The 50,649-nt window shown below is 34.4% G+C and overlaps 1 protein-coding gene across 2 annotated transcripts; it reads right to left on the bottom strand.

Annotated features, from left to right (window-relative positions):
* Positions 1-9,387: 9,387 nt before the first annotated feature.
* Positions 9,388-40,962, bottom strand: LOC132546787 (uncharacterized). 2 transcript variants are annotated; one of them, XM_060210503.1, is made up of 5 exons: positions 40,950-40,962; positions 40,618-40,721; positions 19,938-20,138; positions 15,320-17,932; positions 9,388-9,908 (listed from the first exon to the last, which is right to left on the bottom strand). In XM_060210503.1, exons 4-5 carry the CDS (start codon positions 17,925-17,927, stop codon positions 9,847-9,849), a joined length of 2,670 nt encoding a protein of 889 aa, XP_060066486.1. In that variant the 5' UTR covers positions 17,928-17,932; positions 19,938-20,138; positions 40,618-40,721; positions 40,950-40,962; the 3' UTR covers positions 9,388-9,846. The 2 variants fall into 2 exon arrangements, with proteins under 2 accessions (XP_060066486.1, XP_060066487.1); XM_060210504.1 differs by lacking the exons at positions 40,618-40,721; positions 40,950-40,962 and adding an exon at positions 25,701-25,757.
* Positions 40,963-50,649: the final 9,687 nt, after the last annotated feature.

The raw sequence follows: 50,649 nt of genomic DNA, 5'->3' as shown, positions 1-50,649 counted from the left end.
TGGTTCTCTGTACACCGCTCGTACAAATAACTCACGGCCTCACATTGCTAAAATAACTCTTGATTTGAATACTAGGGCAAAGGGCAACAACTAGAACAAATATCTCTACCAAGTTACTTTGTAGACTAAAGAATTGCCAACAGGTTTTTAAACAGTAAGAGAAAACCCATGTTAACAACATCTTAACTGAAACTAAATATCGATGAAAATGAGCAAAACAGTAATAACAATGATAATAATAATCTTAGCCAAGTTATCATCAGTACTTCTATCAACGTTTTTAGCATTGTCCTAAGACAAGTTATCATCAGTACTTCTATCAACGTTTTTAGCATTGTCCTAAGACAAGTTATCATCAGTACTTCTATCAACGTTTTTAGCATTGTCCTAAGACAAGTTATCATCAGTACTTCTATCAACGTTTTTAGCATTGTCCTAAGACAAGTTATCATCAGTACTTCTATCAACTGTTTTAACATTGTCCTAAGACAAGTTATCATCAGTACTTCTATCAATTTTTTTAACATTGTCCTAAGACAAGTTATCATCAGTACTTCTATCAACGTTTTTAGCATTGTCCTAAGACAAGTTATCATCAGTACTTCTATCAACGTTTTTAGCATTGTCCTAGGACAAGTTATCATCAGTACTTCTATCAACTTTTTTAGCATTGCCCTAAGACAAGTCATCATCAGTACTTCTATCAACTTTTTTAGCATTGTCCTAAGACAAGTCATCATCAGTAATTCTATCAACCTTTTTAGCATTGTCCTAAGACAAGTCATCATCAGTACTTTTATCGATAAATTTCTTGAGCACTATCTCAATCCAAGGTATCGTCATTACCTGATTCAATAAATTGAAAGGTAATTGTCTTAAGCCAAGTTTTCATAAATATTTTTATATCAATAAATTTTCCGAACATTATCTAAAGACAAGTCATCATCAGTACTTGTATCAATGAATTTCTTGTGCATTATCTGAAGCCAAGTCATCACCAGTGCTTGTATCTGAAAAGAAAATAGGAGGAGTTAGGGAGGTGTTTGTAAGCACTATCGATAAGATCGTCCATATATTCAACCTCGTACCAAAGCAAAAACAAGTTGACAGAGGGAAAGACAAAGTTATATTGCTGGGTCCAATGGGTATGTCCATAGAAAGTTCAATATTTCTTTGCTCCAGACAAATATCCATAAAATACGCTTCACTGTAGTGTTCAACTATGCACTAAAGCAATCTCTCATAGAGTGAAGGCATAGTTGAGAATCAGGCACGATTCCAATCACAAACCATTGTTCCCAACATAGCCCGCTTCTTTCGGTCGCCGAGGAAGATGCATCGCGTTATCCCAAATGTCAGACGTGTGGAACTTTCGTTCAACAGATTGAAAGTCTTAGGTAAATACATTACAATGGTCCAAGACTTTATCCCACAGTCCTCCAGCAGCGAATGACTACTCAGGGACGTTAGCGTCTAGATGGACAGAGATTAAGAAGGCAAATAGGAACGATACAGATAGATACACAGAAAGAAAAAAACTGTCGATAGAAATTAATATTGTTAATTATTTTGATACATGTATGAGATCTTTCACAGATATTTTATCCCAAGTATATTTTCAATTATAACTGAAATTGAAACACTTACATAAATATATGTAGTCAGAGATAAGGAACATTAGGTCCAATTCCCCTAACAAAATTGTGTCTACATGGATTTGAGTTTCCAATCAGCGACACCAAGGTATGTATATATATAATTACATCTGTATATATTAATCATATACATCAAAATCAAGATCTGAACATTTTCATTTTTGAGTCAAAATAGATTTTTCACGCCTTCATTTTCAAAATACATTCAACAACGGATGCACGATAGGTTTCATTTCAACGGAAAAAACCTTGCTTGCGATTGTACACATGCTAAATTATCACAAGAATGTTTAAAATAAGACAGACATAAACATGAAATAAAAAAAAGTCCTTTTGAACTATTAGCTGTCCGAGCATTTAAACATGTTCTTAACAGTATGCTTAAATTGATGATTAGGCGTATGAGCTTGATGTCGCCGATATTAATATAATTAATAGCCTTTATAAGCATAAATTAAATGACTTTTACACAAGTGGACGAAATTTAATTGAATTTGACACTGAGCTAACCCTTGCACTGCGTCATTTAAAATTCAGGCGACCGTGACCGCGCTTAGAGCTGCATGATTTCATGTGCTGGAAAATCATAACAAATCGCACATTGGAACAGTACAGATCAGCTACACAACATTTCTTCTCGAAGCGATTGTAGAGCGAAATGCAGCGATGGTCGACAGGGCTAGGGTCATTGATCTGATAATGCAGGTATGAAGTCCAGCAATATGATGTACATAAGACAACAATATCCCGTTTATTGGGCGTTTTAGCGCCACAGGAAGATTGGGTGATCGTCCCAGGAGCGGACGCCCGCGCGTTACGTCGCGACGTCAAGATAGAGACATACATCCCTTGCACCTCCGTTACCAATTTCAGACGGAAACGGAGACGGCAAGCCTAGTTGTCGGCACTCATGGTCGGTATGTGTGTTCAAGAACAGTTAGGAATCGGTTTTGTTTGGGCCATTGGAGACGCTTGTGTTCACTGGCGAGTTTCGCTAAACGCTTTACAGGTCAGATTGACGACATTGTGTCTGTCGACGTCATGGTGAGCGGTATTCTGACGCTTGCGTAATGGAAAGCGATTGATGCGTGATAGGATCTGTTATGGTGTGGGCAGGAATATTTCAAGGCGTGAAAACAGCTCCCGTGGTTATCCATGGTTACAGCAGTAACCGCATATCCTCCCTTTTATCCAACAACGTAACCTTACGTAACCTTACGTTGTAGAGTTTGTCGTGACTTTCTGACTCAAAACAACGTCTCACTTCTTGATTGGTCACCATTCATTCCAGATTTGTCTTCAATCGAACATTTGTGGGACGAGTTGGACAGAAGGGTTAGAAAGCGCGTCAACGCCCCATATAACGTTGCTCAGCTCACGCAGACCCTAATTAAGGAGTGGAATAATATCCCTCGAAGGACAATAAACACCTTGATTGGGTCAATGTTAAGGAGAGAAAGAGCAGGGTGGGCACTCATGCTGCTTAGGTGGATTAGTAGGGTACCTGTGTTTTACCGCTATTCACTCAAACGCCTTCTGTAGTGGGACAACAAAAATCATCAAAAAAACTTTCAGTAATGATGGAATAATCAAGCAACCCAAACAAAAAACTAATCACCAATGAATCATGTAAATTAATTACTACCGAAAATAAACTTACGCTTCTTTTTCCGCTAGTATATCTTTCACACCTCGTGGATGCTTTTAGCTAACCATCAGATTTTTTCATAAAAATCTAGCGGCTTAGTTACGTATTAAAGTTTTCATTTTCAATTTACTGTTATGAAATAATATTCAAAAGTAAAAAGTATTTCACACAATTATATCGGAAATAAGTTAAGATATTATGATAATCTTATACAACATTGATATCGTCATTAGGATAAATGGTTTTTTTAAACACTCAAGATCTTATCGCAAATCTATGGACGAAGGGAGATAAATCGAACAGCGTCAACAACATCATTCTTCTTCCAAACAGATAAAAACACAGTTATATATTAATAAAAAAAACTTCTCATTTAAAACACATTTTATAACATTTTTTTTTTGTTTTCTTTTTTCTTATCTATTTATCCTATATATATGTGTGTGTATTTTTTAAAAAATAAGGACGACAACTACACCATGAACTAATACCGTTTGGTGGTGTAAAATTCGGTCTCGGGCTATAATCATCACAGGTGATCGACACATTGACATAGGTTTGTGAGAGATGAAGGAGATGTCATGGTCGTCATGATGTCATTGTGCGATGTGAATTAATGTGTTCTATATATGTTCATGAGAACGTCGAATACGCATAAGACGCTAATTATTCCCGAACACCTGGTTTTATTTCCCATAGCATTTTTCAGAGATCTGTGTGTAAGTTTTTCTTTTGTTCATATTTGACTATAGTTTCATTGATTTTGAATTGAGCCCCTGATAACATGTCTATATTGTTATTTTCAAACAGAGACCTGTCCTTCTTCGAAAGTAATATGACCTACATTGAAAGTAAATTCATTCAGTGTGCTTCCATTTTACCAATCGTTGGGTTAAGTATTCCAAATAAGGAATGTAAATCTGATGAATGAAGCACATTCGGTCGTTTCCAGATTTCATCATCCAGTGATATGATCTATTTTAATAGCACTGGATTGAAATAGGGAGGGGATAGGTTTGTTGTGAGGGCAGGGAGGGGATAGGTTAGGTGTGAGGGCATTATTTATCGTGGAGAGAGTATGTATATTCAGATACTGGGAGATTTCAGTGAAAGGAGCATATACGATGTTCATTTCGTTGGCTTTTTCCAATCGGGACACTCTCCAATACCTCCAAAGAGACGGAGAGTAAAGAATTGATTATATACCTAATTTTGAATACATTAGAGAAATCTAATACCACAATATCAGATGCTCGAATGCTGATAACCACACCCCTCCAAGATGTTTGGGTTTGGTTGATAATGTCCTACCAGGAACTAGCAGACTAGTGCAGCTAACGTCTGGATGCTTTCTCTCTACTCGCTAGCTGCCCTTGCCTGTTTCTGCCTGTCTGCTCCTGTATAGGAATATGACTTGTCGCAATGTTCGTAATAATGACCAATATGGAATGAATTCACTGATAGACACCACATCCTCCAACTCTACTATAGACGTTTTAAATTCTGTCCCCCCATACCGGATTGGAACCTTACTATAGGATACAGGATTGAAATCTTACCATAGGACACCAGATTGCAATTCACCGTAGGATACCCGATTTGGATCTCAGCATTGGAGCTTTCCATCAATAAAATAATCACCATTTAGTTGAGGTGCAATACTGTTTCCGGTCTCCTGCTTCCCCCTTGAAGTCTTAATCATTTACTTGTCTTAACTGGCAGTCAAGGCTTGCCATTACGCTTACAAAATCATTCCTTGTGTGTATATACATATAGTTATAAAAGGCGGCAAATTGACCCATTGTTCTCAATGAGTACAAGCAGTGTTGTCCTTATGACCAATGTAAAAGAATTAGATGGCACTGAAAGCGTATCTAATATTTATTTCAAGAAGAAGCTTGTTTCTTTAACTTCTAGCTGTTGTCGAGGACACTTTCGACAGTCCCATGAAGTCCCATTTTATGCCCTTCTGCCCCACCCTGACGTCTCACTTGCCAAGTATTCTCAATAAATTGATGCCACTCCTGGCTAAGTCAGGTACCTGTGTAACCTCTTGACACATTGGCGCCCGGTCTTTACAATATCCCCATACTTGCATCTAGCTGTACTGTCAATCAACAATTATTTGGCAACTCCTGTTTTGAATGTGTCTCGCCCACTGCTCTTGGCACCCTCAGCCAATCCATACGTATATATGCTAATCACCCTCTCCGTTATCAAGACAAATGGTACACGTACTTTACAAGCACGACAGATAACAAGATTAAGAAAAACACCATTGGGGTATATTCAAGCTAAGAAAGTCCAGAGTAGCTTACATTCAATAACTTTGGTGTACTTAACTATCAGTTTGCTCATCCATACGACTTTTCCTGTGGGCAAGAGACTCTATCGTGACTATTTTTTTTTTGTACCAGTATCGCTCATATTGCCAGCATTAATGCCTATGTTACCGTTTATATATTTTCTCCTGGGGTGCTTTGTCCTTTTGTAATGTAGTTAATGGACCCTCCTGTTGGTGATGCCAGCTGCCACGCAAGGCCCTCTGTTCATTCCAATGCATCGAATTGTGAAAGTACATCCGTATATACAGGCTGCATTGTTTCCTTTTGTCTTAATTATCAAATACAATGTAGATTCTAATTGGCTGAACAATATCTCGGGTTGTTGGTGATTCAAGGGCCAGTTCCTATTATCACAATTTTCGTACAAGAGGTCTTCAACTGACTGACAAACTCATAATGCATGGGTTCAAAAGATGCAGGTTGATGAAAATTATGGGGAAGTTTTATAGTGGCCACAGTGATCTCATTGAGGATTTCTTTGTGCGACATGATGCTGGACATATTTGATGTTCGTCAGTTTGCCTGTTGGTTCCATTGTTGTATATCTTATTTCTCATTTGAAAACTCGCATTGACCAAGGTCTGTCATCCATGAAAATGCTTACTCTTCTGGAACACCTGGTCTTGCTCTCCTTGTATTTTTTTCAGGAGTCTTTGTGTTAATCTTTCTTTTATTCATGTTTGCCCTATTGTTATGGATTTGAGTTTGAATTATGCTTATGTTGCCATGGTGATTCTATAGAGACAAACAAACAGTTGCCTCGATTACCGTTGAGAAACTATTGTATATATGAATTAGAACAAAAAGCTTTTGCGATTGTTTTATTTTCTATTTTCCCTTTTTTCAATTTTTGTACATATGAAATGCTGTCATACACATAATTTTGATATGTACATTTTTCATTCAATACCTCAACAACTGGCATACAAAAAATATATAAAACATACATGGCACATTCATCCTTTGTTTCTAACACTAGATTTCTAAAGAGTTTGGTCAAAGTTTTCACATCAGTATAATTAATATAACAAACTGAACTCTTCAATACAAAAAAGACTTGCAAAACAATATAAAAAATCTTTGGGAGCAGAACTACAGCAGAGGAGAGAGTGAGGGTATCCTGCCAAAAAAATAAAGACCATCAACCTGGCGACATGGCATTGCCAAAGTTTCTCTATTAATCATGTTCCTGTTTACCAGTTTGTATTACAAACTTGATACATGTTTAGTACCAGTCAAGAATAAGTTGAAAATCAAAAAGTCTTAACAGAGTGTATGTGAAAGGAAGGTAAACTTCTTCACATTTAAATATCAAAAAAACTATTACTGAAAGAATCTTATTTTTGCGTATAGTACTGTAGACTAGTTACTGAAGTTGTCCACTAGCACACAAGGTCACTATATCTAATCTAAAAGAAAGTTCTAATGAAACACAACAAAATTAAAAAAAACCAAAAAGTTGAATACTCGCTTTACAGTTATGATACTGATAGCTGTTTCCTTATCAAATTTCAAAGAAACGGACTTGTGACATCAGATTGCATGGGTAATATCAATAAAGGTATGTAATGCCCAGTTATAAACTAATGTATAGAAAAGTCAGATAAAATAACAAAGGAAATGAATGTCTGGACTAATGAGAGATAAGTCAACTATCAAAAATGATTTCAGCATGGATGATGTAGAGTGAAACAAGGGCAAAGTATCAAATACTGTGGAAAAATATATAAAGTATGTATCTATTACTCAAAACTGATTTTACAAACTGCCCTATGTATGTAAATTAGCACACAATATCACTCAAAATACAATTTCTGATGGAAGAATTCTCATGGATGGCATGTAAGGATGTTTCAATAATAATAATTAAAAAGAAATGGAAAAGATCAAAGTGAATATCTAATATACAAGGTTTATTTACATCTAGTTAAAAAGTTGCTTCTTTATAAAGTAGAAATTTGTATAAAAATATACATGTACAGCTATATTGAATTGAGAAATATGACAGAATGCAACTTAAACAATGTCACCTGTACAGTAAGCTATTTGTTTAAAGTGAAGATTATGTTCATTTTTTGTATAACACTCTGAAAATATTTTAATTGCATAAGTTATCTTGTAGATCTAGAATAAAATATGCCTTTTACTTTAGCATTATCTTACTGTAGGTTACTGACAATGGGAGTTTATGTAAACTGATTTATTACCCTACACTATAAACTGCAGAAGCTAGGAAACTATAAACACATTGAATTCAGCCTTAGTTTCCCACTTTCATAACCAGTATTGTTTGGTATCATAACATTTACATTAATTGTACCTAAAGAGCATTAGCAATGATTGCTAAAGTGTTTCACTTAAATGTGCAGACCGTGTATCATGTATGTCATTCAATTCAATTTTTGAACATGAGTGTGTTAAGTAGATAAGAATGCCCGACTGTAACAAAAAATCAGTAATGCCTAAAAATTAAGTTACCATTAAACAGATATGAATTTTTTCAGGAAAGTAGAAACAAAATGCATAAATCGAACACAACAAAATATAAAACCAACCATCCACAAGAACATTTGAATAATGAGAAACATTTTTTTTGTTACACATGTAAATTTTAAGGGAATATGCAGAATTATAATATTGCAGGAAATTTCTAAAATTGTATATTTCCTGTCACCAGAATATAAGTCACTTTATTGGCAGATGTCTTTAGTGAAATAATGTTAACCTTCTTTGTCTTAAACATTTTATAAAACACTACTCCATTCTATTTTTCAAGTTTGTCATCAATACAAACACTACAAGTTGTTTTGGAGTTGTCTCCCTTATTACAATTTATAACCTTGCTCAATTTGATCACTGTATTGAGTGCAGGTCACTAGTTTATCAGTTATGTTCATGTTTCAAATTATCTTTCATAAATTGTTCTACAGGTTGATGGAAGTGTAAAACTGCAGATGAATGGAGTGTTGATACATCAGTATAATAAAATCATCAATTTTAAGACCATAGAAAAACCGGAACACAATTGTCATAACAAAATCCTAACATAGCAGGCATAATACTGTAATGTATGTGTAAAATCTAGCTTGTATAAAACTCAACACTATCTGATATACAGAAATACACTTTTGAACAAGTGCTGTAGCAAATACTCAAATAATATACATTATATCAGTACAATATCTTAAGGTTAGCAGAAAAATAATACTAACTTTAGCATAATTTTCAAAATTATTACAGCTTGCTATATAAAGTATAAGTAACAAATAAAAACATAAAATAAAAAAATAGCAATATAATACAAAGCCAGTGCACTCTATTGTTTGTCAATCATGTATACACTGGCTGGGAAGCACTATAATATTTTGTCTTGGATGATTTTCAGCAATTGTTTACATGGGTATACAATAAGTACCAGGTAATTGTATTCAATGGTGGTCCAATGATGGACATTGCAAAATTGACTGAAATTCAAATGCATAATTAAATTTTGGCAATATGTTGCATCATAATAGTGTGAAATTTGTATCTGTTTCTCACTCCCTTTTGCTCAATATGTAAGTAAAATAGAATAGTATTTGTTGTTTTGGTGCTAATCATATAATTTTCTAAATATTGTACTAAACCTGTTCTGTATTGAGCCCACAAATCTATTTCAATTTTGCTTACATGAGCATAATACAAATGGATGAACATATATATATATAACAAGAATTCAAATTATGAATATAAAGTCCACCTGAACATTTAACTTTCAGGTATATCCTTATAAGGACAACCTGTTCATTCACTAGGGTTGTTCATATCAGTTGTAGAGGACAATAGTATTATTAATAGAACAAAATCAGGGTCAGTGAACCTTAAGGCTACAAAAGCTGATGTTGTCCAGAAAGATAACTTACATATAATGTCAGACATTGGTATTCAATATATATGACCTTATTAAGAAATTAGATTTTCCTGTTATCTAGTTTAACTCTAGCTTGTATAATTATAAAGAGTTATTGGTTATATTTTAAGAAAAAGCATTCAGCAGCTCAATTACTTACATAAGAAAATAAATAATCAATGGACAATGTAATTATGGCATCATGAGATGTTGAATTAAACGCTGTTCAAACTAAGTTGCAGCTCTTATCATTGATAACGAAAAGTCGCTGCTGACAGGTAGCTATAATGAGGCCTTGGACTTTAACACCTAGTCCAGTACAATGACTGCTCCTCCACTTGTCTCACGGTCACCAGCCTCGACTGCTTCACCTGAAACACAAGATTAACAATAGATATAATCAGTGTGGAACGTAACTTAATATTTATCTCAATGAGACTGGTTTAGGAGTTAACGTCTTCAGAAAGTCTGAATTATCTTTCCTTAAACTGAAGTAAACAGAATAGATGACCAGACAACATCTGTCAGAATATCTCAACTGGATTTATTGGCAGTTAACATGTTTCAATATAATTGGTGTATTGTCATCAAAACAATGAATCTATAATCTATCTAAATCTGCCAAATACCAGCTGTACAATATTTTCACTTGCTTCATTGCTTTCAGAATGAACAACTGACTTACCAGGGTATAACGTGTAACAATCATAGATTAAATAATACAACACAATATTCAATAAGTTAATTTAAGTTTCAAGTTGTGCCTTTTTTCCATGCAATCATATATCTTTATATCCTTTTGATAGGTGTATCAGATATCCATACTACCCAGCACTGGTATGTAATTCTTTACAAAATACAAGCATGACGGCAGAAGTATTATTGTAGATGGTGCGATAAAGAGTATGAGTTTCTGTTACTCCATACATGCACTTTCAAGTGTGACTTTACCTCATAATGATTCAGGGTTTAAGTAGTTTCATTTCAAAGTTATTATGTAAGCAGGTCTTCATGTACATTTGTATACCTAACATGTATACAGTATCATGTCCCTTAAATGACAGAAGTCCATTCAACCGGACAATCTATATATACATTGCAGGATGCAGAATTATTCACATATTTGTTTTCTTTTTTTGTGTGTAATACTGCATTGCTGACTTAAATACTGCTACAAACAGGGTATTATACTCTTTAAATAAGAAATAAAACATTTTTTTTTACAGAAAATTATTTATAACTTAAATGATATAAAAAAAAAATACAAGTACTCATCACACTACTTGAAATTTTCACATGTTTTAAGAAGAAAACAAAAACGATACCTTTTATAGGTAAAATATTTAAAACAAGCTGAACAATACTTTTCACAATTCTGGTTTTGTGACTACAATGATATATTAAATTGGTGTTACACATAAAATTATGTCTATTTGTTCTAAACTAAGGCTAGAAAACATTTCATAATAATTCAGAAAGCTATGGAATATGGAACCATTCTTTATTCCCTTCTTTGACAGTAAAATGTAAGGAAGGAAAAGGCCAAAAATAGTTCAAAACTACATCCTACCCATCTTTATACGTTAACACAAATATAGCTTTTATCTGACAGGAAATTATTAATATACTAAAGATTTTACTACTCTTGAAGGCATGTACTGAAATAAACTGCATCTTAGGCAAAACAAAACAAATATTCTGTTTACAATTTCAGTTCTCACAAATATTGGGAAAACTTTGGAAAATATCTGGGCAAGTTATACTGTATTACATTTATTTATAAGAGGCAACATGAGATATGAAAAAGACCAGCTACTGATGAAGTACATAAATACTGCATGTTATGATGGGGAAGGATAGTAAGAGCATTTTTTAAGTGTAATTTACCAGCCCCGAGTACATTTTAAGTTGTTTAAAGTGAACTTAGCACATGATGTGATCAAGGCAGACGATTTAAAACTTGTATTTTCAAGTTTCCTGTAATGTGAAAGTGTTTCTGCTAACCTGACTCTCCTATAAGTGCAATGTTTTTTTTCTATTTCCCTGTCTATTTTTCTTCTTCTGTTATTAGACAGTAAGCACAATGAATGTAAGAATTCTTTCCCTTGATATCAATACAAAGTATTGTTGATCTGTCTAAAGTTAACTGTTTTGGTCCTAGCATATAGAAAACAAATGCATTTCTATTTTTGCCTGCCTTATGAATATCACAGCACACAAAACGCCGTACAAGTATTAGAGCACTGAGTAATATTTTACACTTTAAGGAAGAGTGTGAGGTACAATTTCCATCCGGTTTTATGATAAAGTAAATTTTATTTAAATGACAATTTACATTGGAGCTAGGCAATGTTTTATAGTGCTATATTTAACACCAAACCCTTGTTTATAAAATACTTGAAAATTAATGTTTAAGTCATTAATCTCATTCTATACAATTCAACAGCGAGTATTTAACTAAAACAAACAATAAAAGTTGAATGACTTTAGGCTTTATGGTTTCAAAGAGAAGATTTAATATACTTGACACATTTTATACATTTTGACCAATATGCTTCACTAATGTACATTGTAACACTACATCATATCAAATCATCAATATTTTATATACAGGTAGTCATGTTTGCAGTGTGGAGGATATCATTTATATCAATATTCACTTCCAAATATCAATGAATGTTTGATACACAACTGAAATTTAAATTATACAACAAAATCACCGATACAAATCCTTCACAAAATTTAAAAAACAAGATTATCTTCAATAAATATAAATGAATCTGATGAAATATTATTAAGTTAAATGAGGCTTTTAGTCTGATAGACTGATTAGTTGAGAAAAGTGTCTGGATGTCTGCAGTGCTTTTAAGTATTCAATAATTGATAAATGTCAGTGGTTTTAGGTGTATGCAGTATCAATGCTATATTGGTTGCTTAACTCAGTCTATTATACATCTTCAGCTTAAACTAGCTGTGTTGTGTATACATATACACATGTAAAACACACAGGAACAAACCACTTAAATTTCCAGAAAAAAACATTTACCATATTCACTCTAATCAAAACCACTTGTGATCAATTTATTACTGCCTTTTTGCTGCCTATTACAAAAACATTCCCTGCAAAATCTTATGTTTACTGAAATGTGCCTTAACAGAAGTTTCTCAACATATATATATAATATGAATATATTTTTAAAAAGATAAATAGATAAACTAAACTAGAAAAGATTAAATCTTGAGGATGCTGAGTATACATTTCCCTGAAAGCTACTTAACATTATTATGAAATACCCCATTATATTTCAACAGCTTGTGCCTCTAATGCAGCATACATATAACAAGAGGCTAGAGATCCAGTTACAGGCATAACATTATATGAGTAAAAAAATTCAAAATTAAAATTCAATCTGTTTTAAAGTCAAATTGCAATAATTCCCATCAATTTAAATAAATGCTGTGGGACATAAACTAGTTTCCTGTTTTTTCAAACTTTTGTGTAGAATTACACATATTTGACTGCCATATTTACATAGGTAATATGCATAGGTAATATGCCCACAGCACATTTTCTTGGCTTAAGAGCAGACAAATATTGACCCTGCCAGTACACCACAAGACATATACCAACACATAGTCTAGGACATGTTTTATCACTTTTAACCTGACTCCCCCTCAATCTGTTTCACATCTCACCCATGACAATTTTGTATATGAATGAAGCCCTGCAGACAGAGACAGCATCTCCAAATGATAACATCTGTTTTAACACTATAACTTCTAACTGACATAAGTGTCAAATATATTTAATCTATCTTGAGCACAGCCTCCGGCTCCCATATTCACTACTTAGTTCAATTTACAACCAATATCTCTATCATGGATTGCTAAAGGAGGCAAGTAAACAATACTGTATAAGAAGACTATTATTCTGTTTGGAAATTAAATAAGTGGAATTCAAATGCTGATTAAAGTAAAGTGTGCCCCCCCCCCCCAAAATCAAAACAAAACAAAAATATACAGGCCAGAGAGCATATCATATTGATCCCTGTGATTTTTTCTGAATTTGTTTACGAGTGTGACATTTTGATCCATTAATTGTACAAATTCAATTCTATGCAGAACTTACACGCATTGATCGTTAACAGAAACTGTAAGCTTGCAGAAAAATATTTTTCTCACCTATGAATTCAAAAATCATATTTTAAATTACTTGATGTGTTCGATTGCTAAAAACTTTCAAACTTTGCTTTGTTAGCCTTCAGTGGTCATTTCATATTTTTTTTCAGTTTCAGATCTAGGCAATGCTACTAAGGGAACAGTCAAAAGTCATTTATGGTTAGTATTCTAGGCTCTCTTTCAGACAGTCTTTGTTCTTCCATGAATATGGTCATGTATGGATGAAACTGAATATTTTTGTACAATGCTACAGGCTAGAACATTTCAGAACATTTCAGAAACATGTAGCAGGACAAATTGGGGTGCATTTTAATATAAAAAACGCTTCATGGAGGTATTTTCAGCAGATGTACACAGTAGGGGATCACTCACAAACAAGATGATCATGTGTTATGCCATATTGGCAAGATATGTGTATCCAGTTGTCCTATTTGTGTAATTGCTTTTAGTCCTCTTAATTGCTAGAAGCATTTCAGAACTTAAAAGAATTAGTTCCAGAACCATACAAAACAGATTGCAAGAGGCAAATATCCATCCATGATGTCCTCTATCCATTCAGTTTTGCTTCACTGTCACTGAGTTGCCCATTTAGCTTGGTTAAGGAGATCTCTGCAATCCACTAACAGAGACTTGTCTGAAATACTACTTACAGTTGGGTCCAGATTTCATCCTCATAGCAGTGACATTCATGTTCTGGCATTTGTCAGCTGAGAGGATGTTACAGAGACATTTGTGTTATTCAGCATTGTCTGTTCCATGGAGGGTGCAAAATGGTCTGGGGTGGCATAACAATGTCATAAAGAACCCCTTTTGTTATAATGAAAGGCAACTTGACTGTCGTGATGTTCTTCAATTTCTTTGTAATAGCCAGTGCAACATTATTTTGCAGCAAGACAATGCAAAACCTCATACTGCATGTGTTGTTAGGGAATATCTACAGCAGCAGAACATCACCAAGCTAACATGGCCTGCTGAGTCGCCAGAGTTGTCTCCAATCAAGCATGGGTAGGATGAAATGGAGTGATGTCTGCATCAGCAGCCAACCCCTGTGACTTTGGATGCATTACATCAAACATTTCTCCATAATTTGGTTAGTGGCATGCATCGTAGAAGCACAGCACTGATTTTGTGGAACTGGATTTGCATGCATACACCACCCTTGACCCAACTGACCAATTGGGCGATTCCCTGTGTCGTTTTGAGGATAATGCATTGAAAAGAAAGACTGGTGCAAATATAACATTATTTTTGTGTACAAATTTATAAATTGAACACTTTTTTCCCATAACTGCATTTCCCATTAGTACACATAAATCAAGGATTACATCTAAGTACATATTTCAACTGTTGCTTGGAGGCTTAGTTAGTATGCCTGTTTTTAAGCACAATGCAGAATACACTAGAATTTATCTTTAAAAAAGTACTTATTTTGTCTATAAATTTGGACACTTGAAACTGACAGACATGATACATATTAAAAAATATAATTACATTTAACTCCAACTTACCACAATCTCCCCTTGGATGGTGGTATTAAAATGTACTCAATCAAAAAGCTTTTAATAATAATTAGATTCTGTAACAATATGACGCAACCACTCACCACTATCATTAATCTTCTGACTATGGAGTTTCCGTACTGCTTCATCAAGACGTCGACAGGATAGTTTGGATTGGTTCGGAAGCATACTGGAGTTGGCCCTCTTCCTCTGCTGAATAGAAGTTTTTTGGTCACCATTTTGATTTCCAAAATGTGTAGCAGTCGTAGCACCATTGCCTGTTTTTTCTGGTGACGGAGTTTGAGCACCACCATTTTGTGACAAAGTCTTGTGTGGTTCTGTTGATCCTATCTTACCCCTAAATACATATGTCAGTTGTGGGAAGAATTTTTCTAAATCATCAAAATCAATCATTTTGTTACATTTTAACACAGTAACAGGTAAACTATAGTAATGAATAAATGCCTTTTCCTCTTCATCTGTACAAGTCACAAGGGGAACATTTAACACATTTTCCAATGCAAAAAGAAACTCATTGACACTACAACCATTGAAGTAAAGTTTGCACACAGCTTCCACTAGGCAGAACTTGCCTGTCCGCTTTGGTCCATTCAGATGCATACATGATATGCTTTTGCCACCTAGCCACACTCCTTTGATACATTCTGTCAGAGAAGGCACTTCTGACTTTCCACTACTGTTTTCACTTGTCTTTCCCTGCCCAGTCTGCACTCCTGATACTGGAGATGCTGCTTGGGATGCAGGAGACTTGGTACCATTTTCATGAACTGTTTGTTGGTTCATTGGTGATGTTCCACTTCTATGTCTTGATCTACTATTTGGAAGGCCATTGTTGGCAGAGGTGATTAGTGGAGGACATGATTGAGCCTGAGGAGAGGTACGTGTGATGCTGCCCATTGGTCCAGTGTGAGGACCTGACATGAGAGGTGGAGGAGGGATATGTTGGCCTTGTGTCAAATTGCCATTTTGACCTATTGGGGATTTACCACTGTGCTGGGACTGTCTTGATAAGTTTGATTGCATATGTGCTCCTGGTGGCAACACTCTAGACTGGTTAGCTGCTGATGACTGTGCTGATATTGTTTGCGCAGAAATTGCTTGCTGGTGTTGTGACTTATAATGCTGATTTGATATGTTGGAAGAGCGAGAGTATGGCATTTTGCCCCGACCCATGGAAGACTGTTGCTTGCTGGCTTGGTCTTGCCATGGTGATGATGAGGACCGACTAATGCTTGGTGGTCTCTGTGGCATTGGACCACTTGAACTCCGAGATGGTGAAGGTCCTTTCTGGGGACCCATTACAGCCCGCTGTGGTCTCACTTGACCATTCATCTGTTGGTTATGTTGATAGGGTGGAGGTGGCATAGGCATTTGACCCCCACCAAAGCCATTTGACATGGGATTCACAGTCACATTAGGGGGACCACTTGGCACATTGTACACATTGTATGGGAATCTGTTGTATGAAAACATGTAATGTGGATCCATGAAGGCTGGGTGAATCCCTCCAGGTGGGCCTGGTCCCCTAGTGGGAGGTGGGAACCTGTCCGGAGCTATCTGGGCTTGCATGTGCTGTGCCTGTTCTACCTCTTTGACTGATTGTAGATTTTGATAAGCATGGTTAAGAGGAGGTCTCATAACATTCTGTTGTTGCATGTCTGCCATTGATTGTAGTGGTTGTTGATTCATGGCAGGCACATCCACATATTGTGCATACTCTAAAGGATTGTCTGATGGTAAGTCAATAACTGTTATTGGAAAATGCTTCATGACCTCACTAAGTGACACCACCCTGGTTGTCTTTGAAAATGAGAAATTGAAACCAACCTCTTTACAGGCTTTGTTCAATAAATTGCATTCCTCTGGCTCTGGAAGTATACCTTGTGCAGGAACATTGAGTGAGGCTGCGTATCTCATCACTGACAGTGGGACATACTTGTCATTGTTTTTGTTGATGTAAGGGGTTACAGTATTGTTGACTTGTATCCAGCCACAGCCCTGATTCTTACTCTCTTGGACCATTGCCTGGTTGATCTGGTGTTGAGGAGGTGCATTCACAATATGTTCTGGGAATGTCTTTTTCACAAGATTGTGGAATTCACTGAAATCTTCCAATAACACTATCAAATCTTTGGTGTTGAATTCTTTTTGGCCAAATTCACCTCCACAATGCTCCATGTTGATCTCATTGAGGAGCTTTGCCTCGTGCGTAGTGATAAAGTAGCTGGTAAGAGGCTGGTGTTTACCCAGTTCATCAGGATAAGAGTTTGGGTAGCGACTCAACAACTTCTGTTCGACCACTCTGACAGACATAAATTTTCTATCTTTTCTGAAGATATAAGGCACATTAACTCCATCAATCGTCGTCCATCCAAACATGCCTTTAAAACTTGGGTAATCTATTTGTGTTTCTGGCACTTTCTGTTTCACAGGTTCAGCAATATTGGCATGCTGAGGTTCTTGATTGTCTGGTATCTGCCTTGCAACTGTGCCATTCTGGAGATACTGATTGTTCAGAGCAGCTACCTGTGAAGCCTCTATCAACGGTGGGGGTGGTCGGTTTGGTGGGCAGCTATTTTGTTGATCCACAATATCCTGAGATGACATGTAAGCATTTTGTGTAGCAGATGATACTTCTTCACTAGCTGAATATTTGTCATCATTTTGCTCTCTCTTGATATGAACCTGCATGATGCCTGAAAAATATATAGAAAGTCTTTGCAGCATGATGTCAAGAATTGAACATGACACTGTACATAACGATCTTGACACAACCAAAAATAACATTACCAACCAGCAAAAACAGATACAATGCGACATAAAGTTGCTGATATTCATATAAAACTTTTACTTAAAGATAAAACATCTCTTAGATGTTTCTAGGGTTATAGACCAGATATTGAAAACATTCACCATCACAACAAGGAGCTGCAAAGGGTGGCATTATCCCCCCACCCAGCTGTTGGTGTAAAACCCAAATATGATATATAGACCAGTACAACAATTTGTGACGTCACCCAATTATGTACCGCTACTATCACCTGAAGATCTAATATAGTGAAAGCGTAAGTGAAAAATGTAATGTCAGTTATCAATTAAATTTCCCTGCATCTCCTCAACTTCAACATTCTATATATATCTATCTTATACATCAACCTTACAGTAAGGGTTTATACCTTTATGTAGATCCTGTGTGTTTGACGGTTAATATTTGAATAGAGCAAATTTATGCAACACTGTATAAGCTCTGGAGTAATACAAGAAGTCACAAGAAATAAAAAAAATGAAGGTAACAGAAAAAAAAAGATAAAACATGAAAAGTCCTAAATAAGAAAATGCACAACTAGGACACAAACCTAATATATACAGAAAGTTTTGTGGAGTCGTGTGGAATGATTTTGATGTTATAGCCCAGAAAGGAAACACTGATTTTTTTTTTTTTTTTGGCTGTTTCCACGATAATGCATAAAATATAAACAAGAATTGCACGTAAGTGAATGTGTCACCTGCCCAGCAAGGTTTCTGGAGATTTATGAAACAATAGACATAGATATTCATTGTATTCATTGTATTTATATAATTTGTTCATTTGTTTGAGATGTGATGAGTAAACTTGCAGATTAGATGTAATTCTGACTTTTAAAAGACAGTTGAAGATACGAAAAATGTTTATTTCCAATAATTTTGATGTACAGTGTACATGTATGAATATTTGAAATGTGAAGAAGAGCATTCCCTATACATATTAATATAAATGTAAAAGCAAGGAAATAATTGTTATTTACAGAAAATTGTGTTACTGTTCCAAGTAAACTCAAGTAAATCACACAAAATCAATCTTTATACAGCTACCATGACTATGACCTTTGACCTCAAGTTATTCTATGAAAACCAATCTCCTATAAATGGTTACACTGTCCTTGATCTTTGACCTTCAAACCTCAAAAGTCATCCCAATGAAGTACATTTGGTAAGGAAGCACTGTATGAAATATAATGTTGATTGGCCAAAGGGCACTGAAGTTATCATGGGAAAAAATCCTTTTCCTAGTAACAGTGACCTTTGACCTTCAGACCTGAAAAGCAATCCTTAGCAAGCATTATTTGTGTTTCACAGGGGATAATTAAAATAGCATGAAGGTCAAAAAAAAGAGTGTTCTATTTATAGGTCCATCACTGTTATTGATTCTTGGACCTTCCTCTATACAAGTCACCCATTACAATGTCTGCATAGACAATTTCATTTAAGAAAAACCAAGAAGTCAGTATATGATTAAAACTTACAGGCATGAATACTTGGTACTTTTGTTTTGTATGCAGGGTCATATTTGGTACCAAATCTATACTGATTCTAATATTAAGATCAACCCATCCTTTACTGCAGTCTGTCACCTTCTAAAAGCCCAGCTTATCAAGTAATCAATATCCTGCTTTGTGACTAATTTGTGTAAGGTATTTCAGGCAATCAAGCTCTGAACATCATTTTCAAAATTTTAAGGAGTCCCATTACTGGAAAACTTGTGTACAGGATATGTACAGAGAGCCCTCCAAATGAAAGGCAATATCTCTGTCCCAAAAATTGAACAGGTTTTTCATTGAGAACATGCTAGTAATTTGAAGGTGATCTCTTCAAAGTTAAAAAAACAGGGATAACTAAGACAACATCTAATGCATTCTTACTATAAAAATTCTGGAAAGTTACCTGTATATTGTTTCTGTTCATTAGGATCTTATCCTACAGAAAACAGACCAGACAAATATTAGAACAGCCTTTGATGACCCTGTGTTGTCCTTGTAATGATCTTATGTTGACCAGTCTGTGTTGAACTTTGGATGATCTTGAGTTGACCAGTCTGTGTTGCCCAATGTAGGAACGAGAACTCACTATTCAGACATTTTGTACCTGACAAAGACAAAATAAACAAGATAGAGAAATGAGAAACGCACAGTAATAATATGAAGTATTTACTTCAGCGAGGAAAATTACCTAGGACACAACTTCTTATTGGTCTGATAATCAAACCAATCCTCAATGTAAATGTCACTACCTAAATATACTTGGAGTTTGTTTCACATGCAAAAAGACTTTCTATAACCTGCTGAATGCTTTACATACAATCACCAACACATAACATCTACTCCAACCCTCCAAAAAGATCTTAAGTGCATTACCATACATAATTCATCATGCTGCAATGTCAATGAAAACAACATGAAAAATTATCAGACATCAGATCACATACATGTGAAACAAATTAAAGATGAAAACCGTCTCAGTTACCTAACTGATGTAATATGTTTATTCTATCCTCTCAAATTTTACTAACCCTTATAGGACTCTAAAATGTCTGTTGTATCTGTACATTTAATTAGGCGTGCTCTTGCAGTCTGCTGGCAGTCTGCCAAGTTTTTATATTGGCAAATATTCTATGCAGTCATATCTGTTATCTCAAGCATATAGAGTAATAAAAAGAAGTTGTTGGCTCACTGCCAATTTTTCTACATCACTGAAAAGAAGCTGGCTTTAATACAGTACAATAAATTCAATTAATTAATTTTCATCTATAAAAGAAATGAAATAGAAAAGCCTGATAGTCCATGCAAACTTTAAATGCTTCCCACTGAATCTCCAGTCCTTGTATTCCTCTATCAAAAAGCTCTAGACATTTAAATCATGTAAGCATGATGCGAATTGTACTATTTGATTTGAAGTGGTATATTATACTCCTATGCTATCATACCTGCACTTAAATGTCTTGATTCAACAATATGACTGAAATCTGTAAAAAGTCATTGCACAGACTTTGAAAGAAATTGTACTGCTAGTATTACAAATGTTGGCTGATAAAATATATGTATCTCAGACAACCACTGAATCAATTCAAGGCATCCAGGAGGAATATCACCTTAATTATGTAAACCTAATGATACACATACTGACCCTGTCAAAATCAATCTTTATTTAGATTAAAAATCTAATTAGTGCATTATATATAATAAAGTCATGAATTTAACATAGAAAAGGTATTATTTAAAGATAAAATAATATTGATCAGCACAGTTTTCTACCTCCATTATTAAAACACCTATTATGAGAACAGACTGTATGGCAATACAGTTTATTTTCTCCTTGTTTCATTTCTAGAATTATTCTAAATTATTCTAACATTTATCAAATTCATCTACTTTTGACAGATATAAAAAAACCTGATAGAACATCAGAATAATTAAGTTTATTCTGCAATGTATATACCTGTGGGGTGGGAGGTACTGAAAAAATGCTTGTTTTTCAGGTTTTTGTAGGCGTTTTTTATTTGCGCTGTTTTAAGGATATTGTCAGGGTGATTGTTGATCGAGCTGAGAAACCATCGTACACTCTCAGTAAATATGAAATTATGACGCCTTAACCATAAAGTTTGGGCCATTGACAGAATGTCATCAGAATAAAAAACAACTCATACTTGTGTGTATATTATAGATCCAACCAGTAAAGAATTTGGTCAAATCACTTTAAGCAATGAAACCTTAAACATGGTGAATTATCAATAACTTCACCAATGTGCGATAAAACGGTTTAACTACTATCCCTCTTAATTCCATAGAATTATACACTAAGGTTTGACAATACAATTATGTAGCCAAATTAAAACTTAAATGCTTAAACATGTGATTGCAGAACCATTGACCTTTATAAAGTAGAGCAATTTTACATGAAAAAATGTGAAAGCCTTAGAATTTTGAGTCTGAAAAGTGAGAGGAAAAAAATGAAAAGACAAAAATGCTGAATTCAAGTTATCTTAAAAATCTGCTTAGGTGAGAAAACTCCAGAAAAATTGCGCTGCTGAATTGGGTTAATCATGTATCATGCTTGTAGCGCTGCATCACAAAAATGGTTGCTTCTTAGTAAAACTCCAACAATTAAAGGCAAACAGGGCTTTTTGTTATCAGTTTTTATGGAAGTGCCAGTAACAGAACTAATAAAGTTTTACTTGAAAATATTGTTGAACACATACCATTATGTATGAATTTATTTGCATGTAGACAATTTACAGGAATTTTAAATGATGTAGCTATAGACAGACATATTAAAGAGTTGATATGAATGCTAGCATTAATGAAATGATTACCAGTATAAGGAAATGTTCTAAACCTGAGGTATTGCCCAATTTATGTTGGCTTAGTGCCAGTTTCCTCACCATCTGGGGCTATCTATTACAGCTTACAGCTAGCTACCACAGTCGTTTATAGGTTTTGAGTAAGTAATCCTTAAACATTTACAATAACTGTAATATAAACTAACAAACCTCGCTGTTGCTTGATCTATTTATATTATGACAGATTAATACTTTAAAAATTAAGCAACTTTTTTTGTGAGCAAATTAAGATTTTTCAAAACAATTAGGTACAATGAATTTTTATTGTCAATATTCATCTTAATATCCAGGATTTTTGAAAATCTAAAGCGTTCCTTTAAAAAAGGAAAAGTTTAAAAGTATGACCATATTTAGAATCCGCAGTGCAAGTTATGCAAAAATCTTAATCAATCTGTCATCTTTCTGTTGCTTTTAGTTGCACTCTTTTAAATGGTTCATCCTTTGGTTTTATAAAATGTTTCTGTATGTGCTTACATGTATTTTTATTTGGAAATGGCAAACATTATCTGGCCATAAGTATGTTAAGAAAGAGTTAATTCTGTTAAGGTCACAATACAAGTGATTGCTAGCCTTTCAGCTATAACATATCATTTGCAATACATAATTCTAATCATCATATTATCTCTTCAGGAGAGACTTTGTACCATTATACCGACAGAACATAAGCTTTGTTATAATTCATATCCATACAAAAAAAATTGCTTTAATATACTCAGCATGACTCTTCATGTTAGTGATGACATTTTGGTTTCAAAGTCAAATATAATATGAAAATCTCATTAACTGTGTTATGATTTCAGACTGGTACATTTTGTACTGTACATGAGAAAACAGCAACTATTGTGATGATGATTTGCATACAATGTCAGCTACTTATGTACATGTAGTATTAAGCCTGTTAATGATATTTATCATACTTATCCCCAATAAGTAAAACAATGTTTACAATCAAACCTACGATTGTAGCAACTCAATAAAAGTGCTTACAAATGCCATTTCATTGTTGTGCAATATGCCATTCCCCTACAAATGCCATTTCATTGTTCTTTAATCAGTCATTCCCCTACAAATGCCATTTCACTGGTCTGTAATCAGTCATTCCCCTACAAATGCCATTTCACTGGTCTGTAATCAGTCATTCCCCTACAAATGCCATTTCACTGGTCTGTAATCAGTCATTGCCCTACAAATACCATTTCACTGGTCTGTAATCAGTCATTCCCCTACAAATGCCATTTCACTGGTTTGTAATCAGTCATTCCCCTACAAATGCCATTTCATTGTTCTTTAATCAGTCATTCCCCTACAAATGCCATTTCACTGGTCTGTAATCAGTCATTGCCCTACAAATGCCATTTCACTGGTCTGCAATAAGTCATCGCCCTACAATTGCCATTTCACTGGTCTGTAATCAGTCATTGCTCTACAAATGCCATTTCCTTGCTCTGCAATAAGTCATTCCCCTACAAATGCCATTTCACTGGTCTGTAATCAGTCATTCCCCTACAAATGCCATTTCACTGTTCTGTATTCAGTCATTGCCCTACAAATGCCATTTCCTTGCTCTGCAATAAGTCATTGCCCTACAATTGCCATTTCACTGGTCTGTAATCAGTCATTCCCCTACAAATGCCATTTCACTGGTCTGCAATAAGTCATTCCCCTACAAATGCCATTTCACTGGTCTGTAATCAGTCATTGCTCTACAAATGCCATTTCCTTGCTCTGCAATAAGTCATTCCCCTACAAATGCCATTTCACTGGTCTGTAATCAGTCATTCCCCTACAAATGCCATTTCACTGTTCTGTATTCTATTGCCCTACAAATGCCATTTCACTGCCATTTCACTGGTCTGTAATCAGTGCCATTTCATTCCCTGTAATCAGTCATTGCTACAAATGCCATTTCACTGCCATTTCACTGTCTGTAATCAGTCAATTTCACTGTTCTGTATTCAGTACAAATGCCATTTCCTTGCTCTACAAATTGCCATTTCACTGCCATTTCCTGCCATTTCACTGCTCTGCAATAAGTCATTCCCCTACAAATGCCATTTCACTGGTCTGTAATCAGTCATTGCTCTACAAATGCCATTTCCTTGCTCTGCAATAAGTCATTCCCCTACAAATGCCATTTCACTGGTCTGTAATCAGTCATTCCCCTACAAATGCCATTTCACTGTTCTGTATTCAGTCATTGCCCTACAAATGCCATTTCACTGGTCTGTAATCAGTCATTGCCCTACAAATGCCATTTCCTTGCTCTGCATTTCCTTGCTCTGCAATAAGTCATTCCCCTACAAATGCCATTTCACTGGTCTGTAATCAGTCATTCCCCTACAAATGCCATTTCACTGTTCTGTAATCAGTCATTCCCCTACAAATACCATTTCATTGTTCTGTTATATGTAATTCCCCTACAAATGCCATTTCCTTGTCCTGCTACCAGTCATCCCAGACAATGCCATTTTATTGTCCTGACTAAGCAATTCTCCTAATTTTCGTCACATTCTTTACGGAACATTTTATGAGTAAACATATATCCTGGTGTGTTATGAAATAGCATCTAAAGACAACAAAATAGCTTAACAATTTACTGAAAAAACTTCCACAATTGATATAAACGATTACATCAGGCTGTTCTTAGAAGAATCAGATTGATACAAAAACTGGTCATACAATGACAAAAAATGATAATCATGATAGCCTGCTTAGTTACACTGGAGTGATCATATTAAGTTTCGTACAAAGCTGTTAACACGTAAGAAATTATTTTCTAGTAAATCATTATTATTATATATGTACAATAGCCATACACTGCGATCCTACGATTTAGTGAAGTCTAGCCTAGACCACTGGCAACCTGCCAATGTTGTATGGACTACCATACTCGTGCAGATGAAATGCCTTCAGTGAATATGAACCTGCTGATAACCTTCTATATACACTAGTACCTACAAGTTTAAAAAAACGCAAGCGAAGCTTTCTGTTGTCAGTTTTAGAGTGTCCAATCCACGTGACTTCTTCTCGAAGATTGGTCCACCGGGTCTGTTGTGTCTGTATGTTCATGTAAAGGCCCTCTGGCGACATAGTAACTCCGGTGACGTAATAAACAGCACTAACTGGTGGTTACGCCGACCGTATACACTCCAGAGTAACTACGGTTTGCCGTTGATCACATGACCTCATTGTGGAATGTGATAACATCCTGTAGTGCACCGGTTGCCTTGGTTACCTTCCGCCGGGACAACAGACGAGGGACTGCCCCGTATCAAAGTTCATACTAACCTTATTTAACGGGCACCGCTTACCTGTATTTTTGTCTGTCACTACGCTGTTCACGATTTATTAACGAGATACCGTACGAGGTCTGATAGTGCTGGTGTTCCAGTGTACGGTCGTCGACAGTTGTCCGACCAAGCGCCACACAAGCGCTGTAAATAATCGATTAAGACTCGCGAACAACACTAAAAAGTTGGCTCACTGCCAAATGCTTAGAAAGTTCGTCTGCTTTCGGTAGCCATAAGAAACAAACATAATCATCCAGTAAGTTGTACAATTGCAAATAGTAATATAATTTTCTGACAATAATAATATATTACATAATCAGTTTGCTTTAAGAAAAAAACCGCACATTTTTTGTTGACAAACAGTGATTGAAAAAAGGACGCACAGCGTTACTTCTAGCTAGCGTGCATGACCGGCCAATGAATAGACGTTTGCTCGCATTTATTTCCATGGTAATATAAATTGCGACTCGCCATTCTTCGCCTGACATTCAACAATACAAGTCAGGCTTTGAGGCCTCCGCTCGCCATAATAAGCTCCGTGTATTATCAGTGTAACAAAAACAACTGGAACTATCGCGACGTTGAAGTTGCGGTTGAGTGCGTTTAAATACCGCATGAATAGGAGGGGTTTGGCCCCCATTCAATTAGGGTGATACTATCGTTGGCAAGTGTCCAACTTGGTCTATTAGTGGGAACTCATAGCAATAGTAAAATCGATGGCGACTTGTATTTGTTAGAATAAATTACTTCCTCTGTCGACAAAAGCTGATTATTTGTGGGATTTGAACTACTTTATTGAAAATAGATTATTCAATTCTAACTTCAGAAATGTTACTTTGGTTTGATATAGAAAGAATCCACCATTCTGTGTAGAGATACCGTAATTGGCATAAAATCTGCCACTAGTCAGCCGTTGCGTAAATAATTCGGTAAACTCCACTGCCTTCTTCCATAAAAGCTGAGAGGACTGTTTTTCACTAAATTGAATCAATAAAACCTTCTAAAGTAACCATGTTACAATTAAAAGATCTATAATCAGCATAATACACTCAGCATCCTGACGCAATATTCTGTGAAAGTCGGTTTTTACCTTTTTCAATTGTCGTTCTCCTTTTCTGCACATATATTCCCTAAATACCAAGTACTTTAAAGAAATGACACCTTCCATCATATAATTCGTAAAACCAAATTTCCATGACAATTTGTCTGTTGAACTAGTCCATCCGTTATACCACTGATAATTTATCATTGTTAGGATTTTGATACCTCATTCTCTTGGTGGAAAAAGCATAAACTTCTTCGTGTAATTAGTGAAACAGACACGTTTCGTGTAATTAGAGAAGCAGACACGTTTCGTGTAATTAGAGAAGCAGACATGTTTCGTGTAATTAGTGAAGCAGAAATGTTTTGTGTAATAAATGAAGCCGACATGATTCGTGTAATTAGTGAAGCAGAAATGTTTTGTGTAATTAGTGAAGCCGACATGTTTCGTGTAATTAGTGAAGCAGACATGTTTCGTGTAATTAGTGAAGCCGACATGTTTCGTGTAATTAGTAAAGCAGACATGTTTCGTGTTATTGGTAAATCAGACATGTTTCGTGTAATTAGTGAGGCAGAAATGTTTTGTGTAATTATTGAAGCCGACATGTTTCGTGTAATAAGTGAAGCAGACATGTTTCACATATTTAATGAAACAGACATTAGTTTCGTGTAACAAGTGAGCAGACATGCTTCACTTAATTAGTGAAGCAAGCATGAGTTTCGTGTAATTAGTGAGCAGACATGCTTCACTTAATTAGTGAAGCAAGCATGAGTTTCGTGTAATTAGTAAGCAGACATGCTTCACTTAATTAGTGAAGCAATGCATGAGTTAATGTTTGTTCGTGTAAATAGTGAAGCAGACCGGTTTCGTGTCATCAGTGAGCAGACATGAGTTTCGTGTAATTAGTGAGCAGACATGCTTCACTTAATTAGTGAAGCAAGCATGAGTTTCGTGTAATTAGTAAGCAGACATGCTTCACTTAATTAGTGAAGCAAGCATGAGTTTCGAGTAAATAGTGAAGCAGACCGGTTTCGTGTCATTAGTGAGCAGACATGAGTTTCGTGTCATTAGTGAGCAGACATGCTTCACTTAATTAGTGAAGCAAGCATGAGTTTCGTGTAATTAGTAAGCAGACATGCTTCACTTAATTAGTGAAGCAAGCATGAGTTTCGAGTAAATAGTGAAGCAGACCGGTTTCGTGTCATTAGTGAGCAGACATACTTCACTTAATTAGTGAAGTAAGCATGTTTCAAGTAAACAGTGGTAACTGACTGGTGTAACGATATGACACTAGTTTAACAAAATTTCACGAGTTAAAACTTCACATGTCAAGACTAAATTGTGCATAATGGCACGATTTTCACTTCTGAACGTCAAATGGTCATAGGATATTTCTATATAATACGGTATCTTTAAAACACCATTAATACATCCCACTTTATGACACGTCTATCAGTTCTGCTAAAAAAAACCAAACAAAAGGCTTGTGTTGCCTATAATTACGTGAACAACTAGTGGCGAGATGACTATTGTTCGTTCACGAACGAATCGTCAGACACAACAGAGGTCTGGCAAGATACCAAAACATGTTCGCATACACAAAACTAATATTTAAAGATACTATTTTCTACATCCATCAGAGCATATTAGGAAAAATTTCACACAGGTAACTGATTTTGATAAAATCACTATAAACTATTTAATGCAAAACACATCCTTAACAATAAGGCTCTAAAATGTTTTTGTTCTAAAACATAAACTTTCCAGGTTCATTTGAATTAAAAACATTCACGCAACAGTGAAATGCTGTCATGTATTGATATCGATGCATTGCAATACCTAAATTCAAAATTTGATCATTCACCTACACCTGTCACCACTTCATAAAAAATATCAGTCTTCCGTCAGAAGCGAGAAGAATGCTGTCTGATATTCAACAATACTTGTATAAAAATGACTATAAAGTGACTTATAAAAGTTTTTGTCATAATTTTTCATGGTCCATGATGTTTATTGCAATGGTTTTTGTTACAAATTGAGCACTCATTATAATTTCTGAAATCACAATTTTTTGTTACATTTTTAAAAGTAGATAGTGTGACTCACCAGATACCTTTACATACATAACATGGGGATTGGGATGATTGATATAGCAGATATCAGAAATAATGATTTAAGAGAACATAATTGAAGCATTTCTTTACAATGATGAATCGACATACACGTAAAATTGAAGATAGTTACCCGCACAACAATAACTTATTTCTCAATTGTCAATCTTCCTTTCCTCAGCAGTAAGACTAGTTTATTTGTTTTGGACTGAAATTCATTTAGTGACGGTACATGAGATACCTTTTGTCGTCGATGATGTTAATATTTCAACACTTTGAAAGCTAAGAATGGACATATCAAACATTCGATTAAAACAAATTAGAGGTGTTCATAGTGACTTTTTTGCATTAGCCGGCTTCATTTATAAATGCATATAAGGTTTGGGAGCATGAACCGGTCAATCTAACAAAGCACACATTTTGTGATATCGTACATTAAATTTCACCGAAACATTTTAAGTGGTTTATTGTAGAATGACATGGGTAATCGCTGACAGAAAAATTCCCTATTTCGAAATTTCCTGCCTGTCAGCAACCCTCTTTCATGTCGGCAATCCTCTTTCATTGAGTCTCTAAGATGATTTGCATTTTTCACGGGAAATCCTCGGAACGGATAGCAGACGACTGTTTTCAGACTTTTCTAGTCAATGTCATAATAAGATAGGTCATCCGATGTGAAATGAAAAGTAAAAGGGGTAAATGGTCGGGTCCGTACCATCCTGAAGTTTGATAAAATACTTTGCCTATTGTTCAATAGTACTAAAACTGAAAAGGGTCATAACTCTGCAAATTACTATTAAATCAGTTTCATTTGAAATATTGTTTACATTAGGCTGCATGCCAAGTTTCATTAAATCTATTCCTAATTACTTACGTTGTCATGTTCACAAGGCCCAAGGTAATCAAACTGCAAAAGGCCATAATTTTGCTGCTAACAATCGAATCAAACACAATGTCGAACTCATACTAGATCTAATTGATATAAATCTGTTCTTACTTACTAAATCTATCGTGTTCACAAGGTTCAATAATAATAAGAATTATTTATACAAGACTTAATACCAAGTTTCATCAAAGTTAGTTCAAGTTCACTCAACTGTCGTTTTAACAAAAGAAAAAGTTAATACACGACAATTGATGAAGAACAATCAACATGCCCTAAGGCCCATGGTAAGAAAATGCAAAAGACCAGAACTCTTTTCATCACAATCTGTTCAAATTTACTCACATAATGGTATAGTGTTCACAAGGTCCAATGCAAATGAAACTACAAAGGGCTATAACTCTGCAAATGACAATCGAATCAGACACATTGTTGCTCTTATCACATATCTTAATGATATAAGGCCGCATACTAAGTTTCATTAAAATCCAATATGCCAAGGGCTATAACTCTGAAAATTACGATCAAAACGGTCCCATTGCCAAACTAACTAGAGATAGTGTTGATATGAGGCTACATGAACTATTTATATTTTCATCGATATGTCAAATTATAACTAATTTGAATTCAATTTCGCGCAAAGGAATGAATGCACAATTAAGTTAATATATAAATTAATTAAATTATTCAAAATATGTTTATTTAGTTATTGATCTCTATCAATCAAATCTACTACACATGGTCAATGTTGTTAATTCATTCCCTGATTAAATTAAGTTATTACCTAAGCTCTATCCAGGCAGTTCGCATGAAGGTCAGTGTATACTAATCTTGTGGAAAACCCTGTTTATCTATTGTGTAAAATTACTTCAGCAACAATTTCATATTATTTTGGTATAAATAGACCTCTCTTGGTCTGCCAATGGGAGAACAAAAAGATAAAAGTTAATGGCACCAGCACCAAAACTAACCACTAACTACTAACCATAGTCCAATGGACAGGACTTTAAATGGTGGCCCGTTTGAGGACTATCCAATATTGCACAAAAAAAATCCTCCTGAGGTTATCAATAATATGAGTAGGCACTTAACAGGAGCCCCATATAAGTCCAAATTATCCATGACTTCATTCCACCATGGTATCCATGAAAAGCATAAACCTGTAAGTTCCTCCTTGACTGATGCAAGTGACCCATTTCATAACTTTATAATTTCATGAAATGCCTCCATCTGTTGTTAAGTTTGAAAGTGGCTGTAAAGGGCTGTTATTTATTGCATTGGTGCTCATGTATATCTTCTGACAGTGTTATAGAACTTTCGAATATAAATATGTATTAATGAAAACAAAATCAATTCAGTATTGTTTGTTGTAATGAAATACACTGGAAAATAGCTTATCTTGATTTTTTTATTTAGGTATAACATGAAATGCCTTATGGAATGAAAATTAAAACTAGAAATGTCTGGGAAGCATAAGTGTCATACAAGTTGATGACTCTATGAATAGTAACTAGAATGTTGTCATTAGCAATAATTAATTCATTGAAAACCTCGACAACAAATAACTTCATTATAATACAAAAAATGAAGCCAACATTAATTACATCAAACATCAAATGAAAACTTCAAAATAAATCTGTAACAAAGGCAAGCATAACCAAATAAAACCCGAATAATATTATCTTCTATTTTGCTTCTTCTTGACAAGCTATCTTAACACGCATTTGTCTTGTACATTTAGGCGATTACTATATTTCGCCTAGTAATATGGTTACTTCTGAATTCAGGCCAGATTAGGTTCAAACACAATTTACATGCAAACAGAGTGCATGTGTCTACACAGATGTTTGCTTTTGAGCAGATTAGACCAGGTAGGCACATCACCACAAGAGATATTAATGAGGAATCTGATTACTGAAAAAAACGTATCAGCAAGTCTTTCGCAGCCTTATATACAGTTTCTTTTTCTCAAATGTGCCACAGAAATGAACTCCTATAGCACATGACTTTATATTCTGTCACAGAAAGTGTGTCATTCTAGCGCTTCCCAATCAAAACGGTGCTGTTATCATAAAATGACTTCCTTATGTCACATAATGCAACCCGAAGACATAAACATAGCTGAAAGAGATGCCTGTTAAAACACGGAGACACAGAAGCTCAAACAAGACATCATCAGGTATTTATGTAACAGAACAAAATCAATTACAAGGTATGTCTCAACTTACTGCTGTATAAATTTTTAGCGATATTGTAATCATGCAATCAAATTTTTGTTCAAAGCCATATAGAAAGAGTATTAAAGATTTGAAATGTACATTTGTATAGGAATTAAGTTTCATCCTATCTCACATATCTGTGGTAAAATGTAACTTACAAAACACATCAGTCTGTTTGGCATTATGCCATAAGCTCAATTATTGGGTGGTGATACTAACTGTACTAAAGTGTTTTGATAACAATGATAGTGATTTCAAAGGCATAATGCCAACACAAATAAGGTATCATTGTAAATCAATAGTGATCACATTTGTAAGTCCCACTCCACAAATGCATGAATTTAACTTTCAGTGACTGAGATGTTAACCTTTGTGAATGGGTCACCTGTGATGTGACCCTTGTAGGTCCAGCTAGTTTCTCTAACGTCTTCTGTAAAGACATCAAAGAGTCGAATAGCTGCTTCATTCCATTGCATGATCACAGGAGGCCAGACAGTGAAACCCCATGAAAATCGTGGAGATTTCTTCATGTCTTCTACCAAAGGGATATTGAACACACCAGACTAGATCTGGCATCTACATTGCAACATTGCAAATCTTAGTATTTTCCTTTCTTTACCATCTGCTTTATTTTCTGTACTTTATTCTTTCTTGGTTTCTATCTTGACTCCCGGCATCAGGATCCTAGCTGTTGTGGATACATTGAATCCCATGAAAACAAAACATAACTTAGGTCCCTTTTGCACTTCCATCTGGACCAAAAAAGTCATATTTATTTGAATTTAAATTACTTCTGTTGTTAAAAAACTTATTTTACAGATAACTGCATAGCATTTGCTCATTCTTCTCACTATGTTTTCTGTTCCTGGTGCCTTCTTTTCCAAAATGCTTTGATCACATGTTCAGTGACCAACAGTAAGTGGGGTTCTGGGTTCAATTTGCTGTACAAGACAACCCTATAACATATAAATAATCATTGCCTTTTTTTAATTGAGCTAGTAAGCAGAAGGGACTTTCACGTATGATGTGTTACTAGGTGGGATGTCATGTTTCTGTGTCAAGTTCTGAGACTGTCATATGATGGCACTACAAAACATCTCCGAAAGCCAATTATCAGTGCAAGCCACTTTCATGAGAGCTTGACTGCTTAACCATAAAAAGTACAAATTCTGTTTCAGAATGGCAATAACTTTCTACAGGTTACATTATAAAATATTTGTTAACAGTATGTGAATATGAAATGGAAAGTAATGCCTGTTTAGATAGTTAATAACCTCTAGGTTCTAGTTCATATTCTAACCCATGGTCATTCTTGAAATCTGTAAATACATAAAACATGATATTTCTCATCAAAGAAGTCATAAGAGTTTGAGTAATTGTTTTTTAGATAGTGGTATGTGCCATTCCTGACATTTTCCATCCTTCTGATATGTAATTTTTCATTCTGCAGCTCCACTTAGAATTATCATAATCATTGACAAATGTGCCTATGGAATCTACTGAAATGATATATCTTGGAAATCTTTTATGCATAGACTGGCGACTGAGGAGAGTGATTTCGACATAAATGGATTTTACATGTTCACGTAGTTTCTCTTATTTCTCAATAGAGACAGTCGTAATGTATGATAAGCAAATAAAACTTTTCATTCCAATATACCATTAACTATTTCTAATCAGTCAATAACATGTAGGTATGGCTTTATTGTTTCAAAGCTAAGCTAACTGCAGCACTGTATATATTTTATACAGCCATGTATATATCATCTGATCAAACTTAACATATGTATTTCTTAAAATAACTTCATACGTCAGAGTTACACAAATGTCATGCTACAATCAAAGATAATGTTTGTAACATTTTAGTGTTATTGGCTTTGTCAACCTGCCTACAGATTGTTTTCTTTTCAAAATTCTCAATGTAGTGACAAAGCTTTTCAATATTGGTATGACTTCATATGTGAAAAATTTAACAGAAATTCTTTGAGTTAAAAAACTAGAGAAATAAATTGATCATAATGACCAAATGAGAACTTGATCTACACATTATCTTATACATGTGCATGCCAAATTACAGTTCTGTCTCTGTAACAGGATAAATGAGTTAAGATGAAATTATGACTGAACAACAGACAATTTTTTTTAATTCTTCATACGGAATTGCTAATGCATGTCTGGTGATGGGTCAGTTTCAGGCAAAGTGTCTATGTAGAAGCTGGTGACAATTTCAACAAACAATTAACATCATACAGGAGTCTCAAAGCCAAGATAAAAATGGTCTTGCCATTAGACACAACCTCTCCAGCTTCATTTATTGGTGATATCAGCTTTCCAAGAAACCCAAGGAGGGATGGAAACAAACATACCCAGGTTGCTATGGTTTGTTTTCCGATCTATCAAACTTTCACAACTACTTTGCTGGTGCAAGAAGGCAAAAACAAAATTTATTCATTTTTTTCTCAATCATATAATCTTTTTTCTTTTGTCATAGAGAAAATGTAAGTGTGTAAAATGTGCATTTCTGGTCAAAACCAAAATACATGTACCAGAAAAAAAAAAGATCTCAAATAATGTTAACCTACATGAAAAAGACGGGATACATGTTGGCCAGCCATGAGGTCATGGAATTTTAGTATGGATGATGTCTTATTACTATTATCACTACACTTCCGTTATTTCAAAATTCATCACTCCATGGAAGGGTTCCTGGTGTAGATGGCAGCTCCACTAACAAGTATGAGGTCAATCTTAGGCCATTCAGTCAGTTATCAAGTTAAAGTGTCTTGGACCCAAGGACATTGACAGCACAGAATGATCCATTTCACAGCTCCCTCTAAAACACAAACCACTAAAACACCACCTGTACTAATGAGCCGCAAACACATTAGACCTTCATCCAAACTTATGAAGACCAACACTCTAACTAAACTGTATATTAATCCACTTAGTTTTAATTAATAATGTACCTTTTGTTGCCTTCAATTGCTGGTACATGATTGGCCATCTGTTCAAATTCCTGTGATTGATTGATAGAGTAAAAAAAAATTTTTTATTCATAAAATACACTCCAAAAAAAGTATGGTAACATAATATGTCTTTTTAGTGTGAGCAATCACTCATTTTAACATTTGTCTCATGGAGTACTCTGTGTTCTGTTTCCTTAAAGCAAAAACCCCACTGCACATATAGTATTGCCAGATAAGAAGGTCAGTATTGCTTGCAAACATTTCTAGCAAAATTGACCTTTATGCATTTGCATCACCAGACACAAAACACAATACAATATAATTATATAAATACTTTTTACTAAAATTCTACTTATCGTAGATAGGCAGTAAAATAAATTTGACCTCAAACAGTTTGGTTGAACATGCTAGGTCATGATAAGTTGAAGCAGTAGATCTTATAGGGGCTTGTATTGGTAGAAATTTTGAAGTGCCTCAATGTCTTGTGCAAAAATAGAAGATTTTGGTACTCTGTGTTTGACAATCACACATTCTCAGGCCTTTACATAATGTTTTCAAACTTTCATCCTGTTTTTAAGCATCTTGATTACTTACACTTTGGAGGAAACAAAGTGGCATTAATTACATATAGCTGAATACCATATTTAATTCACAGAGCTATATCCACCATACGTTAATGATTAACCAAATCTTTGTGAGCTCAAGAAATAATCTTGGCAAAGTGGGCATGTACACTCGAGAAAGCCGAGGTTCTGCAGGTTTACCAACTTTTTTAAAAATTACCAAGTATACCCAGTTTTGGATATTTCTTCTTCAACATCACACTTCATGGCAGATTTTAACCCGACATTACAATTATATTTTAACTTCAAACATGTGTGTAGACAAATTTAACTCAACATTGTGGCTACAATCTGATGGATGAATGTATTGCAATAGTCACAATGCATATCATTTGAGACAAAATTCTGATTCTATCAAGCCAAACCTTTAGTATTTGTAAGCACTGACATGCCTTCCAGGCATTTACTCAATGATCATCATTTAGGGGAAGTCACCATGATTTTTTTTCAATGTCACAATGGATGATCTATAGTTCTATGATCTACAGCTGGTTAAAATAAAATCACAAACAACTTATGGTTTTACACAGTGAAGTTCATGGGCTAACTCTACACAGTCTGTGATCAATCAAGACCTACACCATGACATTGTTCCTGCAAACTGGTTTCTAAGCAACTTAAACAAGTGTAACCGTCATCAATGAAAATGTTTAATCCCACATTATCGGTGAATGATTAATTTCAGGTTATAAAATCTTCCCAAAACAAAACATGAATAAACAATGACTGCTGCTACTTCCATTAACGTTGATTTTATTCATGAAATAATGTTTAAAAGATTATTTTAAATGTGTTTATATTGCAATGAAACTGAACAGAATATAAGATTCTATTTATCACAATTGCCTTTAAGATAGATCTGCAAGCATTTATGAAAGCAGCATGACTGATACAGCATCTTAATGGTAACATAATTCTTTCTTTGGCAACATCACAATGCATATGAATTACACCTGAGCTATCACATAAGAACTGAAACAATGGAAACCTTTAGCCAATAAATCTAAGACTTTTTGATAATTTGTAAAACTAACATTCTTTTGGAACTTTTGATACATGAATTGGGATGAGCATAAAGGTTTTTGCCAATGGGAATGATACCTATAAGTTTTATCTCTATTGTGATGTCTTATAATAATCAAATGTGTGCTTTGATTTTATTACATTACAAATCACAACAGATAACAATTCTAATCATTATGTATCACACAATCACTTGTGAACATTCTGATTTCCATCTATATCTACACTTTAAGAGGGCAGAGTAGTGCAAACAAGAAATCAACAGAATTTTCTACTTTCCATTTTTAAAGTTAAAATGCAGAAAAGGTTGAAGTACATTAACTCTGTCTATGACAAACGGCAACTTTTTATATTGTGTAACAATCATCAGTTGTGGGGGTAGGCATGTGTAAAATTGGGTGGACGTTCTTTATGAGATAAAAAGTATTTACAGTACATGAGACATGCCGAAGATTAAATAACACATAACAATTTATGCCACTGCAGTGATTTCTAAGACTGTAAATTCTTTGTGTACATGGAAAAGATTAAAAATATGCACATATTGATTTGCAAATCTGATAATCCTTCAAATAGAATTCTCATTTATTACAAGTATTCCATCCATGAACCGGAAAGTGATATGTCAACTTGTTAGGTAACAAGACCTCCTCAGACATTACTAGATGAAATGAGTATCAAGGAAGCAAAGTAATGCACTCGCCTTTCATCTAGCTGTCTGGGGTTCAACTCCCGGAATGCAAGTGGAAACGTATGGGGTCACCTGCCTGAGTACCTGGGCTTTCCCCGAGTACTCTGGTTTCCTCACACACTAGGACCTCTCGTATACTTCATTCTGGGACAACAAGAATGATTAATATAAACTGGTAACTTGTTTCACAAATGTTTAAAATAAATAAATTAACAAAGGCCTCAAGCAGGATGAACACAATGTTCAAAATTAACTAAATGCAACTAAAAAAATGTGAGTTAAAGACATATTATGAGTTCAAAGATACCACAATATTTTCAAGATATTGTGTGCATTTAATATCAAATATGATATCCTGCTATGGTGTTGTTACATTTGGAAGTCTGTTAGATTTTGCATATATTTTAAGATACAATAAATTTACATCAAGGAACACGTTTTTGCCATGAAATGTTCAAGCGCTATAAATAGTTTGAATATTATGTGGTTATTTGGTTATCAACATGCCCATACAAAACCTTTTTTCACAGTATTTGTAATAGGAATTTTTTTTCACTCTTTTCACGAAGCACTCAGTGAAATGTAATGTACCATTTATGAAGTATACATGTTGGACACTAAAAATAAACTTCCAGTCTTTTCATTTTGGAACTGTTCCTTTGTACTGTTTCGGTTTTGTTTTGTTTTTAAGTATCAATCAATTTATGATAACATTAACTGATTTCATTATATTATACAATAACATGCAATGAACACAATTTTAAATTTTGCAGGCACAAGATCCCATTTCACTTTTTGCTAGTGGTTCAATAAGCTAATTTCAACCACTGTGACAATTGTGACTATGCCGTATTGGATTTAACTTTCATAGGGCAATAAATATGCAGTGAATGAAACAAATTTGGTTCAATGCATATTTGCTTTTAGTGTTTACAGATCTTTATGAGTTATAATCCAGACAGGTTACTGTCAGTATACAGCAGTTTTAACTGCATCTGTACACTGGTGTGATGTGGCACATGTTATGTCAGTTCATGTATCAAAAAGTCAACTCTCAGGTTCATAAATTTTTGTGTACACATTTATGCTCTATTCACTAAACATTTTCATAATTCAGTACAAAGGTGGAGAGTCATCTATAAAGAACAATGAAATTTCTCAGTGCATCTTCAGGTATTTGAAAGGCAAAATTCAATCTGGGCTGATCTATGTAATGCAACAGTTTGGTAATTAAGTTGTGAAAAACAAACTGTTACAGAATTGGTGCCGTGACCAGGTTTCAAACCTGATTTACCTACCGCTCCTGACAGAGGGTCATCAACAGTGTATTTACGCTCAAGAGTATTTGGGTGAAGGATCCCATTGACATTCATATCACGCCAAATATATTGCAGGATTTTGCTTTTCAAGACAATCATTGTCATATGAACTATTTCAAACAGTTTTGATTTTATGTGATATATTGCGCTGTGATATTTCTTGTGTTCTTAGGACTATTTGACATTCAATTTTCATGACTGTTGGTATGTATCATTTGTCGATAAATGTCATGTATTGTCTTAATAACATGCCTGTTTTTCAGAAGAGGAAGGAATGTAATGGGAATGGATATTTGAAAGTTGTGTCCCTTTATGCAAATTGAGTATTTCTGTATAAGTGTATCTATTATTCAAATTGTAAGTCAGCTGATTGTGTAAGTGATTGTATTTTATGTCAAGAATGTATGACATATGTAGTTTGAGAGTATTTGTATACCTGGGAGATATCGTATATGAGGTGTGAGTGTTGTGATATGGATTTATACTAATTGTTATCCTGCAACTGGCACCGCTGTTGTCAGAATACACCTGCCCCATATATTTATGCTCTATTTGGCAGTGAGGGAAAACAGCTTTATTTCAGCATGCGCAGTAATTCAACATAATTACTCTCTGAATTTACTAAAATATTACATTTAGAAATATAAGTAGTTGCTGAAATAGGCAATTTTACATGTTGTAATGAACAAGATGATGAATGAAAATTAATAAAATCGCTGTAATATCCAATGAAGTTTGGAGATATGTTTCCGAGCAGAGCAATTATTTTGGCGTCCGTCATCAGCAAACCTAAGCGTAACTTCAATGTCAGGTAAACACAGGTTGCACAACAAATCTGTTCCATTCATAATTCGATTTTCAATCAATGTTGCAGGATAAATAGAATTAGGTTAGTGTTTTTGAAATATAAGTTGTATTTTGGCTCGGGACCGCCAGAGGCTTGCCACTTTCATATTTTAAGACACTGAACATGTTTTCTCAATATCTATAATATCATTGTCCTGAATGTGTTATTGAATATATGTGAAAAATATATTGTTAATTGTGAAGGAGCTGAGGGAGTTGGGAAAATATACAGAAGTGATTGGCTGGTTTTTTCCCAAGTTTGATGTATGTTGTGTGGTTTTGATAGTTTCAGTTTATTTTAATTATTATTTTTAAATAGTGAAAATCAAACTGTCACAGAACTATTTTAATACTGAGTTTTGAATAAAGGTAAACAGAAAAACAGTCAAACAAATTGAGTAAGTTAATTTCATGCTATTTCTTAGAAACAATTCAACCCCAACATAGTTGGAACAGAAGTTATAGAAACAAACTTGTTGATGTTTCTTAACTTTCACATCAATGATTTAAAACCCCAGTTGGGACAGAAGTTAGGCAAACAAACTTATATGAAGCGGATAATTCTTTCTCTACTTCCACATCAATTATTAAAAACCCCAACAGTAGGAACAGAAATTAGGAAACAACCCTACATGAAGTATTGGTATGTAATAGACCTACTTTCGCTTGCCATACATGATACAGCGCTGATAATTCAATCATTTGTAAGTTCACAAATTATAAAACATAATTTAGACCATAACAGTGAAATTATGGTATATATCATATAATAAATGTGAAAAAGTAGGGAAAAAATCTTAACGACTATGATAACAACAACTGCGTAGGTGTTACTTCTTGATATAGCGGCCAATGTTTACATCGAGACTGACAGTGTCTCAGTAGCTTGTCATACAGCAGGCCTAACTCGAGCAAGCCCTATTCAGACTTCGATTTCATTTACAAATAGTAAACAACACAAATTTATGTACATATTTTGTCATGCTACCTGTTTTACTTATCAATAATTATGTAAGCCTTACACCCATCCCATAATATTGTGGCATGCCGGAGGTATCGACCGGTATTCCAATCGAGCCCTCGTTGTGACCTGACCCGCAGAGTTTTGATCAGCTGCCGTCTTCCTCCATGTGCCGACACGATTCGCGACAAAAGTAGCTAGAGTCAAGTTAGTATCTATCAAAATCATAGATGCCGACAGGATATTATACTTACATATTTTCACATAATTTCTTCGTCCCACGTGTGGCCTTTGTTCTGTCGTCAAGGTAATGTAAGTTCAACTCCACATAAGTTTGTTCGCCGCGTGCTCGGCGAGGCTATGGTGCCAAAACAAAATCTATTTTTAGACTTGGGCTAACGTGATCACCGAGGTGGAACAAAACTCAGTCTTGTGGCCTTAGGCTTATGTTCAGACCTTGACGTGCATGAAAAATGAGACAGCGTTATGACAAAAGAAAAGACATGAATGTGCTTATATTGTTTGTGAAAGCAGAATTATTTTCTCGTGTTAACCTGCTATGGATGTGCAGTTCGATCGGTCTTACCTGAGGCGCGACGTCCCTTTCCTCGTTGTCGTCTGCAGTCGCGAATGATTGAGCTTCGACGCGACACCTTTAAGTTGGCAGCGTGATTATGACGTCATCATGACGTATCGAATTTTTTGTATAACCTAGCAACATGACAAAGTTAGGCAATCTGCCAATATTCGTTATATAACACTGATTATTTCAAGGTTAGACAAACTAAAGAATAAAAAGTTAAAAAAAAAAAACTAAAATCAATTTTCCATTTTAGTAAGAATCGTACGAGTCATGTGTACACTGTATAAACCTCAACGCCAAAATGTTCGACACTATGTAAAGGTACATGTGCAATGTACAACGTAACGACAAAAAAGAAATAGTAATAAACAGAATACACCAGTTTCATTCTGACTGTTGCGTATTTACTTTAGACAACGACAGATGATTTGTTAAGATAGTTCTTTTTTAATTTATTAACTAAGAATTTTAATTTTATTTACCATATAATTTCACTGTGCTAAATGTCCTGTGGTCAAAACCATGAATGTCTTTCCTCAGACTGTACCTCTGAGTAATAGCTACACTGTATGGATTTGTTATAAAAAAATAACCAAAAGTACACATTGCCATGTGATCAGTATACTATCGAAACCGTTTCTTTGATTAACATGTTGTTATATAAATTAGTCGTTGTTAAATGCAGCAAAAACACAATTTATTCACTGGCCCGGACAGTGTTTTAAACAAGAATGTTCTAGACGTCACTTAAATGATGTTATTAAAATTTAATTCAGAATCGATGAAACAACGGCAAACCACATTATCGATATATGAATTACAGCTTAATCTAACATTGCAGAAAATGGTGCATTTTCTAAATAAGTTAGCCATGTCAGCAGAACCTTTCAGTGGGGTTAACATGAAGGCTAGAAATCCATTATAAGACCAATTTAACAATGGAACTGAAATTGGTTAAAGGAGGACAAGGAATGAAAAATATATCGATTTCCTTTTAAAAATATAAAAAAATAACAAGATTAGGTATTCCGCAATTATGAGCGTCTCACGTTTCATAAAACGTAATGCAAGTTTAGGTTAATCTACTAATAGAATGTTTTTCAAAAAGAGAACCATATATATAACAAAGCAACGACAGATATGATTACCCTCATTCGATACCTGCAAGCTTCATATCGCACAAGGAATTATAATACTTCTCGTTGTAAACAAAGCAGACCCTTATCCCTGATGTTAACAGTATGCCTATTCACTTGGTACCAGAGTTATATCGTTTTAAATATTCAATAATGTGTAAGTAGTGTTTCCTTCCTATCAAGGAAAGTATTTTACACCTTAATTGCGATGAAGAGCGGTAGCTATTTAAGTAATATAATTAGGATAATTCAATTCAAACAATATAACCAGTCATTTCTATCAGATACTGAGTTGAGATAATGTTTGATTTATTGGAATGCAAATCTTTCGCATGATCTTCCGCATTTTTGAGGCCTTATAACATTGCCATAAAGACAAGATACCTTTTTCGGTAGAGGTCGTTTCGTAAATTGAAATAACTTATAGGGATGACAAAATAATAGAAATGATCGAGTTTCTGGTTGACTGCATTTTCGTCGAGTTTTGTGGTAAGATCTTCAAACAGACTATTGGTATACCAATGGAAACCAGCTGTGCCCCTCTGTTGGCTGATGTTCTTTTGTTTTCATACGACGCTTGACGAATTTATCGAAGAGCTTATCATAACAAATCACAAAGATATTGTAAAGTCATTTCATTTCACTTTCAGATATGTTGATGACGTCTTGTCTTTAAATTGCAAGAAACTTATCGATCACGTCCATCGTATATACCCACCAGAATTGGAAATCAGGGACACGACAAACTCTTCTACATCAGTCGTTTATCTCATTTCTTCTTACAACGAAACCAACATAGACAGCTTTCCATCAAACTGCATGATAAGCGTAAGGATTTCAATTTTCCTGTTATCATTTCTGGATAGCAAAATTCCTGCGTCATCAACGTATGGTGTTTACATGTCGCAGTTGATTCTGTGGTCATTAACCTGCTCCCGAAGTCGTCAACTGACAGGTAAACTTGTAACACAAGGTTTCAAAAGATGCAGGCTGATGAAAATAATGAGGAAGTTTCACGGTCGTCATAGTAACCTCATTCAGAAATATTCTATTTCTTTGTGTGATATGAAGTTGAACGCGTTTGGTGTTCTTTATTTTCCTTGTTGGTTCTATTGACGTATACTTTGTTCTCATTTGAGAACGTGATATTTCTTACTTGGATTGATCAAGATTTACAGGGCAGGTGTCGTCGATGAAGCAGAAGACGTTTACTCTTCCGGAACACCTGGTCCTATTTGTATTGTCCCTTTTCAGGAGTCATCTCGTTAATCTTTACTTTGGTCATATTTTGCACTTGTTTTATTGACTTTGTTGAAACGTTGATATTTTCTTGTTGGCTTTTTGCTTTGTCGTTTTCAAGATGAAAACATACCTTTCGAAAACAAACATTAAGTGTCTATAATAATATTGCATGAAGTAAATAGACTTGTATAGGTAGACATTGTCGAGAAAGAAGTGTAGTTAAGTAAAATTAGGAAAGAGAAAATGGGACGGTATAATTATTTGGGTTTCGACAATGGTATACAAAAGAGGAACATTTTTCTGTACACGTTAGTAAACAGAAAATCATTAGAACTTTCATTTTGCAAGCTTTAATCTGGATCAAAGTCATACTGTATATGCTGTGTATGTAATAGTCTTTCGTTCACCAAACTGTCTCTAGTGGAAAACCACAACATTCACATTCAAAGCATAAACAATAATTTTGTTTCATTTTAACAAAAACCTTTTTAAGTGAATATTCAAAACGTTACACGGAATAATCTTATACACGTATACATATGAAACAACATTCAGTAGCTATGTTTTGGTTTTTGGTCGATTAGTTTAACACTCACTGACAGCAGTAGATTGCCAGAAGACCTTGCAATACATATGTACATATATGAACTGGACATACGGCGCCTTTATCAAAGGTATCAATGTATGGCAAACAAGGTTTAATACTTACTTTGAGGCCCCTAATATCTCTGACACAGTCCTAGAAGGACGGAACAGCTGCAAGATAAGTGAAGTTGATTATTTGGCTACACTGTAATTCTAATCTTGTATTGAAATATGCTATTCTCTTGCGGGACTTTTGTACAAGCCTTTTCATTGGTAGACACTGAAGGTGAGAGTTAGTTACCGCGGTTTGCCGTAACCTACATACCATGTTTTAATTCATTTGAATAGGGACAATATTAAACAGAAAATAAATGTTTTTTATATTCTTTTGAAGTTATGCAATGTCCAAAGTTACGAAAAGTATTGAATTTTAGGGTTATTACACCTCCTCACCTTGTTCTTGACTATTATTTCGACAAAGCCTGATTTTCCCTCTCGCCTCTTAGGTTTCCACAATTTAAGTCCTTGCATATCATCAATGGCGACTCGCTGAAGGACAAACAGCTATATGATGCAGTTTAATGAATCATTTTGCTTACTTTATTTATATTATTTCGATATTGTAATAAAAAGTGCTTTTTTGGTGTCTTTTCTACAATCTTAAAATCATTTTGATTAAAATTTCCTTGAAAGAGATATACACTTTGCTTTGTGGCATCCCTCTCCGTCAAAATACGGAAGACTTGTTATCCTGAGCTGCTACGAATATACGAGTATCTCTATCTAAAAACTGAAGGTAATGTATCTATTTCTCAGTGTTTCATCGTATGATGCTATACATCTAAAATTAATATTGCTGAAAAAGAATAAATACAAATAGCAAAATATGGCTTTGGGATCGTTCTTCTAATACAATAAAAGCCAGCTTCTAAAGACCTGTTCATAAAATAAGAAAGATTGTATGAAAGACACAACAGTGATTAACACCTCTCAATGCAAATTTACCATTATGTACATTTTAGTTAAATAATAAATTAAACAATTTCAGGCCTAGTTTTTTGAAACCCAAGAGATGACGAATGGAAATCAAAATTCACCGGAAAAGATATATATATATATATATATTATATTTTGAGCTGTACTACGATCTAAATAAACCTAAATGTAGCTTGCTATTTACTTCAAAGCTTCTTATATTAAAATTAACAAGTTGTCCACCACCTGCAATCTTAAAGCAATGTGGAAAAAGTACATGATAAATTATTAGTAAATAATACTTCTCAATACAAAACAATCAAGAAAATATCAACATGGCTACATAATCATAATTCAAACTCAAATGCCACAGCACTAGGGCAAAACATGAACAAAACAAATTACACGGAAACTCCTAAAAAGGTACAAGGAGAATAAGACCAGGCGTTCCGGAAGAGCAAGCGTCTTCTGCTTCATCGACGACACTCGTTATGTAAATCTTGGTCAAAGCTAGAATTAGATACATTGTGGTAGAGTTATTAATTAAACTGCATTAAACTGTTGTTTTGCCCCTTTACGATTCGTCAGTATGATAAAACCTTAAAACTTTAAAACCTAGAAGGCAACTGAGGGTAACTAAAACATATCGATGTAGATGAAAAATGTATTGATGGAAAGATGTATTAGCCCTTACTAATAGTGATTGTATTTGTGCACTACCCCTTAGTTGATATGGATTGGATAGGTTCACTAACACTTAATTGACAATTGTTTGATAATTCCACTTTCCATTAATTATGAATGGTTAAACATGTGCAATTAGTCTTTGATTAATAATGGTTGGATATGTTCATAAATCGCACTTACGCTCCAAGCTGTTTTATCTTGTTTTCCCATTTCAACGATGTGGTACCTGTGCATATTTTAATCTTAAAAGAAACAGTATCAATCAATGCAAATATATATATATATATATCGAAACAAAACAAAAAAACAAAATCGCCAACATATCTATTTTCAAGAACATTCTTTCATCAACTGACTTGGTTCTCGATAACAAACGACTAAGATTCGACATCATAATTAAATCCAAACATAGATACATAATACATTAGTACATTGTCTTGCAATTAAACGTTCGGGACAAACAATTGGTAGTTAACTACATCTACATACATGTTGTGTTTTTTAAATAGACATGTTTATCTAAATCTGTTAAAACATCGACGTGCTGTACTATTGCGGGCCTCGATGAAATACTTAATAGCCCTTTAGGATAAGCATTTAAACAATACTATGACATTGCTTTGGTTATGGTATGCGGAGATTAGGCTATATATATCCAGTGACTGAATTTAGATAACCTGATATTTCAAACTGAGGTAATGATACGCCTTGTGTAAAGTGTATACGTAATCAGTGTTGAAAACAGCACGAAGATACTTGTACCTTAGAATGTCGTGATTACAGAATTTAACTGTGGATAATAGGTGAACATTGTTAAACACAGAATAATAAGTTTAAACTAAATTCAAAATCTATAAAGATATTCACAGTAAGAACAAAAAGATGAACATGAGCATAAGCTATACCTTATTGATTTTTGTAAGGGCGTATTATTTTGTTATTGATACGAATGGAATATTCATAACAATACCTTATAGACATATCAATATAAAGTACTTTATCAGTATAAGATGAAAAACAAGAGATTAAGACAAGTGAGTAAAATCGTTATCTAAAGTCAAAACCGCGGATAAAACATGAAGAAAAGAAACAGATTTAGAAAAGTTACCACGAGAATAAGACAAAATGTTTCAGAAGTGTAAGTGTCTCTGGTGTCCTCTATGATAATTGCCATATGAATCTTGATCAATCCAAATAATGTAGAGATCTTAATTGAGTAAACAGTTACCAATAATGAAACCACCTGGTATATACTAACTGGAATCCGAAATATCTAACCTCATACCGCACAAGGAAATGAATATTTCTCAGAGAAATCATGGAGGCGACTTTCCCATAGTCTTTATCAACTTGCTTCTCTTAAAAACCCGGTATCGTAAGTTTATCTGTCAACGATCAACACCCTTTACGCCAAGTTATGTCAAAACACCATTGTAAGTAACAATGACTTTGTACACACTTGTCATTTCAATTCCAGCTTTTGAGTTTGCACTTGTTAATATATCAAAAACTGAAATCGGGAAGCAATTATCTTGTTCTCCACTTCTGTACATGTTGAGTTGTAAATCAGTATGTGAATACGTTAAGAGACGTTTTAAAAACTGTTATGAGAACAATAATTTCTCCGTATTTGAACGTCTTAATAATTTGCAATGTGATTTTATATTCTTGCTTTGCATATAACATTCACTGCAATGACCAACTGAGGCCAATACTGGTTTTGGAATTGCCTGGGTGTTTCTTTTTTCTTCTACAGAAATGTTCCGCATCAGTCTTTTAAATACCTACATTCACTGATATTTTACATTCATGTAATGATTATTTATTCATATATATATATAAATTCACAATTTAACAAATACAACAATATAACTTAATTTATCATAAACGTGTGATAACATTGAAGGGAATATATGAGCAACATTCCTGACATAGATAGCGTTGTTATGATGTATGATTTCAAAGAATGCTTTTGAAAAAAAAAATGTTTTCTTGAAAATTGATATTATCGTATGAGTATTCGTTTTTATTTTTTTATTGTATATTTTTGATTTGACTATCAGGAACATTAACTTTGAGCTAATTTTGGCACCTGTAAATCGGACAAGTTGAAAACCTACCAATAGTTTACGTCGTTTTTTTTTCTTCAAATCATTGAATTTTCACTTTTGTTATCTGAAATGTCTAGAAATGACAGCTATATTGTTTTGTATAAGTTACCTGTTTTTGCTTTCATGACATCCTCATTTCAGTCGACTGACTTTTTGTCTAAAGCTGTAATGATTTTCTGTTATATGTATAGATTCTATTGTTTACAAGAAATGTGACCTGACGATGTGACAAAAGGTTATACGTAAGGTATAAATTAGGAATTTACAAAACTATTGATTTCGTCCTTTAAGGAGTCGTTTGTAATGATTAGGCTAAAACTATTGAAATTTAGAGGCGACTGAGGGAAATCGAAATGGCTAAAATTTAACACCATTATATATATTTGTGAAAAGTAAGTAATATCGGCATTTTATTGGAAAAAGGAATACTTTGGAATGGTAGAGCCAATTCGTTGGATATCAACTTTTGTTCTTATTGTTGTAGAAAAAATGATAGGATATTTTGTGGACATCTACCGTATAACTCCATATCATTGCTATTTATGAAGCCAAATGGCAATGGAGGTTTCCCCTTTACCTTGGTTTTTGTTTGCAATCAAAATAAATTACACTGTTTTAATTGCTTAATTTACATTACCAAATGGATATTGCTCAGTAAATCGTATTCGTCAGATATTTATTAATCACACAATAAAGATGGTTGTAGTTCACATTCCATGACAAACATATATAGACATTTATATGATGTAAGTCATGTTTGACATTTGAATTATAATATGATTATATAATTATCTATACCACTATTATACAATGTGAGAATTACTGTTGCGTTTATTGCTGGCTAATACACGCCCAACAACAGTCAACATCGTGTTAACAATACTAGATTTGTAGTTGAATACCGTACACATTTCCCATGGGACGCCGCTGTTGTTTGTTCAGCTATAACTACAGTTATACAAATCGATGAGAACCAGCGAACTACAGGACACCCGTCGCCATGGCAACGCTTATTATCTTGACATTTAAAGGCTTTATGATATTGACGTAGAGACGGTTGCCATTGGGAACCCTATCGCTGTTCAAAATTCAACAAAGACACGTGAGCGGTGTAGCAGACGACAGAAATACCACCAAGTCCATCATGCTATCAAGTTGTTGGCAGGGCGCCAGCAGTGAACATGCGTACATTATATCTTGCGCTTAGTTTTTACTACGACTAAGACTGTGTTTACTGCCCTCGGGCATTCTTTGTTCTATACTCTTTTTATCAGTTTCTTGTAACGTAGTTTATACGTTTCCGAATACTTGGCAGTGTTATTAGTCATATAAAATGTTGGCAGTCCGCCAACATTTTGTTATCTTGTTTTATTTGATCTCGGTAAAGTGTTAACAGATAATGTCATGCTACGCCAACGTTGATACAGATATCATAAGTTGAATGGATCGATAAATAGCAGATTTATTTAGGAAATATATTATATAATCATATAAGCTTTCCAAAGGATTACGTCAGGAAGTATCTATCACATGATATCACATATCATTGTATATTTTTTATTTCTTTTGCTTACATCTTGATAGAGCTTTCATTACAAATAATTCTGAGAAGTATTGTGTACATTTATTTAAATAAGAAACGAGGTCAGGACGTAGTCGCACATAAAGAGTAACATGATATTAGACGCCAGTAGTACACGCATGAACAAGCTGCCTTGTGCGCTGTAGACGTGATATTAGGTCCTACAATTTAAGTACAAATTTTCGCACCGACTGACATACGGGATGGGCATTGATTAATCACGCGTTTGGTACGCATAGCTTATCACAATACATTTAATTGGTGTTAAAGAAATCAATTTCGCTGATTCTGTATTTTTTGTTATATACTTAATCTTTGTGAAATGTACTTTTAAATAAAATGAAATATAAGCTTACCGTATCAATGATAATAATAATAGTAATACTAATAATAATAAATAATGATGATAATAATAATAATAATAATGAAACTCTTTCTTATTTTAATAAGCGACTGAATATTCTATTTATTTCGTAAGGAATTGTAAGTTTTAAAGATATTCTTTGCAATTATATTGTTTGTGTGTTGTATTCAACTACTGTATATATCCATTAAAAGTCACTACCATTACACAGCATGTGGTATATGTAAAATCTTATTACAACACGCTTTGAAAGCCTACTAGTGTCAGAACGATGCGCTGTCAATTTATATACGTCGTTTAAATCTGACATATGATTAAAGGATTTTAATAACAAAATTAAAATGTAACAATTATGTTCTCAGCAATAATATTCTGATTACACGATCATTATCATGGAAATACTTGTTTTCACGGCAGGAGGTAATGAGTCATTCCTAGTGATGACTCACGCTAAGCCGTAGTGTGGGCGTCTTGTGCGTAAGTCTGATTTCAAACACAACTTACGCCCTGTCTACCTCACTTCAGCACAGTAAGCTCATATACGTTCTTAAAACATCAGTAATTTTTTTAAATATTATCCACATACTAGACGATATTATTTAAATATTAGAATAATCATCATAATCATAGGTATTCTAGACATGCCGCGATCAATAAACCGAATTATATTTCCATGATATTCGGCTACGACAGATTTTCACGCAGGGTCAAAGATATCGAGAGATTTTTCCCATTAACTGGAATATTGATTTTACAATACATGTACCTATGAACTCCGTTGGAAATTTGCCAGAATTTATGAAGCAAAATAGATGTTGCGGTGAAGATTCACTTTTTGACTTGATTACAGCAATAAGGTCCATTATTTATGAAATAAAAAGTAGCTTAAAAGTTAAAACGGAAAGCAAAAACTAACGTTGATGTCAAGACCACAATAATTTTCCTAAAATATGTTTTTATGCCTGCAAATGAGGTATCATACATGCATGCAAACACTTTTATGTTTACCGTCTTTTGGATT

This window comes from Ylistrum balloti, unplaced genomic scaffold (assembly GCF_031769215.1).
Source record: "Ylistrum balloti isolate Yb309-2 unplaced genomic scaffold, AGI_CSIRO_Ybal_v1 Utg369916, whole genome shotgun sequence".
Lineage (NCBI taxonomy): Eukaryota > Metazoa > Mollusca > Bivalvia > Pectinida > Pectinidae > Ylistrum > Ylistrum balloti.
This window is presented reverse-complemented; position numbering and strand designations above follow the sequence as displayed.

Excerpts from the sequence above, each read along its gene's own strand:
- LOC132546787 (XM_060210503.1), bottom strand. The coding sequence starts at position 17,927 with ATGCAGGTTCATATCAAGAGAGAGCAAAATGATGACAAATATTCAGCT. Across the intron at positions 9,909-15,319 it reads TCAGAAGATTAATGATAGTG|GTGAAGCAGTCGAGGCTGGT; the intron begins GTGAGTGGTTGC and ends CTTGTGTTTCAG.